The 72,089-nt window shown below is 36.5% G+C and overlaps 2 protein-coding genes, 2 long non-coding RNA genes and 1 pseudogene across 8 annotated transcripts; 2 read left to right on the plus strand and 3 right to left on the minus strand.

Annotated features, from left to right (window-relative positions):
* The first annotated feature begins 20,836 nt into the window (after positions 1-20,836).
* Positions 20,837-21,124, plus strand: LOC131597753 (uncharacterized mitochondrial protein AtMg01250-like). Its single transcript, XM_058870429.1, has one exon. The coding sequence runs from the start codon at positions 20,837-20,839 to the stop codon at positions 21,122-21,124; it is 288 nt and encodes a 95-aa protein (XP_058726412.1).
* A 2,717-nt stretch (positions 21,125-23,841) lies between these two features.
* Positions 23,842-26,148, minus strand: LOC131599567 (uncharacterized). 2 transcript variants are annotated; one of them, XR_009282845.1, is made up of 5 exons: positions 25,881-26,148; positions 25,552-25,605; positions 25,147-25,261; positions 25,026-25,058; positions 23,842-24,824 (listed from the first exon to the last, which is right to left on the minus strand). It is a non-coding gene; the product is annotated as an uncharacterized LOC131599567 (long non-coding RNA). The 2 variants fall into 2 exon arrangements; XR_009282844.1 differs by having other exon boundaries at positions 25,540-25,605.
* Positions 26,149-33,852: 7,704 nt separating this feature from the next.
* On the plus strand, positions 33,853-35,980 carry LOC131599568 (uncharacterized). Its single transcript, XR_009282846.1, has 6 exons — positions 33,853-34,131; positions 34,364-34,445; positions 34,909-35,144; positions 35,224-35,505; positions 35,593-35,737; positions 35,844-35,980. It is a non-coding gene; the product is annotated as an uncharacterized LOC131599568 (long non-coding RNA).
* Positions 35,981-36,732: 752 nt separating this feature from the next.
* On the minus strand, positions 36,733-40,539 carry LOC131595121 (metal tolerance protein 1-like). Of its 4 annotated transcripts, none has more exons than XM_058867394.1 (2): positions 40,383-40,539; positions 36,733-38,182 (listed from the first exon to the last, which is right to left on the minus strand). In XM_058867394.1, exon 2 carries the CDS (start codon positions 38,180-38,182, stop codon positions 36,911-36,913), a length of 1,272 nt encoding a protein of 423 aa, XP_058723377.1. In that variant the 5' UTR covers positions 40,383-40,539; the 3' UTR covers positions 36,733-36,910. The 4 variants fall into 4 exon arrangements, with proteins under 4 accessions (XP_058723377.1, XP_058723376.1, XP_058723378.1 ...); XM_058867393.1 differs by having other exon boundaries at positions 40,378-40,536; XM_058867395.1 differs by having other exon boundaries at positions 40,374-40,470.
* A 7,606-nt stretch (positions 40,540-48,145) lies between these two features.
* On the minus strand, positions 48,146-52,106 carry LOC131599569 (putative inactive cadmium/zinc-transporting ATPase HMA3; annotated as a pseudogene).
* Between the last annotated feature and the right edge of the window lie 19,983 nt (positions 52,107-72,089).

Consider the following 72,089-nt stretch of genomic DNA (forward strand, 5'->3'; position numbering starts at 1 on the left):
TCGAGCTTCGTCTCTGACCTCAGGAGAGGTAAACACCAGGGAGAATCCCCTTAGTGTTAAGAACTCTGTGGGGGTGCCAATAGACATTGGACTTTAACTTGCAAGATATGCTTCTTTGTTGACTTGAAGAATACTTATGACTTCTCACCATATGCCATAGCTCGGAGAATTTTCAGCTTGAGGAGATTCCCTCAATTTACCGTATTGGGGATGAGAAATCCGGATAAGGAACTCTTTATGGGATAAGTGAAACAACTCCGAGGAGAAATAAACTCCTATACTTGGGGAGAGAATGAATTCTCAGGAGAAATAAACTCCTATGCTTGGGGAGAGACTCCTCTAGGAGAAATAAACTCCTATGCTTGGGGGAATGAATCAAACTCTCAGGAGAAATAAACTCCTACACTTGGGGAGAGAGTAACTTGCTGGGAAAAAGCATTGTGATACTTCTCCACTATGTGATGGCCAACCGCACCTTGCAGGGGAATGACAGTTTCTTCAATACAAACCAAAAGAGTATGCCCCCAGTCCGCCTGACTTGTGAAGATATCTAATTTACGAAGACATTTTCCTCGAAAGGATCCTTACACCATAATTACTTGAGAAAATTCTGCCCCTGCATATTCAATTATTTAAAGTATTCTTTCTCTTGATCAATTGATCCTTGAAGGGATTCATCGAATCTCGATGCAATTGCCCCAGATTGAGTGAGCTTGAGAGGTTCCTCGACGCCACTACTTCAGATTGATTGAAATCAAGAGAGAGATTCCTCGACTTGATTATCCCTGACTGATTGACTTTTGAGAGAGATGTCTCGACATTAATACTTCAGATTGGTTGAAATCAAGAGAGAGATTCCTCGACTTGATTAACCCAGATTGATTGACTTTCAGATGTCAAACCTCAATTTGATTCCCCCAGATTGGCTGAACTCACGAGAGGGATTCCTCATCGTGACTGCTCCTGATTATGTACATCTTATCGGAATCCTCAAGTTTACTTCCCTTGAAGTCAACCAAACTATGGAATCAACTTTATTATACTCAATAGAGTATTCAGACTTCTCCCCTCAGGGTGATCAATCAAAGAAGGTATCAACTGATTATGCTTAATGGAGTCTTCAGGCAACATGCCCCTTGATATCAGTCTCTGAAATGATTTCTTTTTTACTCTACGGAGTTCTCAAGTCTCTTTTACTTTGACATGATCGAGCTCTTCATGGATTCTCATCATGTAAACTTTCCTTGATGTTTAAGCAAATGTTTTGTATGCAAAAGAACATTAATTCTGAGAATGATAATTTCTAATGCAAAGCCTATGCTAGCCTTGAAGTTTTTAAAAAACTTTTTTTTTGTGAAACGAGGTGGCCACCTCTTGTGAATGAAAGGTAAAGCGGGCATACGATACCAACATGGATATGTGTTATGCTTCATTGGGAGTCAGCTAAACGCTATCTCTTCAGAGTGCGTTTTTGAAATAAACCCTACTTCAATTAGGACTTTTAAGGGTTGTAACTTGGCCGGGTTCACGGTTTTCAGAAACAAAGGGTTTTTAGGCTCAAAATTATTTGGTGCCCACCCCCTTTCGTGATGTTCTCCACTCCTAGGTTCAATTAACTTAACATGAGTGTTCATCCCTCACAAGGAATTTTGAAACGGTCGAGGACTCAATGAGGTTTTTCAGACATGGCAGTCGCTCACCTTTTATTCTTCTGATTCATTATCACACGACTTTGTTCTTGCTTTATTTTCACCATTATTTTTCCTTTTATGGCTATATTTTTCTTTCATCCTTTTTTCTTTTCTTTTCATTTTTTTTTTACCATTTTTTTTTGTTCTTTTTTTTGAACAAGTCGTGTGACTTCGCATTGTCTTTGATTTGTTGGAAGTGATTGGGACTGCCTCATTCCATGATTGATGAAGGATTACCATTGTGGTATCGTCATCTTTTGTCCTCTTGGTAGGTGAAGGATAACCATCACGGTTTTGACTCTCCTAAACCTTTTGAAGGATAACCATTGTTGTATCCTTAGATGCATATCATTTGTGAGTTTTTAACACTTGATCAAGTTAAATGAACACTACCCTGCCCTGGGTTAAAGATAAGGGTTTTTTCTGATCAGAAAAGAAACTCCTACTTCAAGGCTCAAAGGGGGTTAACGAGGGTCTATCTCCCTTATATCTCCGGTGTTTGTGGATTTGAAACAATGCCTGTACATCCTCAGCAAGGTTTTATTCGAAAACACACGATTTGCATTTTTATTTTTCATCATTCTCCCTCAGCTTTTTGCCTAGGCAAAGGATTAGTAAAATTGGTATCGTAATGCCAAAAACATTTATGAGTGAAAACGAAAGGATTACTTCAAGACAAACATATTCTTTTATTATGATTTTCATTCAAAAATTAACAAATTTTACATGCTAGCAATGCTTAAACAAACAACAAGATGTTAGGAATGATAATGCAATAAAGATCTTAAATGAATGCCATTGTTGAGGAGACTTGACTCCGTATGGACTTATTGCTCTCGGATACCTTTTGCAGTTTTGATACCCCATCGAGACTTCAATTGGTGCATAAAACCTCTTGAGTGGATGCGGTTATTCTGAAATCAACGAGGACTTGACTTATGCCTTTAAATATCCTACCACCTTCAGTTGAATGGCTAGGTGCCCTTGCATGGTAGCCACTTAGCATTATCATATGTTCCTTCCACACACTTTAGATTACTTCCCAGAAGAAAATTCCAACAAAGGCGTAAAAGAGTGGTGCATTTTTGCCTTACTTTAGGGATTCGAGCAATGCAAATGATGCAATACTCAAGATAGACAATGTCTTGCTTATCCCTCGGTCGGGAGCCCCAAATATAGATGCTAGAACAGTAATCACCAATATAAATGGAAGAAGCTAGTATGATCATCAAACTCAGGAGAGCTATATGTGGTAAGGAATACCCACAACACAAATCTTAACCAACTGAGATTCTAACCAGCAAGGAAGTGATTGGGCACAAGGCATTAGAATTACCTCAGTTTATTTCTCATATTCTTTCTTTCTCTGTTGACGAGCAAATGCCACTGAGAAGAAAATTTCGGGAAGAAATGACTCATGATATGAAGCAACAGCTTGAGAACGAGAAATGCCTCTTCAAAACACTCTTGATTACCACATGGAAAAAGATTCTGACGAAGTTGCACAAGAATTTTTAAGGCTTTGGGGATTCGAGCAATGCAAATGGTGCAATGTTCAAGATAAGAATACGTCTTGCTTATCCCTCGATCGGGAGCCCCAAGAAACTTCCACATGTGTACAAGAGATGATTATCATTTTTACTTGCGCGTCCAAACCATCCGAAGTGAGCATAAATGACCTATGCAGTTCTTGATATCAGGCACTAGGCACAAACACACAATGTCTAACTCGAAGGAGTCGCGACCTTTTATGGCTTTCAAACTCATCTTCAAGAGGTGGAATCTTTTTTGTTATTTCAATGATCGAAAACTTTGAGACTTTAATTCCCAAATCATTCTCATGATGGGTTCCCTCCTTAACAGTAATAGGACCCCCAACAGTACTTGGTGAGATTAACATTATTATTTGGCCTCTAAGGAACTTGTCTCAATTCTTCTTGTCAAAGAGAAAAGGCTTGAATAACCTCCATACTCTAATTCATGTCAGCCCCCATTTCCATTCTTATCTCAGTCAAGAACCTCACGGGGTTGTAGCGGTGAGAAGTCAATTTGTTGCTGAAGTCAGAATCTGAGTAGAAAGGGTCCCATAAGCTTCAGAGAGAACTATGAAATGCATGATAGTATGAATGCATGTTTCATTTATGAGAGATCCTAAAGTCTTTTCACACTTCTTGTTTTTCTTTTTCTTTTGAAATCAAAGCTTTGTTTTGTATAGAATATCTTTTTTTTTTTTTTTTGCTTTTCTATTTCCTTTTTCTTTTCCTTTTTTCTCTCTTTTTTTTTTTGGAAATAGACTTTAGGATCCCCCATAAATGAAGTGGATAAAACAATGATATTATGCGATGCAACAACATGGGATCAAGGTCCATATAATCTTAGTAGCATCCGTACAATCTCTGGATAACTGATCTAAAACCTCAGTACAAGTCAAATGTCACAGGATCAAAGGTTCGACGCCTTTTTGAATACCAGAATATCAAGCACCATGAGAACAGACCAAATAAAGGTCCAACCTCAACTCTGAAGAAGCAATGGTATGTAGGAGTCAAGGTTTCCTGTCCCACCCCAATCTCACAGGTATGTAGTCTAGACACGGACAAGTGGTCCCTAATGGTCACTAGGGTCTACAGTTCCCATGGGGTACAAAGTGTTTGAGGCAACAAGCGTGCCAGAAACAATGTTCCATGAAAAACCTCGCCCAGTTGTGGTACCCCATGTCAAGCTCGATCATAGCAAGAGCTACGGGAGTTGACATGAGCATCCACGCTAATCCTAGGTGTCACTGGCCTGGGTAGTGGGCCTTTTACCTCACACAAACCCCCCACCTGCAAAACAAAGCAAAAAAATATGTGGCCCCCACGGGGACCCATAATATAGTCCAGATGCATGCGGAAAGTAAACATGATATGCAAGCAAGAAAATAAACATGATACACAAGCATATATATACAAGATGCAAACATATAAACAAACAAAGAAACACCCAATAAATGAAACAAACAAAGGCTAGGATCGACTCGCTAAGAATGGACCAGCACAGGTCTATCACTTCCCCAGCAGAGTCGCCAGCTGTCGCTACCGCGAAAAAATGAACAGGAGTCGCCACCAATATATTTATCCCATAAGGGAAAGGAATACCAAATAACCTAACTCAGAACAAGAACAAGGTCTTTCGACCAGAGAACAGGGCGCGTGAGTCGGTTACGCAAGGGGAAGGTGCTAGCACCCCTCACGCCCATCGTACTCGATGGTATCCACCTATGTTTGTTTCTATCTAAAGGGTGTCTAATGTCTAAAACCTAAATGCGAATGAATGCAAAAGAAATACGGGGAAAAGAAGAAATTATTTACAATTGTGCTCGCTTAGGCCCCGCGACCCAATGCCTACGTATCCCTTTCAGGAATCAGAGCGCCGTAGTTCGGCTCAAGATTTTCTATGTTTTGGTGTTTTTTAGGTTAACAGAGGTTAAAGTCGCACTCCACGATGCTCAACCTTTGGAGACTTACACGCCTAATTATGGAATGGATTCAACATGTTCTTAAGAATGCCACGAGGGCGAGAGACAGAAGAGAGTTTGAGTGTTTCGAGGGAATCCCTTAAGCAAGGGAAGCTCGAGTTACTCTTTGGTTTGTATTTTTTAGATATTGGGAACTTACGCTCGGATGGTTCCCTTAAGCAAGGGAGATCCAAGCACTCGAATGATTCCCTTAAGCAAGGGAGATTCAAGCTTCCATCCCCTATTTAATGATTTTCACATTTTTTATTAATGTTTTTTAAGTGTTTTCTTTGTATTTTTTTAAAGGGGTTTTATTTTGAGTAATTATTAGGTGTTTTAGTGTTGTAAAAGAGAAAAAGAATGAGAAAAAAGGGGGGGACTAACCTAATTTCTAAGCCTAGAGTCATCATTTGAAAGGGAAATTCTAAGTCTAAACTATGCTAAGCAAGTCTAAAAAATATACACAAACAATATCAACTAAAGGAATTAAAGTCCAATTAAAAGTCAAGAATTAAAATTTACAAAGAAACAAAATATAATTATATACATGTTACTTGAACTCACACAACAAAATCGAAATTAAAATTCTAATCCTAAGTCAATTAACAATTTGTTTACAAAAGGAATTAAAACCAAAAAGGCATTTACATGTGTGAACAATATGATTTATTAAAGCTAATAAGAGAATTAGGAAAAAAATCACAAAAACATTAACAAAATCTACACATCCTAAAATATCTAAAAGCATTTTTATGTATTTTCCATTTGAATTAAAAGGAATTATGAGTTAAAAGTAAAAAGAAAACAAAATTAAAATAAAACTATTTTCTAACAGGCAGGGGGTGCAAAAGTATTTTCAGAATGAACTAAAATCAATTAGAATGGCAAACATGGGTCTGAACGAGGGGGTGGTAAAAGCCAGGGCGCTAAGGCCCAGTCCAAGCAAACGGTGGTACGTTAGTGAAACAAGGGTGCAGTCCAGAAAATAGCATGGCCCAAAGCGCAATAGGGCCCATCCTTACCACAATTGATTCATTTCACTTTTTATTCCATTTTTATTCCGGATTCAATTATTGCATTATGGATATATTTATTACCTATGGTTCTACATTAGAATAACGTGACATGAAAGTATATCAATGGGGCAAGCAATCACTTAAGTCACGTAAAGACAAAATACCATTTCAGCCAATTAGAGTCCAACGCGTCACTTTCCAATCATTGCAGTAAAGACAAAATGCAAGAGAATGGGAAAAAGAACCATCACATGTGCACCACGTATGCAGACTGAGGGGAAATATATAAAACAAACTCAGACACCGGAACCACTGTTCCGGTCGTCTTCTCCGGTAGCTAGCCGCGCCAGACACTCAAGAACAAGCCCAGAACTGAAAAGTGACGACACTGTTCCGCTCGGTTTTTCGCATAGAATACGAATCCGGCCTTATTTTTGTCTAAATCTCGCTCTAACATGATAACCGAAGCGAATCCTAAATCCCTAACTTGCTTAAATCTTCTTCAAAACGCCTACTACTATCACCGATCGATAAGACTTTATACACAGAGTACGAATGTAATAATAAACGCAACCGAACACATGCTAACGTCATTCATTTATAACACCAAGAATCACCGAAGATCTACCATATGCGACATGCTACTTGAACATAATGTGATGCTTTGCTACCATATGATTCTACAATGCAAAAGGAAGATGAAGATTTACCTGAAACGGATCTTGAGAAACCTTCGGAGTTCTTCCACTCCTTATGCCTAGTTCTTGGATGCGGTAATGGTGGTAAGCTCCAACACTTGTTCTGATGATGTGTAGATGATGATGATTCTGACGTTGCGAGAGAAAAGAGCTTCGGAACCTTGACTTTGAGGATAACTCAAAGACGATGATAATCAGTAGGTAATGACGGATGATGGAGGTTGAAGGTGTTGATGGAGGCTTGTGGTGGTTGAAGGCGGAGAGAAAAGAAGATAGGAGTGATGAAGTGTGGTGGCCGGAGTTAGTTAGTGTAGTCGGTTACAGCGGCCGGAGTTGGTTACGGTGAGAGAGGGGAGAGAGTGATGAGAGAATAGGGAAGAGAGAATGAGAGGGAAACTGGAAAAAATGAAAGCGTGAAGCTGGAAAAGAAAAGAGAGTTCCAGCGTGAGAGTGTGTTGTGTGAGGTGATGGCTTTATATAGAGTGAGAGAGAGAGTGTGCGTTTTTAGGCATGATCAATGTGGGGCATCTTTCTAAACTTAATGACCAAGGTTTGCAAATATGGAAAGTTTTCAAGGCCCTTTCTCATGTTGCAGGATTTGCAGGGCAATTTGAAGAAAAGAAGTAGTGCCACCACAAACTAATGCGTGCCTGACTGCAGACTCGCTTTTGTCCATGATACACATTTTGCATGCTTGTATCCTTAGCCTTAGATCCCTATTAATGTCAAATTCGTGGCCATTGTGAAGGTCTTGTGGAGTAGAAGAGGTTCTGTGTTGGACACTCTTTAAGATAAGCCTTGCATGCCTCTCAAAATTATGCTTGAACATGATAGTGCACAACTGCAAAACAGACACGCGCGTGACCTAAGACTTAGCCTCATGTCCATGGCATACAAATGGTCTCACGAAGGCACCACATTGATTGTCTCTATGTTGACATATATGGGTCCAATTGCTGCAAATTTAGGCTTATTAGAAAGATGACATAGCAAGGATGCGTTTGGCACTGGGATTGGCTCCATATAATGTTTGTGCCTCTCTAAAACTAGCTTTGAATTCAGTGCGCCATGTGTTCGATGAAAAGACTGCGTATGGCATGGACTCTGACCCTTGTCCTTGGCAGCGTAGGACTTAGTGAAGGGAGGACTTTGAACCTTTACATCTTGATCAATACATATTCAATCAACACAATCCATAGCCCATTTAGAATAGGACATGGCAAGGGAGAGATAGGCCCCAAGAACGCCTTCAAAAGATCTCTAGGATTTTCTGAAACTCAGTTGGAAAATGGCACGCCACGTGCTTGTTTAAATGCTCGCGCTGGCGAGAAATCTTGTCTGGCAGCTTGACTTGATTCAGTTTGAATCTTTAATCTTCCAGATCTTATAACTCAAATTCTAGGCCTCGAATGAATAAAACCCCAACTGCAAAGTTTGAGAGGGCTATGAGAGGAATACTTTTGATGTTGACATTTTTCTGAAATTATGCTCAGATCCACGTGTAAACCAGCCCTGAAGTCAGCTTTCCAATCAATTTCCAATCCTCTAAAAAAATCCTAAGTGTGAAATTTTCTATTTATGGCAAGTTCCATTTTCAACTAACTTTCCATTTTTGGCAACTTTGACAAACCTTTGATTTTTTTTTTGACTTTCTTGACCAATTTTCACCAAAGTCCACATTTGACAGTTGACTTTGACTTTGACCGAAAGGTCAACTTTTCCCGATTTTTCTGATTCAGATGAATTTCCCGATTGATCAGTTTCCGGTCCAATTTTTAATCAGTTTTCCATATACACAAACCCACTGAATATTTCTTCAAGTCAAACGCATTTCACATTCAAAATTATTTCCTGATTATATTTTGACCAAAAAGTCAACAGAGTTGACTTTGGTCAAAGCCCTAGTCTGAAAACTTTGAATTTGAGGATTGCATCTTTTAATCGGAGCTTTGAATTGGAGAGGATAAAACCCCGATTTTCAGAACAATACCAGTGGGAATGATTCCATAAAAACAGACTTTAAATCTTCTCTTTTTGATCAAGAATTTCTTCAGCAGAAGCTCTTTTCTTATCAATTCTGAATAGTAACCATGATATGGATGAATGTAATGGATGAATGGCCTAGATGAGGTATGCACATGAGTGTGATATGAAAGCCAATTAGGTATAAATAAGTGGCCAAATTTTGGGGTGCAACAGCTGCCCCTATTCAATCTTCTTGAACCTGAATGTACGAACGACACAAGTTCTGGACATGAGAGGTGTAAGTGGATTGAATACCCAAAAGTACCATCAAAATTTGCATTCTGTGGTACGGCAAAGAGTGTTGAATGTTATCAAGAGATACCAACTGAAGGTGGATCTTAAATAGATTGCTAACCTTAGTTAGACTTTGAACAAAAGAGACGTAGACGTGGGACGACTCTAAAAGGAAGAAACCAGCCGTAGGGTAATCTACCAAACTGCTAACCTTAGTTAGACTTCAAAAAGAGACACAGTCGTAAGGTGACTCAACAAGGATGAAACCAGCCGTAGGGGAATCCGATCCTGATTGCTAACCTTAGTTAGACTTCAAAAAGAGACACAGCCGTAGGGTGACTCAATAAGGATGAAACCAGCCGTAGGGGAATCCGATCCTGATTGCTAACCTTAGTTAGACTTCAAAAAGAGACAAAGCCGTAGGGTGACTCAACAAGGATGAAACCAGCCGTAGGGGAATCCGATCCTGATTGCTAACCTTAGTTAGACTTCAAAAAGAGACACAGTCGTAGGGTGACTCAACAAGGATGAAACCAGCCGTAGGGGAATCCGATCCTGATTGCTAACCTTAGTTAGACTTGAAAAAGAGACGTAGCCGTGGGACGACTCTAGATCTGAAAAGGTATGCCAATAATCATTGGACTTTATTGAGGAGGACTAGTAATGACTAGACTCTATGGGGATGTTAATAACACTGAATTTGAAGGCGATGCCAATAACCATTGGGCTTGACTGAAAGAAAGGCTAGTGACAACTAGAATCAATCAGGGGATGCCAGTAAATACTGGGCTTTCAAGAAGATATTGATGCTTGCGAAGCATAAGAATTACATGGATCCCTCAGGCCAAAGGCGGGGTGTAACCCTTCAAGGGTGGCAATCACTTGAATTGCCACACACATAGTGTGGATTTCAAATGGTTGAAAAATGAGATGGGTTGAATGCCCACCCTCATTCGCACTCTGTTATGCACGCAGCATGCGGGAAAATAACCAAAACAAGACTAGTAACGACTAGACTCGACACGCGGATGACAGTAACCACTGAACCTTCGAGGAGGTGATGATGCTTGCGAAGCATAAAAGTTACATGGGTCCCTCAGGCCAAAAGGCGGGGTGTACTCTTCAAGAGTGGCATTCATTCGAGTTGCCACACACCTAGTATGATACTCAAATGATTGAAAAATGAGATGGGTTGAATGCCCACCCTCATTCGCACTTTAATCTGCACGCAGTATACGGGAAAATAACCAAGGCAAACTTGCAAGAAGCAAGAGATATCCCTTATGCAAAAGGCAGTAAGGGGACTCACAAAAAGTGAACACAAAGAGAGGACTGGTGACAACCAGACTCTATTAGATGATGCCAGTAAATACTGGACTTTGAAAGAGGTGTTGTTACTTACGAAACATAAGAACTACATGGTTCCCTCAGGCCGAGAGGCGGGGTGTAATTCTACAAGAGTGACAATCATTCGAATTGCCACACACAAAGTATGGGTTATCCAAACGATTGAGCTCAGCAAACGGGAAATAACCATAGAGACAATGATCCTGACGAAGAAAGACTTTGTATCCAATCCACACTAGAGAGAGAAAGTGAGACTTCTTCTGGGGATATATTACTTTATGCCTTTGGGAGCACATACAAACTTGGCTTATGCATGTTTGATTTTTTTCATGGCGTAATGCTCCATATTCATGGAAATGCTACGCGTCTTTGTAGATGCAATATGAATGCAATGATTAATATATGTAGAGATAACGAGGGCCCTTTAGAGAATATCCCACTGACTTTTCGATCGAGCTTCGTCTCTGACCTCAGGAGAGGTAAACACCAGGGAGAATCCCCTTAGTGTTAAGAACTCTGTGGGGGTGCCAATAGACATTGGACTTTAACTTGCAAGATATGCTTCTTTGTTGACTTGAAGAATACTTATGACTTCTCACCATATGCCATAGCTCGGAGAATTTTCAGCTTGAGGAGATTCCCTCAATTTACCGTATTGGGGATGAGAAATCCGGATAAGGAACTCTTTATGGGATAAGTGAAACAACTCCGAGGAGAAATAAACTCCTATACTTGGGGAGAGAATGAATTCTCAGGAGAAATAAACTCCTATGCTTGGGGAGAAACTCCTCTAGGAGAAATAAACTCCTATGCTTGGGGGAATGAATCAAACTCTCAGGAGAAATAAACTCCTACACTTGGGGAGAGAGTAACTTGCTGGGAAAAAGCATTGTGATACTTCTCCACTATGTGATGGCCAACCGCACCTTGCAGGGGAATGACAGTTTCTTCAATACAAACCAAAAGAGTATGCCCCCAGTCCGCCTGACTTGTGAAGATATCTAATTTACGAAGACATTTTCCTCGAAAGGATCCTTACACCATAATTACTTGAGAAAATTCTGCCCCTGCATATTCAATTATTTAAAGTATTCTTTCTCTTGATCAATTGATCCTTGAAGGGATTCATCGAATCTCGATGCAATTGCCCCAGATTGAGTGAGCTTGAGAGGTTCCTCGACGCCACTACTTCAGATTGATTGAAATCAAGAGAGAGATTCCTCGACTTGATTATCCCTGACTGATTGACTTTTGAGAGAGATGTCTCGACATTAATACTTCAGATTGGTTGAAATCAAGAGAGAGATTCCTCGACTTGATTAACCCAGATTGATTGACTTTCAGATGTCAAACCTCAATTTGATTCCCCCAGATTGGCTGAACTCACGAGAGGGATTCCTCATCGTGACTGCTCCTGATTATGTACATCTTATCGGAATCCTCAAGTTTACTTCCCTTGAAGTCAACCAAACTATGGAATCAACTTTATTATACTCAATAGAGTATTCAGACTTCTCCCCTCAGGGTGATCAATCAAAGAAGGTATCAACTGATTATGCTTAATGGAGTCTTCAGGCAACATGCCCCTTGATATCAGTCTCTGAAATGATTTCTTTTTTACTCTACGGAGTTCTCAAGTCTCTTTTACTTTGACATGATCGAGCTCTTCATGGATTCTCATCATGTAAACTTTCCTTGATGTTTAAGCAAATGTTTTGTATGCAAAAGAACATTAATTCTGAGAATGATAATTTCTAATGCAAAGCCTATGCTAGCCTTGAAGTTTTTAAAAAACTTTTTTTTTGTGAAACGAGGTGGCCACCTCTTGTGAATGAAAGGTAAAGCGGGCATACGATACCAACATGGATATGTGTTATGCTTCATTGGGAGTCAGCTAAACGCTATCTCTTCAGAGTGCGTTTTTGAAATAAACCCTACTTCAATTAGGACTTTTAAGGGTTGTAACTTGGCCGGGTTCACGGTTTTCAGAAACAAAGGGTTTTTAGGCTCAAAATTATTTGGTGCCCACCCCCTTTCGTGATGTTCTCCACTCCTAGGTTCAATTAACTTAACATGAGTGTTCATCCCTCACAAGGAATTTTGAAACGGTCGAGGACTCAATGAGGTTTTTCAGACATGGCAGTCGCTCACCTTTTATTCTTCTGATTCATTATCACACGACTTTGTTCTTGCTTTATTTTCACCATTATTTTTCCTTTTATGGCTATATTTTTCTTTCATCCTTTTTTCTTTTCTTTTCATTTTTTTTTTACCATTTTTTTTTGTTCTTTTTTTTGAACAAGTCGTGTGACTTCGCATTGTCTTTGATTTGTTGGAAGTGATTGGGACTGCCTCATTCCATGATTGATGAAGGATTACCATTGTGGTATCGTCATCTTTTGTCCTCTTGGTAGGTGAAGGATAACCATCACGGTTTTGACTCTCCTAAACCTTTTGAAGGATAACCATTGTTGTATCCTTAGATGCATATCATTTGTGAGTTTTTAACACTTGATCAAGTTAAATGAACACTACCCTGCCCTGGGTTAAAGATAAGGGTTTTTTCTGATCAGAAAAGAAACTCCTACTTCAAGGCTCAAAGGGGGTTAACGAGGGTCTATCTCCCTTATATCTCCGGTGTTTGTGGATTTGAAACAATGCCTGTACATCCTCAGCAAGGTTTTATTCGAAAACACACGATTTGCATTTTTATTTTTCATCATTCTCCCTCAGCTTTTTGCCTAGGCAAAGGATTAGTAAAATTGGTATCGTAATGCCAAAAACATTTATGAGTGAAAACGAAAGGATTACTTCAAGACAAACATATTCTTTTATTATGATTTTCATTCAAAAATTAACAAATTTTACATGCTAGCAATGCTTAAACAAACAACAAGATGTTAGGAATGATAATGCAATAAAGATCTTAAATGAATGCCATTGTTGAGGAGACTTGACTCCGTATGGACTTATTGCTCTCGGATACCTTTTGCAGTTTTGATACCCCATCGAGACTTCAATTGGTGCATAAAACCTCTTGAGTGGATGCGGTTATTCTGAAATCAACGAGGACTTGACTTATGCCTTTAAATATCCTACCACCTTCAGTTGAATGGCTAGGTGCCCTTGCATGGTAGCCACTTAGCATTATCATATGTTCCTTCCACACACTTTAGATTACTTCCCAGAAGAAAATTCCAACAAAGGCGTAAAAGAGTGGTGCATTTTTGCCTTACTTTAGGGATTCGAGCAATGCAAATGATGCAATACTCAAGATAGACAATGTCTTGCTTATCCCTCGGTCGGGAGCCCCAAATATAGATGCTAGAACAGTAATCACCAATATAAATGGAAGAAGCTAGTATGATCATCAAACTCAGGAGAGCTATATGTGGTAAGGAATACCCACAACACAAATCTTAACCAACTGAGATTCTAACCAGCAAGGAAGTGATTGGGCACAAGGCATTAGAATTACCTCAGTTTATTTCTCATATTCTTTCTTTCTCTGTTGACGAGCAAATGCCACTGAGAAGAAAATTTCGGGAAGAAATGACTCATGATATGAAGCAACAGCTTGAGAACGAGAAATGCCTCTTCAAAACACTCATGATTACCACATGGAAAAAGATTCTGACGAAGTTGCACAAGAATTTTTAAGGCTTTGGGGATTCGAGCAATGCAAATGGTGCAATGTTCAAGATAAGAATACGTCTTGCTTATCCCTCGATCGGGAGCCCCAAGAAACTTCCACATGTGTACAAGAGATGATTATCATTTTTACTTGCGCGTCCAAACCATCCGAAGTGAGCATAAATGACCTATGCAGTTCTTGATATCAGGCACTAGGCACAAACACACAATGTCTAACTCGAAGGAGTCGCGACCTTTTATGGCTTTCAAACTCATCTTCAAGAGGTGGAATCTTTTTTGTTATTTCAATGATCGAAAACTTTGAGACTTTAATTCCCAAATCATTCTCATGATGGGTTCCCTCCTTAACAGTAATAGGACCCCCAACAGTACTTGGTGAGATTAACATTATTATTTGGCCTCTAAGGAACTTGTCTCAATTCTTCTTGTCAAAGAGAAAAGGCTTGAATAACCTCCATACTCTAATTCATGTCAGCCCCCATTTCCATTCTTATCTCAGTCAAGAACCTCACGGGGTTGTAGCGGTGAGAAGTCAATTTGTTGCTGAAGTCAGAATCTGAGTAGAAAGGGTCCCATAAGCTTCAGAGAGAACTATGAAATGCATGATAGTATGAATGCATGTTTCATTTATGAGAGATCCTAAAGTCTTTTCACACTTCTTGTTTTTCTTTTTCTTTTGAAATCAAAGCTTTGTTTTGTATAGAATATCTTTTTTTTTTTTTTTTTGCTTTTCTATTTCCTTTTTCTTTTCCTTTTTTCTCTCTTTTTTTTTTTGGAAATAGACTTTAGGATCCCCCATAAATGAAGTGGATAAAACAATGATATTATGCGATGCAACAACATGGGATCAAGGTCCATATAATCTTAGTAGCATCCGTACAATCTCTGGATAACTGATCTAAAACCTCAGTACAAGTCAAATGTCACAGGATCAAAGGTTCGACGCCTTTTTGAATACCAGAATATCAAGCACCATGAGAACAGACCAAATAAAGGTCCAACCTCAACTCTGAAGAAGCAATGGTATGTAGGAGTCAAGGTTTCCTGTCCCACCCCAATCTCACAGGTATGTAGTCTAGACACGGACAAGTGGTCCCTAATGGTCACTAGGGTCTACAGTTCCCATGGGGTACAAAGTGTTTGAGGCAACAAGCGTGCCAGAAACAATGTTCCATGAAAAACCTCGCCCAGTTGTGGTACCCCATGTCAAGCTCGATCATAGCAAGAGCTACGGGAGTTGACATGAGCATCCACGCTAATCCTAGGTGTCACTGGCCTGGGTAGTGGGCCTTTTACCTCACACAAACCCCCCACCTGCAAAACAAAGCAAAAAAATATGTGGCCCCCACGGGGACCCATAATATAGTCCAGATGCATGCGGAAAGTAAACATGATATGCAAGCAAGAAAATAAACATGATACACAAGCATATATATACAAGATGCAAACATATAAACAAACAAAGAAACACCCAATAAATGAAACAAACAAAGGCTAGGATCGACTCGCTAAGAATGGACCAGCACAGGTCTATCACTTCCCCAGCAGAGTCGCCAGCTGTCGCTACCGCGAAAAAATGAACAGGAGTCGCCACCAATATATTTATCCCATAAGGGAAAGGAATACCAAATAACCTAACTCAGAACAAGAACAAGGTCTTTCGACCAGAGAACAGGGCGCGTGAGTCGGTTACGCAAGGGGAAGGTGCTAGCACCCCTCACGCCCATCGTACTCGATGGTATCCACCTATGTTTGTTTCTATCTAAAGGGTGTCTAATGTCTAAAACCTAAATGCGAATGAATGCGAATGAATGCAAAAGAAATACGGGGAAAAGAAGAAATTATTTACAATTGTGCTCGCTTAGGCCCCGCGACCCAATGCCTACGTATCCCTTTCAGGAATCAGAGCGCCGTAGTTCGGCTCAAGATTTTCTATGTTTTGGTGTTTTTTAGGTTAACAGAGGTTAAAGTCGCACTCCACGATGCTCAACCTTTGGAGACTTACACGCCTAATTATGGAATGGATTCAACATGTTCTTAAGAATGCCACGAGGGCGAGAGACAGAAGAGAGTTTGAGTGTTTCGAGGGAATCCCTTAAGCAAGGGAAGCTCGAGTTACTCTTTGGTTTGTATTTTTTAGATATTGGGAACTTACGCTCGGATGGTTCCCTTAAGCAAGGGAGATCCAAGCACTCGAATGATTCCCTTAAGCAAGGGAGATTCAAGCTTCCATCCCCTATTTAATGATTTTCACATTTTTTATTAATGTTTTTTAAGTGTTTTCTTTGTATTTTTTTAAAGGGGTTTTATTTTGAGTAATTATTAGGTGTTTTAGTGTTGTAAAAGAGAAAAAGAATGAGAAAAAAGGGGGGGACTAACCTAATTTCTAAGCCTAGAGTCATCATTTGAAAGGGAAATTCTAAGTCTAAACTATGCTAAGCAAGTCTAAAAAATATACACAAACAATATCAACTAAAGGAATTAAAGTCCAATTAAAAGTCAAGAATTAAAATTTACAAAGAAACAAAATATAATTATATACATGTTACTTGAACTCACACAACAAAATCGAAATTAAAATTCTAATCCTAAGTCAATTAACAATTTGTTTACAAAAGGAATTAAAACCAAAAAGGCATTTACATGTGTGAACAATATGATTTATTAAAGCTAATAAGAGAATTAGGAAAAAAATCACAAAAACATTAACAAAATCTACACATCCTAAAATATCTAAAAGCATTTTTATGTATTTTCCATTTGAATTAAAAGGAATTATGAGTTAAAAGTAAAAAGAAAACAAAATTAAAATAAAACTATTTTCTAACAGGCAGGGGGTGCAAAAGTATTTTCAGAATGAACTAAAATCAATTAGAATGGCAAACATGGGTCTGAACGAGGGGGTGGTAAAAGCCAGGGCGCTAAGGCCCAGTCCAAGCAAACGGTGGTACGTTAGTGAAACAAGGGTGCAGTCCAGAAAATAGCATGGCCCAAAGCGCAATAGGGCCCATCCTTACCACAATTGATTCATTTCACTTTTTATTCCATTTTTATTCCGGATTCAATTATTGCATTATGGATATATTTATTACCTATGGTTCTACATTAGAATAACGTGACATGAAAGTATATCAATGGGGCAAGCAATCACTTAAGTTACGTAAAGACAAAATACCATTTCAGCCAATTAGAGCCCAACGCGTCACTTTCCAATCAGTGCAGTAAAGACAAAATGCAAAAGAATGGGAAAAAGAACCATCACATGTGCGACACGTATGCAGACTGAGGGGAAATATATAAAACAAACTCAGACACCGGAACCACTGTTCCGGTCGTCTTCTCCGGTAGCTAGCCTCGCCGGACACTCAAGACTAAGCCCAGAACTGAAAAGTGACGACACTGTTCCGCTCGGTTTTTCGCATAGAATACGAATCCGGCCTTATTTTTGTCTAAATCTCGCTCTAACATGATAACCGAAGCGAATCCTAAATCCCTAACTTGCTTAAATCTTCTTCAAAACGCCTACTACTATCACTGATCCATAAGACTTTATACACAGAGTACGAATGTAATAATAAACGCAACCGAACACATGCTAACGTCATTCATTTATAACAGCAAGAATCACCGAAGATCTACCATATGCGACATGCTACTTGAACATAATGTGATGCTTTGCTACCATATGATTCTACAATGCAAAAGGAAGATGAAGATTTACCTGAAACGGATCTTGAGAAACCTTCGGAGTTCTTCCACTCCTTATGCCTAGTTCTTGGATGCGGTAATGGTGGTAAGCTCCAGCACTTGTTCTGATGATGTGTAGATGATGATGATTCTGACGTTGCGAGAGAAAAAAGCTTCGGATCCTTGACTTTGAGGATAGCTCAAAGACGATGATAATCAGTAGGTAATGACAGATGATGGAGGTTGAAGGTGTTGATGGTGGCTTGTGGTGGTTGAAGGCGGAGAGAAAAGAAGATAGGAGTGATGAAGTGTGGTGGCCGGAGTTAGTTAGTGTAGTCGGTTACGGCGGCTAGAGTTGGTTACGGTGAGAGAGGGGAGAGAGTGATGAGAGAATAGGGAAGAGAGAATGAGAGGGAAACTGGAAAAAGTGAAAGCGTGAAGCTGGAAAAGAAAAGAGAGTTCCAGCGTGAGAGTGTGTTGTGTGAGGTGATGGCTTTATATAGAGTGAGAGAGAGAGTGCGTTTTTAGGCATGATCAATGTGGGGCATCTTTCTAAACTTAATGACCAAAGTTTGCAAATATGGAAAGTTTTCAAGGCCCTTTCTCATGTTGCAGGATTTGCAGGGCAATTTGAAGAAAAGAAGTAGTGCCACCACAAACTAATGCGTGCCTGACTGCAGACTCGCTTTTGTCCATGATACACATTTTGCATGCTTGTATCTTTAGCCTTAGATCCCTACTAATGTCAAACTCGTGGCCATTGTGAAGGTCTTGTGGAGTAGAAGAGGTTTTGTGTTGGGCACTCTTTAAGATAAGCCTTGCATGCCTCTCAAAATTATGCTTGAACATGATAGTGCACAACTGCAAAACAGACACGCGCGTGACCTAAGACTTAGCCTCATGTCCATGGCATACAAATGGTCTCACGAAGGCACCATATTGACTGTCTCTATGTTGACATATATGGGTCCAATTGCTGCAAATTTAGGCTTATTAGAAAGATGACATAGCAAGGATGCGTTTGGCACTGGGATTGGCTCCATATAATGTTTGTGCCTCTCTAAAACTAGCTTTGAATTCAGTGCGCCATGTGTTCGTAAAAAGACTGCGTATGGCATGGACTCTATCCCTTGTCCTTGGCAGCGTAGGACTTAGTGAAGGGAGGACTTTGAACCTTTACATCTTGATCAATACATATTCAATCAACACAATCCATAGCCCATTTAGAATAGGACATGGCAAGGGAGAGATAGGCCCCAAGAACGCCTTCAAAAGATCTCTAGGATTTTCTGAAACTCAGTTGGAAAATGGCACGCCACGTGCTTGTTTAAATGCTCGCGCTGGTGAGAAATCTTGTCTGGCAGCTTGACTTGATTCAGTTTGAATCTTCAATCTTCCAGATCTTATAACTCAAATTCTAGGCCTCGAATGAATAAAACCCCAACTACAAAGTTTGAGAGGGCTATGAGTGGAATACTTTTGATGTTGACATTTTTCTGAAATTATGCTCAGATCCACGTGTAAACCAGCCCTGAAGTCAGCTTTCCAATCAATTTCCAATCCTCTAAAAAAATCCTAAGTGTGAAATTTTCTATTTATGGCAAGTTCCATTTTCAACTAACTTTCCATTTTTGGAAACTTTGACAAACCTTTGATTTTTTTTTTTTTGACTTTCTTGACCAATTTTCACTAAAGTCCACATTTGACAGTTGACTTTGACTTTGACCGAAAGGTCAACTTTTCCCGATTTTTCTGATTCAGATGAATTTCCCGATTGATCAGTTTCCGGTCCAATTTTCAATCAGTTTTCCATCAACACAAACCCACTGAATATTTCTTCAAGTCAAACGCATTTCACATTCAAAATTATTTCCTGATTAAATTTTGACCAAAAAGTCAACAGGGTTGACTTTGGTCAAAGCCCTAGTCTGAAAACCCTGAATTTGAGGATTGTATCTTTTAATCGGAGCTTTGAATTGGAGAGGATAAAACCCTGATTTTCAGAAGAATACCAGTGGGAATGATTCCATAAAAACAGACTTCAAATCTTCTCTTTTTGATCAAGAATTTCTTCAGCAGAAGCTCTTTTCTTATCAATTCTGAATAGTAACCATGATATGGATGAATGTAATGGATGAATGGCCTAGATGAGGTATGCACATGAGTGTGATATGAAAGCCAATTGGGTATAAATAAGTGGGCAAATTTTGGGGTGCAACACTATGAAGTAAAGGAGAAGAGTAAACCATATTGGCCCTATTTCTTCTTCTTCGGGTTTACTTCTTGATTCGGTGGAAGAGGTAAAGGAGGAATTTTGGAGTCATTTCTCTAATAAATTTGCGGAAGTCGAGAGGGAGAGGTGGGTGTCGGAAGGTTTGGAGTTTGATAGCATTAATGAGGAGGAGATGAATTTTATTGAGGAACCTTTTCTAGAGGAGTAGATAAAAGAAGCGGCGTGGGATTGTGGGAGTGCTAAGATTCTGGGTCTCGACGACTTTTCTTTCTTGTTCTTAAAGAAATTTTGGTACTTTCTAAAAGAGGATTTCATCCATTTTTTTCGATTGTTTTCATGTTGGCGGAGGTTTATCAAAGGAGGTGACCTCTTCCTTTTTGTCTTTGGTCCCTAAAACGCCTAATCTGTTTACTTTGGATGATTATCGGCCTATTTGTTTAGTGGGTTGTTTATATAAAGCGCTTGCTAAACTTTTGGCGGGTAGATTAAAAAGGATCATTTCTTCTTTGGTTTCTCTATGTCAAAGTGCCTTTGTCCCGGGGAGACAATTGCTTGATGGTGTTTTAGTGGCTAATGAGGTGGTGGTTTTTGCGAAGTAAGAGGGGAGGAATTGTTTGCTTTTTAAAGTCGACTTTGAAAAAGCTTACGATAATGTGGATTAGGATTTTCTTAGATTCATTTTGTTGCGGATGGGCTTCGGAACAAAGTAGCAGAGATGGATGGAGTTATTAATTTTTCAAATCAAGATGTCCGTTATGGTAAACGGGCGTCCCACAAAGGAGTTTGTGGTGGGCAAAGGTTTGAGACAAGGAGATCCTTTATCTCCTTTTCTCTTTGTTTTGGTGACGGAGGGATTGACGAGATTAGTAAGAAAGTCGATTGTCAATGGGGATTATGGTGGTTTTGCTTTTAATGGAAGATGTAAAGTGGATATTTTACAATTTGTGGATGATACTCTTATGGTTGGGGAAGCATCTTGGAAGCAAGTTTGGGCTATTAAGACGGTGTTGAAAGCGTTTGAATTGGTTTCGGGCCTTGAATAAACTACCATAAAAGTAAGTTGATCGGTATTAATGCTAACATTCATTTTGTGGAGGTCGCGGCTTATGTCCTTTCTTATAGGGTTGAAGATAGTAAGTTCACTTTCCTTGGTATTCCGGTAGGTGTCAATCCGAGGAAGTATTCTACGTGGATTCCTCTTTTGAACAAAGTGAAGAAACGTTTATCGGGATGGTGTTTACGGTGATTTCCGGTAAACAACCGCTAGTCTTCCAAACTATAATAATTATGATTTGGTTACTCGCAGGATCGACTAGATTGATCCTAGGACACATAGTCAAAAAGATTGTTATCAATGGTCATTCGAACCATAGTCATGATTCGTCTTCGTTAATAAGAATTGTTTCGAATAAAACGAGTAGTCTTGACAATCACTTGGTTATACGTAAGTATAATTTCAGTGAAAGGATAAGTAAAATAACATATGAAACGAAAGTATTGTTAAAGCGTAAAGAATCTTAAAATGCAGGAATGTTAAATACTTCAAAAGTAAATGACATGAAAGTAAAAATACAGAAATGTAAATGGCAAGAAGTAAATGAAATGCAATAATACTGAAAGATATTTGAAAACGAAAGAGAATACACATGTATTAAAATGGTGGTGTCATACGTACATTTTCTCAGCGAACTCTTTCTCTTAACACTTGATACTTGAGTAATATGTGAGTGATTTGTACAAAATGAACACACAGAATCCTAACATTAAGACTCCTATTTATACTAATTTCGACCTTAACGGTCCTACGCTAATCTAATGCCACGTTTCTCATAAGAACTCCAGGGACGCCATCTGTTATTTAGACAGTTAGGAAACCGTCTTTGAATTTCAAATCTTCCCGCCTGAGTCCTTCTTCGACGCGTGGCAGTGTATTTAAAACACTACGAAAACACGTTAAGTAGTAATACTTGAACATATTTCATAAATTTTGTCTAAGTCCTCGAAGACATACACTTCTACTAGCTTCAGTATTCATTATCTTCATAACGAACTTAGAAGTCTTCATTCTCGAAGCATGGCCATCAGGAGCCATTCTTTTATTTTTAAGGGATGGTCATCAGTAACCATCTTTCCTTCGAATTTTTACTTCTTCGAAGAACCAATTTATAAAACGAAATCTTCAGCTAATAGATGGAAAAATAGATTTCTCAATCTTGGAGGAAGAATTACTCTTTTGAAATCTATTCTTAATGCTCTTTTTATTTTCACCATGTCTTTCTATAAGATGCCTTCGAAGGTGGTTAAAGAGATAACGAGCATGCAAGGTAATTTCTTATGCGGGGTTGGAGGAAAAGAGGAAAATCCATTGGTTGAGTTGGAAGAAAGTGTGTCTTTCACGGGCGAAAGAGGGCCTGGGAATCAAAAACATTGAGGATTTCAACTTAGCTCTCCTTAACAAGTGGAGATGGAGAATATTGCAAGGTTCGGAATGCTTATGGTATGACTTGTTGAGAGCCCGGTATAGCGATATTTCTATGAACATTTTTCAAGATGGTAAGGGTGATAAATCTTCACCTTCTTCTTCTTTTTGGTGGAAAGATATTATTAAAGTTGGTTCTAATTCTTTTAGAGATCCTATGGTGGAGTGTTGTAAATTTTTTATTGGAAAAAGGTTTAATACACCTTTTTGGGAAGTTAAGTAGGCGGAAGGAGTTCCGTTGAGGGAGAAATTTCCGGTTTTATTTTCTTTTTCAAGCTTGAAACTTGTTTCGGTAGCCAGTATGGGGGGTTGGAGGAGTGGAGTTTGGGTTTGGGGGGATTATGGAGTGAATATTCTTTTCTTTCCTTTGGAGCATCGGATGGATTTTAACGCCTTAGAGTCGTTGTTAAGAGGGGTTGAGGTGGGAGTAGTCAACCGTGATAAAGTGGAGTGGATAGGTGAAGAGGGCGAGGTCTTTACGGTTGCTTCTTTCTATGATTTCTATGCTTCTTTTCATACTCCTTTCGGTCCACCTAATAGGTACGACTTTTGTTTGGAGAAGATATGGAATATGAAGGTTCCTTTCAAGATTAAGACATTCGGTTGGAGACTTTGTGAAAATAGGCTCCCAACGAAGGATCTATTGAAGATAAGAGGTATTGAGTTTCCTTTAAATTCTTTAAATTGTGTTTTATGTGGTGTAGAGTTGGAGGATATGAATCATTCTTTTTTCATGGCACTACAACATTTGTTGTCTTTAGCAACACTTAAAAAACGTTGTCAGAACTCTGAAAATCGTTGCCTAAAAGAATAGGGGACGTTTTTAAGGCGTCTCCTGTGCGAGCGTTGCCTATAGTCTAAGGGGACGTTTTTTCATGTTCTTTGGGCACGCTTTCTAAAAACGTCGCCTAAACAAAAGGAATAGGGGACGATTATTTTTGGCCACTGAGGCGACGTTTTTTAAGCGTTGCCTAATGCGGCTACAATTAATAATTGTTGCCTTAAATCTGAATAAGGAGAATCGTTTTTAAAGTGTAACCATAGCTTATAGGCTGTTATTTTATAGTGTCCCCATAAAATATACAACTATGCAATTATTTTATAAATAATATAGTTGATGATGTATGACTTTAAGAAAATATTGATTATAACTTAAATAATATCAAATTTAATCGTACATCCACAAAAGTTGTAATATTATAATAAAATTGATTTCAAACATTAAAAATTATTTTTTTTCATAAAATAAACAATTCAAATGTAAATTACATGTACCACAAAAGTTGTGTTAGTAAAATCTTAAAACATTAACTCAAATACACATAATAGACACAAAGACCAAAAAACTACAACTACTGCAGAAGCATCCAAGTCCATTAAATCCTCATAAAGAAATGGTCGTTTGCTGCAATGTCATAAAGAAAGGTAGTTGAACTTGTTCTATCCAGGAGTCCTTGCTTCAATAATCACGCCATGGTTTTGAAGATGAACTTGTTCTATCCATGAGTCTTTGCTTCAATAATCACTCCATAGATTTGAACATAGTAAACCAGAGTTAAAATGCAGTTATATGCTAAACTTTTAAAGCCTTACAATTATGTTAAGGCACATAATAGAAAAAGTAGTTATTAAGGCAGAAGAAACAGTACACTATTTTAAAATTTTAAAATAGCATGTATTATATTATATAGTAGTATTGTAAATAGAATACAATGTAACTGCAACAAAAGGTTTCTAGTAAATACATATGCAATTTTAATCTATTGAACTTAAGAATCACTTTTTGGAAACAATGGACCTATACTTCTAATTTGAAGCAAGGCTAAACAAATAGGCAGCGATTCATTTGCATGCAGTGTAAATACACACAACTAGACATCCTAAAAGAAGGTCTTGAGAGAGAAAAATGTTGACCAGAAAGACAGACTTGGGCAATCTACTTATCAGTATCTGATATAAGGTTAGGAATGATGTTAGACAATGCAATATAAAATGTTAGTTCTATATATAAGGTCCTATTCAATGTCATCTAGGTTCCTTTTTGTCATTAACACATAAATTAGATAACAAATGTCAGTCTAGTCCAAACTATACATAGCTGAGACATTTCACAATAACATATTACTACAAGGCAACAGACAATATAAGCAAACATAATTAATTACCATTAATGAAAGTAAGAAACAAAATACCCACTGGTAAATAGTCAGGAACTCTCCGGGTATCAACCCAATAATATAGTCCAGCCCCATATTTGCAAGCTCCTGCAACCAGATTATTAAATCAGTATTATTGTTGGGCTTCACAAAATTAATCATTTTCTTACCGAGCTTTGAAATAAATTACGTAAAGATCTTCCAAATTTATCAAGTTTTAAAATAAACTTTGTAAAGATCTTCCAAGTAAACGAAAAGGTAAAGTTAATTACAAACTACTTTCCAAATTTAAAGGAAACAATCGTTTACCTCATTTTCTTTCACTTTATTCAACCTTTCATTCTGCAAAGGTGTATACATCATAAGAATGGTTCAAATAAAGAAGGTAGCATATTGTATATTTAATATTCATATTTACTTTGCAACCTACTTTGTTAAGAGTATGTACTTAGTGTAGTCTGCTAGTATCTGATAACAAGATTTGAACTCTTATCAAATTTTCCAACTCTACATCAAAGAATGTCAGCTGATTGAAACTAAGATTCCTGCAAGTTTGAGCAACCACTATCAATCTTTGCTTAGAATATCAAAATTATCTAAATTACAAATTTGGTCTAAGCCACCTAGCAGAAATGATAAACCCAATTAATTAAATCACATTCTAGGATTTACCATATTTTTTAATTAAATCCAATAGTGACAATGTAATTGCTCGAAAATTACTTTTTACAAAAAACAGATATTTTAGCTTTTACCCAATAAAATAGAACCAAACAAGTCTTGTATTTGAAAAACTTCTAATTACCAAATATAAACATAATACCTATAAATTCACCTTTCTTTCTCTTCCATTTAGTAAGAAGCTTTAGTTCTTGAATTTCCTCTTGATCTGCTTGTATAACAATATTAACAAAAGCTGAATCCATAAAAAAGTATAGAAAAATGGTTGAATTGTTCAAAACAAGAACCACAGTTCAAACCAAAATTCATATACTCTAAATCCAGACAGAGTTATCCGATTGATTTTCAAATTTACATCTAATAATTTATACACAAATTATAGTCATTCTTATTGATTTTGTAGAAAGTTAGGGTTTTAACAAAAATTGATCCTTCTCTTCAATAAATCATAAATTTAGAAGTTAGAGAAAAAAGGATACTCACTTAGCAAAAAAGGAAGCCCACTGTGGCATGCGGAAACAGGGATTGATCTTTGTTTTCTGTTCAGCTTCGTAGTGACCGACAATAGTGGTGAAAGGTCTAGCGACGGCGGCAAAAAATAGTGGCAAAGGAAGGTCCGACGAAGGCGGCCGAAAAAAGTGGCAAAGGAAAGGCCGACGAAGGCGGCCGAAAACAATGGCAAAGGAAGGCCCGGCGACCGCAACTTGAAAGGATGATGAAGAGGTTTTAAGATTACAAAAAAATAACTTCAATTATATTTCTCTATGAATGTGGAGAAGAATTAGCCTTATTTGTGGGATAGGGAGATAAATATGTCACACGTATTTGTTTACTTTCTTGATAAAAATAATAAATATTTTTAAAAAATTATTATTTTTTAAGAGAAACTTCTTTTTAATACGTATATGTAAATTTAGATTAGAACAAGCTAAGAAGTTTAAGATAAATAACAATATTTTACATCTATAAGTAGAATTATTTATTTTTAAAATAATTCAAAATAATATATATATTTAGCTTAGATGATTTTTTATATTTAAATTTTTTTAATAATGTCTGGAGGGAAATATTTGTTTTTTAGTGTATACAGTTGGAGGGAAGATTGCCACCAAAAAATTGATGTTGCTAAAATTTTATTTAATGTAACCTTTTATTAAAGCTAATATAACAATCTAAAAATGTCTCCAAAAATATTTAAGGGGACAATTATCAATCATTGCTAAAGAAATAGTATAATGACGTTCAAAAATCGTCCCAAAAAGTAGTTAAGGGTACAGTTAACGTCGTTGCCAAAAAAAATAAAAGAGTTACGCTCCAAAAACGTCCCCAAAAGTATTTTAGGCAACAATTATCAAGGGTTGTAAATATATTTTTGGCAACAGCCATAAATCGTTGGCTATATTAATTTTAGGCAACAATTTTTACATGTTACCTATAAAAGTGTTGCCAAAGACAACAAGTGTTGTAGTGTGTGCATAATTGTGAAGTTTATTTGGAAAGAAATAGCGTTATGGGTTGATAAACCGTATGTTTCGAAGGAGGAGTGTCTTTCGAGTTTTTGGGATTGATACTCTTTTTGTAAAGGGAAGAAGTTAAGGGAAGGTAAAAGGGGAGTCATTTGGCTTGCAACTACTTGGTCCATATGGCTCATCTGTAATGGGGTATGCTTCCGAAATGACGCATGGAATGTCAACGATATGGTATGGAATATTAAATTTCGGGCTTGGAAGTGGATTTGTATAGGTGATATTACATATCCCAATTCTAGTTTTTACGCATTTAGTAAAGATCCTTTACTATTTATGTCGTAACAAAATTGGTTTGTAATTTCCCCTTTTCTTTTTGTCGGGTTTGTCCCGTTTTGCGGTGTATCAGGTTCGGGAACCCTTTGTTCTCGCATTAATATATTCCTTGATAAAAAAAACATATGCATATGAGAAAATTATACACTTATCACATTTTCATTAAAGAATAGTAAAAAATCATACCTAAAAACTTGTATCTAAGTTTTCTCCATAATGAAATTGTACTATCATAAGATTTCTACCGATTTAATGGTATAAAACAATGAAAGTCTTAAAATATGAGCAATTAAAATGATTAAAATATTATGTCGTCAGATTTCGTCAGATTTTTTTCCCGAAAACGCCAAAATGATAAGAAGGAGTCTAAGATTACAATCCAAAACTAGTCGCACAGGTAAAAATAAAATTATACTACAAATTGAGAGTTGTGTTTATGTATGTTTAGCTGCTTAGAATCTAATTGGTTGTGACCCATGACACTTCATAAAGTATTTCATTCATATTTTCAACATTAAAGACAAGTGCAAATGAGTGATAACTCAACACCTAATAAATAACAAATTATCTTGAGAGTAAGAATGAATTGGTTCATCAATCATACTACAATGAACAAATTAGAATACATATTAATATTTAAAATATTTCATCATTGAAAAGGTTAAGTTATGTATGTCTTTTTGTTTATATCTAACTGATTGTGCCTAATGTGACTTTATCTAATGCAAATTAATATTTATACATGTTTTGTTGCTTGGATCTAACTTGTTGTGTCCCATAACATTAAAGACAAGTGCAAAGTTATTATGAGCAAGATGTAATACGATTTTAAGATAGATATTGTAAAAATCATAACAAAGCTAAATAATAATTTTATGCCGCAATGAATATATATTGAATTTTCATTCATTTATGTATTTATATAGAATTGTTACTTAAAATAAAATAGGTATCGTGTTGATAGTGTCTCGTAATAAAAATAGAAATTTTGACATTTGAAAATAAGAATTTTGTGTCTCAAATAAAGAGAATGGTTAATTAAAATAAAATATGTATTTTGTTGACAATGTCCCGTGAAAAAAATAAAAAAATTGACATTTGAAAATAAGAATTTTGTGTCTCAAATACCGACAATTGTTAATTAAAATAAAAAAGGTATTTAGATGATAGTGTCCTGTCAATAAAGTAGAAATTTTGACATTTAAAAATATTTTTTTAAATAATTATGAATAATTTTTAATAATCATAAAATAATTATGTTTTCGATTGAGTAAATGTTTACGTATTTTTTTCGTTCCATTAAAAAAGATTCAATTTATTAATTTATTTATATTTTAAAAAATAAAATGAGAAAAAGAAAATTGAGGGAAAAAAATTAAAATAAAAATTGTGAAGTGTGTAGAGTGTGTAATAAAGAGAGTGAAAGATAGGAATAGTTTAATTTGTAAAAGGAGGGAAAATATAATTTGAAATGAGAAAGTGATTTTGTATTGCCAAGTGTCAACCTTTTATTGATTAGAGAGTGTAATTATATTGATCTTTATGTAATTACTAATATACCCTTTTTACTTTGTAAATTTTGAAAGAGCAAAGGGCATTCTTGGTAGAGTGGTGGCATCTTCTAATAATAGCTAGATAGTAGATTATGAAAATATAGCAAATAGCATACTACATAACAGTTGATAAAAAAGATAAAAGATTTAACCTCCATAACTGGTAATCATAATCAAAGGTAGCATATTTCGACTTAAACCACCAAAATGAATGAAGTTTTACCCTTTTAGATAACACATGCAACATTTCTATTTTATTTTGAAAAATACGCCTATTTCGCTATTTCCAAATAATCCAAACCACAATGTTATTTCTCTGAAATTATGATTGGCATGAATTTTGGTAAAACTAACTTGGCAGCAACATGTTGAAAAAGATGTTTCAACTTGCAGACTCAACATGTCGAATGCGATGTCCTAACCATAAGTACATGATATCTAGTATGTCACAGTTTACTGTATGGATACAATTGTTTACTTACAGATTATTGAATATTCTATGAATATTAATAGATCCTATATGGCGTCCAAGACTGATGAATCAGAGACTTTGTTGGTTTATTATGTTTTTTTAAATGTTGAGACATTTTAGGAAACTCTAGATTGAAGACCTATTTTTGTGGAGAAGTTTCAGCAGACTTTTAGCAGCCTCCTTGCATTTTTGAAGCCTAAATCCAGTCCAAACTATGCATATAAATAGAAGGCTACAAACGCATTGTGTTGTTAAGTAATATTTTAGGGTTTGCGTGTTCATGTTATTTGTGAGCCTCTCTAATATCATCCTGATATAAGAGATGGGCTGTCTCTTTTGAGTTATAACTTCTATGTGTCACTCGTGTATCTTTTGATGCATTGGGTTGACTGTGTGTTGCTTGTTTATCAAGCTATTGTTCTTGATCGAAGCTTTTAAGCAAGATCAAGTATTGTTCTTGATTAAGGGGTTTCTTAATCAAATATTGCTTTGTATTTGGAGATTTAGGTGAAAGGCTGCCAATATCAATTACTGGGACTAAGACTGTGAGAGATTGCTGTGGTGATTAGGAGTGAGAGGGGTTTCTCATATCTAGGAAGTTCCTATGTAGAAGTTACACAGGGTAGGGATTAAGTGAGAAGGCAGTAAACCGAAGGTTGTTTACATAGAACTTTGAACTAATACTGCTGATAGTGGATTTCCTTCCTAGCTTGGTAGTCCACTGAGTAGATGTTGTTGTACACCAAGCTGGGTTAATAACTCTGTGTATTTATTTACTTTTCACCAATAGTCCAAACTACAAACAATAGTTCAAAATCTTTCTTTGAGATGCCTTTGAGAACCTTAACCAATTAAGAATAATAGTTCACACCCCACCGAAAAATCACATGTTACAAATGAATGATCTTTGTCTTCAGCCATGCCACAATTTGTCACGCATCTATGATCATCTGTACCATGAATCTACCACCTAATCAGATTATCCTTTGTTGAAATACAATTTAGTAACAACCACCAGACAAAAATAAATACCTTAAGCGGAATAGATACCTTATGTCCTCATATTTATAACATTGATGTCTAATTTATTATTTAAAACTATAAAAAATATATGTTAACCCGACAAGTTGCACCTAACAAACAATAGAATAATACTAAGAATTAAATATTACTATATCTATATGACTAAGTGCATGTTTAAATTGGTGGTGGAAAACGTTGATTTTGACATAATTGAATTTTATAAAAAAATGGAAATTAAAGGAGTTGTAACAATAAAATTATAATAAATGTAAAAAAATTTGTTATTAAGTTCAAAAGCTATGAATTATATCTTTTATGAAAATTGTTTTTGAGGAGAAAAATTAATTTAAAAAAAAACTATATAAATAGTAATTTAAATAAATGAGGAGAAAATGATTTACATCCATCGTATCATACAAAAAAAAAAAACCTCTAACACATTCATATCCTGAAATAATCTTCAAAATTATCGAAATAATAAAATAAAATAAAAAAAATACAAATGAATTTATTATTTTAATCATAGAACTGTTGTGTATCATATATATATATATATATATATATATATATATATATATATATATATATATATATATATATATATATATGTTGTTCTGGGTTGTCTAAAAGGTCCAATACGAAAGGTCTAAAAGCAAGCATTGAATAAGCATATGCATGGAGCAAGTGAATTCTCGTTCTCGACAAAAGTACGTGATTTCAACATACACTGTCCAGATCAATTGGACGATGGTTTGCATAGCACTGAGAATCCTTCAAGGAGCATTCCAACATTTCTCAACCTCTTGACCTTCTCCACAACCTGGTTAGGCTGGACTATCGAATAAACCTCCCTTACAATCTCTGATGTATGGACATGAAATACTTCTTAGTCTTCAACTGCTACATACTAATTTAGGCATACATGGAGCAACCCACCTGCTAAACAACGCATACAATTTGTTACAGCGACAAAATTCTCAATTCCAATTTGAAAGGACATTGAGAATTGAAGAGAACATGCAATTTTCACCTCCTAGGGAAAGTATTATATCAGAGGTTATCTCACGCTACAATCCCATCACTGTTACAGAGCCAATCCTTGCCAAGACGCCTTCGCCACGCAAACAGGCTCCACGGTCTTCATGCCCGCACTAGACTCCTCTTCCCAATTTAGAAAGAATAGGCGGAAATCTTATCCTAAGCGAGGTTCCTTGTCATCCTCGTTCCCCGTAACATAATACCTAAATGAAGGAAATGTCTGAGCTAAACGATCCTATTGTAGAGTAGAAGAGAAACCAATTGTTCGTGCATATCAATAGAGGAGCCTCTAAAGTTATCTGATTATGATGGGACCGGGTATCTTGACAAAAAGAGGAACCATCCCCTAAGAAGAACATCTAGGATGTGTCTACCCTGTCCCGCTTCAATTTTTTGCAAGTATAGATATTTATATAAATTTTTGCATTTTAACCTTAAAAAGTGCAATGCCCATAAGGCCACATTGCCCCCACTCTCACTTTTTGCAAGGAGTGTCAAAGTTTCAGGCTCGCACTAGAAATTATGCCTACCCCGACCCGTTTTTTGGTGAGATTTTGCAAGGCAGGCTTTAACAGGACATGTACTCCTATTTGCCACTCCTAAAAATAACCCTTTAAAAGGTACTATCAAGAGATGAATTGTTGAACTGATGTTTGTTAATAAGGAGGATGGAGAAACTTCTACCAAGAAGTTGGAAAGGCCTTTCCTTCGATTCCTGGACAGTGAGAAAGTAAGGGGAATTTTAAATTAAAATTTCCCCTCGTGATAACGAACACTATGGCCAATTGTAATGAATCCAGAGTCTTAATTGATGTTGATATCTCTTGTGACACAATACACGCCGAGCTCTTTGACAAATACAAGCTTAAGAAAAAGAAATTATGGTCGTACTAGGGACTAATTTACAGATTTTTAAAGACACAATAACTCACCCATGATAAGAAACTAGCTAGATTCTTAAAATTTGAGTTAATGCAACATAAGATGTGAGTGTGTAATTCAATCTTAAATGAGGGAATGTGTGAATTAGGAAATCCTCGTTAGTAGATGCGTCAAGTTTTGTTATGTAATCTGCATTTTGATTTTCTTTGATCGAGGTATGTATAAATCTAACAAGATTGTTATTAACAAGATATCTTCAATACTTTGAATCAACACCGTATGTTTATGATACTTGTTCAAAGTTGTCTCAATGAGGTTGATATTAACGGAAAAGTATGTGTAACAAACTGAGTTAGTGATTTTCATTCATTTGGCTAGTAAGGGACCGTTGTGAATGGCATAGAGTTTTAAATAGAGTATATCATTCAAGATAAAACCAGAGAAACCACATTTTTATATCACAAATGAGGTGCGAAAGGTAACGCTAGAGTCAAATAAGACAATAAAACTTTGAACATTTCTTTAACCAATTTTTCTTAATACAACATGATATTTCTACCATTAACCACATGCTACCTAGATATATTGCGACTTTAACTAAATTATGGACAACCTTGATTCACTTAGAATAAACTCAAGATTTGAATTTTTATGACAAGAATAGAATATTTCTCTAGAATGTGTAATCATATCTCCAAATTCCGCAAGATCCCTTTTTTTTTTTTTTAGGATAGGAAACTATCCACAACAATTTTAACATCAAACTCAAAATTAAAATCAAAAGGACCCGTATGAAGTTCATTAAGTCAATTGAGTGCAAAAAGTAAACCAAAATTTTCCCCCACTAAACATCAAATAAATGAGAGTTAACTTACACTCCGTTTTAACTATTACAAATCATCTCTGATACAAATGTCAACTCATACTCTATTTTTGAAAGAGAAAAGACGTATTCATATTACATTTGATTGTATCACCCAATGACTTGCTCCACTAGGTACAAGGTCTTTTCTGAGAAAATTGAGTGTGAGGTTTTTCAGCTCCTTTGCAGCTTTCTAAGTTTGAAGTAAGTCATTTGTTCTGATAAGAACTTCCTCATGTTGTTCAATAAAACTTATCCAAATTTTGTTGTTTTGTTGCTTCAATGAAATTTTTACAAATCTCCCATATCATATTCTTAATTTTTAGGAGAATGTGAATCTTCCAGATAAGTGACCAATTTATCTACACTTATTGGATCAAAGATAATGTTGATTAATTGATGGTTCCACTTATTTTGTATTTTCTGTAAAGAGGCCAGCCATATAAAATTGATATTGACAAGGGAATAAATGTGGTTATGTCTTTCTATTCATTTTTATATTTATTTAACAAATTGTTTTTACATACACTTTTATTTCAATGTGCTCCTATTTCGTTAAAATTGGGTCAGAAAGGCTCCACGTTGACATAATTTTTGTAATCTATAAAATATAATATTTTTATAACAAAGAAAGTCACTTGAGAATAATTTTCACAAAATAAGTACCATTTCAGAAAATAAGTAAATGAACGTGAAACTAAAAAAATTAGGGCTTAAAAGTATTTTTAATTTATCATTTTTTGTGGTTGTCTACTATCTACCCAATATTATAAAATTGACCAAACTCCCAATTTTAACCTTCTCCAAAATAAACTTTACCCTTGCAAAAGGTTAATGAAGTAATTAACAAATTGAATATTTGGACTTGCCATGTGTTGTCTACTCATTCGTCAACTTTTACCTTTTGTCTTTCTGCTCCCGGTTTTCCCTCTATCTCTCTTCATATGGTATTCTCTCTTTTCTGTTTTCTCCACAAACCCTAGCGCAGCCGCAAACCCTAGCGATGTCTTCGACCACTCCAATCTCACAATCTCACGGTCTTTGCCATTTGGTTTCGATCAATTTGACGGCGACCACCGTTTCTCCATCTTCGGCCGATTCGGTAAGAACGAGCATCGTTTCCCCATCTTTCTTCTTCGTTTTTTCACTCCTTCATTTTTTCACTCCTTCGTAATCTTAGATCTATGATGTTATGATTTAATTTGAGTTTGCTTCTTCTCATTTTTGGTGTTATTTATAGAGGTTTTGTCAAAATATTTGATTTTCCTTTTCTCTGCTTCACAAACTGGATTCATCTCTTAACTGTGTTTTGTGTTTTATCTCTAATGTTTCAGTTAAAGATTTCACAGCAACACTCAAATCTGTGTGTTTTCTACGAGACTGCATAGATTTGACATATATTGTTTCATTGTCATGGTGAGTGTTTTTTCTTTATTGTGATTTTATTGTTTGTTTTCTTCCCCAATTTGTTTGGAAAAGTATCTGGAAAATTTGAAAGATCTTTATTTATACACCTTATACACCTTTAAGTGTTTTCTCTTTTTCCTGTTGTTGTTGCTGCCGTGTCAATGGTTTTTCATCAGTTTTTTTCATTTCTGTAATTGAGTTGTTGAACGTTAATAAACTGAAAAAGGAAAAAAAAAACAAGTTCTGCACATTTTCTGGTTTTGAATGGAAGCTGCCACTGTGGTAATAGATGGAAATACGACCGAAACTGGACATATAGTTGTTATAACTATTGTAGCTGCAAAACCATTCTAACATCTTTTAAGACCTTGCTACCAATATTATTTAGAAATCGTAAGTTTTAATTCCTTTGTAGAAAAAGTTAGAAGCATTTATTACTCCAATTATTTATTAACATAATTTGTTTTTACAGGTTTCAAGATCCATAGGTGATGCATATTTGAAGAAAGTGGAATTCAATAGGGAGCCTCTGCCACAAAAGTTTAGACTACCTGAAATCTTTTCAAGTTGATTCTTAGTATTGAATCATCGGTATCAATTCATAAAATCCAACCCGAAGATAAATTTCGCATCTTTGTTTCTGATGGTTTATGGGAGCATCTTAGCAACCAAGCAATTGTCAATATAGTTAGCATTAATCCACACAATGTAAGTTTCCTTTCGAATATCTCAACCGTGTTTTCTTATTCATGAGTTCTTTTCTCAGTACTATTGATTTATGTAACAGGAAATATCACGGAGATATTAGTTACAAGCTTGATTGTGAAGAGACACTTCCAGTGAAGATATTAGTTATAAGCTAACCCGAAATTCTATACCGAAACGGGTCAATTGTGTTGCAAGAATAGCCATATATAACATGTTTACAAATCAATATACATTCTAATAAGTTCGGTTGTTGAAAAATAAGTGATTATTTTTAGGGTGAATCTGATGATCTGTTAATATTCTGGACAGCTATTATACCGTTCTCTTTGGTGTAGCAAGGAGTATTGGAGTTGGCCCTCAGGTTTGTCATGCCCCATTTTTTCCTTGCCAACATTACTCTCTTTTGCCAGTTTGAATTAACAAATCTCTTCCTTTTGTTGGATATCAGTTTATATGGGACCGGGCTCTTGGAATGCCACTTGAAAGGCCAAAAAGTGTCACATTGGAAAAACTCGAGAAATTGGCCGGTGCATCATCATGAAATTAAAAGCACCATTTATTTGTTGATTGCTAAAATACATTTTGCGGTGAATGTAAGATGTTGTTTACTTGAAAATTTTAGTATGATATCAACGAGGTCCATTCTTTGCCAACAGTCCCATTCCATTAATTTTTTTGGCTGTTTGTCTGCATTTTCAGATTTAGAATATTTGGGTATTTTAGGAAAAGGGTGGATTATCACCCTCACAGCTATTCTCAAAGTGAATGCATACCAGTAAGTTACTTACAAATCATGATACCTTGCTTCTTCAAGATTAACGAAGTTTTTTTCACTTGACTTTTGGAGCATTGGACTTGGTGTTACTTCCTGTGTTATATATCTTTCTTTATTTGATATAAAGGTGTCATTTAAATTTTTTCCAATTCTCTTTAACCAATCAAGATTTTTCACCAATATTTCATAATTTATATGAGCAAGTTGAAGTGATATGAAGGGTTGGACCCAATATAATTAAATCTATATGATTACTGTTCATTTAAAAAAAATGTTCATTTTAAAAAAATAAATCATTTCAAATTTTACATTTGTATTTAGTATTATCTAAATATTGCGACATTAAGACTCATTCATGTTTTATCACAATAACAAATATTTTATCGTTATTTTTTTTTCATAATTATTATTTTAGTTATTTACACAATATCATAATTAAATTACCCGTGCGGGAGTACGGGTCTCTTACTAGTTTCTGTCTAAAATTAAATATATGTTTAGTTGAGTAAGAACGTCCCTTATGTGCCCCAACACTGCAGAAAGCAGTCACACCTAGCCATCACAATCACCTCACCATTGAGATGCAATGTAGTGCCACAAATTCACACCTAGCCATGACAACCACTTCACCATTCAGATGCAATGCATCAAATTTCAGCATCATATAAGAAGTTCTGGTAAGATCTGGATCCGTACCATCTGAACCATTGCATCATATATAAAGTACTACGAAGATCTGGATCCTTACCTTCTCAACCAACCTACATTAGCATATAAACGTTTGTGTTGTACCAAAAGAAAAAGATATAAAAGTTTAGCATGGAAATGTACAACATTCATATTCACACTCTTAAACGGCCAAAAACAAGGAGTGGACACAAGTTTTATTGTCTTAAGATAAAGTTGAGTTCCAGAAACATAATTGCATCTAGTCTAACTAAATCCCTCCCAGCAAAGCATCACTACACATAAAAAGATTCAAAAAGAAAAACTAGCGTTCTATCTGGATAGTTACATGACTAATGTTATGCACCCTCTTGATGTAGTCTATAACTTTGTCCAACATCGCGTCAGCATCAGCTTCAGGATTAATTTTAACATGGCAGGCTAGCAATACCTTCCCAACTGTAATAGCCCATATGTGAAGCTCATGAATAGCCACCACTTCTTCCATCTCCAATAGGCCCTTTTGAAGTTGAGTAGCATCTATCTCACGCGGCGTGCTCTCCATCAGGACTTCCAAAATGTTTCGCAGCATGTTGATAGTTGTGGCCAAAACAATCACAGAAAAGATTAGAGTGCAAATTAAATCAACTATTTTCCATTCAGGTTTATACCATATGATTGCTCCGCCAATCATTACTCCGACACTCTGGATAGAATCCCCAAGTACATGGAGATAAGCCCCGTGTACGTTTATGTTGCGTTTCTTCTTCTCATCACTGACTTTTGATTCACCAAGAAGTGGGACAGCACGCTCTTTGTGCTCTTTGAGATCCTGCGTGGGATTTTCATGAGTATGGAGGTGTGCATCCTTCGAATGCTTTTCAACATCATGAGGGTGAGTGTGATCACTGTGTGCGTGATGATGCTCATCTTGTGTTTGCTTTATATCATGATTAGTAGAAACTGAAACACCATGGATATGGCCGTGATGATCATGTCCATGTCCGTGATCATGTCCGTGACCGTGATCATGTCCATGTCCGTGGCCATGGCCGTGTCCGTGATCATGACCCAATACCAAAGCCATAATGATGTTAACCACAAGACCAAATGCAGCAACTACAAACATTAAAAACCCATCCACATTTTGAGGACCTGCAATGAGTCTAGCAATGGCTTCATACACAAGAATCCCAGCAAGCAGCCATATCATTTGCATAGAAACCAAAGCGCCAAGAATCTCTATTCTAAAAAATCCAAACGACTGACGAGGATTTGGTTCCCATCCCCCGGCCCATATAGAAAATAAGGAGATGGCAAATGCTGCAACATCGGAAAGCAAATGCGCAGCATCAGTCAATATTGCAAGACTGTTTGCCTTAATACCACCAACAACCTCAACAACCATGAAAATAACGCAAAGAATCACTGCTATCAGAAGCTTCCGCATCGATGTTGATCGTTCTTCAGCATCCTTTGAGATGGCACCAGCACCTGAGAACTCACATGTTGCTTCCCCACAAACTTTCCTTACTACATCAGGAAGATCTCCACTGACTTCAATAATCTGTGTATGCTGAGTGCTTGGTGCTGCCATCTGCAATATATTAATTTGTGAATCCAATTAAACATCTAAGACCATCATTAGTTTTTATAAAACATTTAGAACTCTTAAATGGATGGATGTCTAACAAATTTTCAATTTGTTATAGTTTGCCAAATTCAATAAACGGTTTAACATCTCATTGTTTGATAGTAGTCATAACAAGTCAATAGTAACATTTCAAAAATATCTGACCATATGCAATATTTTGAGGAATCTTACAACAAAATCAGAGTCAAATAAAACCATTTCATATGAATGAATAAAATGATTTTTTTTTTCTGATTAAAAGTGTCAGACATACTCATGTGAAGAGCCAATCAAGTAAAGCCTTATAACTATATAAAATTGATGAGTAACTGAAAGCAATAGCAAAATAAGTAAACCTCAAGGATTAGCTTTCAAATAATATATTTCCAACAACTACCTACAAGGAGGAAAAAATATTGACAAGAAAACAAAAAGAAACATAAGAAAATTGGCATTAATCAGAAACAGGGGTCTCTATGCTCAACTACTAAAAATAAAAATCATAAGTGCAATTGAAGTACTTAGCCAATGATTATGACTTTGGAATCCTAGGCCATTCATTTAATTCCTACTTGAAATATGGACGCTAAGAATTGCTCAGAGTATATAACTAATAACCAGCCAAATCAGAGAGGCATTGGAAAGTATCTAGTAGCGATTTCAGTCCCACTTCAATTACTTCAAAAAGTAATACCATGTGTTAAGGGGCAGTTGGGAAGACCCTCAAAGCTATGCCACTTTTTGGAATCAAAGCAGCCAGTTTGGCTGACCCTTGAAGCTAAGGCATTTTCAGTAATCAAAGCAAACTTTTTGCCTTATGGTGGAAGTTGATCCATGTAACCGACCCCACTTAGAAAGATAAGGCTTTGTTGTGTTTGTTAAAGCAAACACCTTGCTTATCAGAACCATAGCGATCTCCCAGTGTCCAAAGACCTAAAATTCTCTTAAATTCCAAAAGACTCCCTTCCTCTCCACGTTTCAATTATTTACATAAAGTGTGATACCCTCACTATGAATGACTAATTTACAAGAACTAACACGACAAAAGAGATTTATCCCCGAGCTATAAAGAGATCCTTTACAAAACATTTATGTAAAACAACAAATATAAACAACATTTAAGTGCAAATTTACATTATTGCTTCCCAAAATCAAAGGAAGAAAACATTAAAATTAACCAAGATGATATGTGGTATGTGGTTCAGACAAACATTTAGTGATATTTTAAAAGTTAACAAGTTCCAACGAGACTCATACTTGTACTGCAAATAGGAACTAATAGAATGTTTTCACAAATGCAAGAACAAGCATATGAACAAATGGTTATTCCAACAAATACTCATATCTATGCTACAAATACATACAAAAACGAATTTTCCACAAGTACAAGAAAGAGCATATGATATGAGAAAGTTATAAAAATATGTTTCTTTTTCAATGCATTATTCCCAAAAGCATGAAACAAAGTACAATAGCAACAAGGTCATTCCATCATGAATGCACTCCAAACCTCAAATTAACACATAAACTCAAACCAAATAAAACACAACATAACAAATAGAGAATCAAAACTCAATAACATACAAATCAAGAAAATTCAGCACCCTTGTACAAGATAAGGAATATCAATCTATGAAGCACAAACACCAGAAACATGACACCAACATTTGACACATCACAACACCGGTAATAATTTGAAAACATAAATAAATTAAACATAATCCCTAGTATCAGTGTCCGAAACCGATACTAACATGAACACATATTTTTTCAGAGGTGTCAGAGCTACATATTTTTTCAGAGGTGTCAGAGCTACAGAGATATCAATAGAAAAGAAAATTGCATAATCAAAATACCTTCACAACAAAATGCCCTAAAATCACATAGAATCAAAAACCCTCAATTGACCATATAAATATATAAAAATTAATGCAAATATCTGAATTATTCAATTAACTTAAATTCTCCAAACAATATAACAGAAGCTTCTAGAATTCTAGGGTCTTGACAAATAATAGCCCAAAAAATTGCAACAGCACAAGAACAAAACTACACCTAAGAGACAAACAGAAAAGCACAAAAAGAATTTAATGGAAAAAAAACAAAGGAAAATAATGCGAATGGTGAGAGTAGAAAGAGATAGGATAAGGTTTACGAACCGCACTTTTGCAGAAACGTGATTCTGGTTCTTCGTTGGTTGGGTGATTCTGAATCCTCGTGGTTCTAACTATGTATATATTTAGTATTTATTTGGGGTTTATTCGCGGTGTGTGTGGGTGTAAAACAGAATATGTGTGTGGTCCTCTAGATAAACATGGCATGTTTGAGGCTACATTATAATAGCCGTATGATTGAGTAAAAAGGTAATATAAAATACAAATGGTATGTCGTTATTCACATTTATTTCAATTTTTAATGTTTTTTATTATGATTTATTGGTCAAAGTTTAAGAAAGTTAGTAAAATATCATCATGATGGTTCTAAGCTAAACCAATGGAACAATCTTGAAGTAAAGTGTATCTATCTTTTGGATGAATTTAAGATTGTGAGAACCTCCTTGCTCTAAGACTTGGAACGTTAAGATCTAAGAAACATGAAAGGGCTTAGGTGGTTAGATGTAGAGTTTTGTAATGGAGGGTGGATGAATACTTTAGGAAAATTTGCTGTCAAACTGATACGACACTTTCATATATTTCAGATTGTATATTATAAAGGAAATAAGTTATATTTAGATATACAGAAAATCCTATTTCTAATTATAATTAAATTAGGATAATTATAACCAAATCAAGGTAATTAACAATTAATAACTATATTCCTATTATAGTTCCTACAATCTTGTTGACAGCTGACGCCAACACTCCCCCTCAAGTTGGTGCATAGATATCTCGAATGCCCAACTTGTCAAGTGCGTTGTAGAAGTCTCTACTACATACAGCTTTTGTGAGTATATCGGCTAATTGATCTTCAGATTTAACAAACGGAAATTGAATTATCTTGGTCTCCAAATTTTGCTTAATAAAGTGTCGATCTACTTCCACATGTTTTGTTCGATCATGTTGAACCGGGTTATGAGCAATTTCAATTGCAGACTTGTTGTCACAAAAAAGATTCATCGCACTATTCGGAGCAAAGCCAATTTCAATTAACAGTCTTCGAAGCCAGAGAAGCTCACAAAGACCTTTAGACATCCCTCGAAACTCTGCTTTAGCACTTGATAATGCTACAACCTTTTGTTTCTTACTTTTCCAAGTAACCAAATTTCCTCCAACAAAGGTAAAATAGCCTGAGGTGGATTTTCTGTTAGTGATATCTCCTTCCCAGTCAACGTCTGTATAGCCTTCAACTTGTACATGATTATTCTTTGTGAACATCAAGCCTTTTCCAGGCGATGACTTCAAGTACCGCATGATTCGAATTACTGCGTCCATGTGATCTTTACTCGGGTTGTGCATAAATTGGCTTACTACATGACTTACCGCATACGCTATATCAGGTCGTGTATGAGATAAGTTAATAAGTTTGCCAACCAATCTCTGGTACCTTCCTTTGTTTGTTGGCACTTGGTCTGGATATTCTCCAAGTTGGTGGTTCTGGACAATTGGAGTATCTACAGGTTTACAGTCTAGTAGCCCAACTTCTGATAAAAGATCTAAGATATATTTTCGTTGAGATAAAAAGATGCCTTTCTTCGACCTAGCAACTTTAATACTTAGAAAATATTTGAGTCCACCTAGATTTTTCATCTCAAATTCAGTTGCCAGTTGTTTTTGAAGTTTTGCTATTTCCTCAGAGTTATCTCCTGTAATAATCATATCATCTACATACATAATCAAAGATGTGACCTTACCTTGACGGTGTTTCAAAAACAACATATGATCTACGTTGCTTTGTTGGAAGCCATATTTTTTCATTGCCAGGTTCAATCTCCCAAACCACGCTCTAGGAGATTGCTTCAAGCCATACAAACTGCATTGCAATTTACACACCACCTTAGTTTCATAATTTGTCATGTATCCCGGAGGGATATCCATATATATTTCTTCTTTCAAGTGCCCATGGAGAAAGGCGTTCTTCACGTCTAACTGATGCAATGGCCAATCAAGATTTACTGCAAGAGATAAAAGAACTCTGACAGTGCTCAACTTGGCAACAGGAGAAAAAGTTTCTTGATAGTCTACGCCATATGTTTGTGTAAAGACTTTAGCTACTAGTCTTGCTTTGTACCTTTCAATAGACCCATCAGCTTTGTATTTGATAGAGAAAACCCACTTACACCCTACTGGTTTCTTTCCTTTTGGTAAAGGGACAAGAGTCCATGTCGCATTCTTGTTTAATGTCTCCATTTCTTCATTCATAGCTTGAACCCATCTAGGGTCTTCAATGGCCTCTTCAACGTTGCAAGGTACACTGTGTGAAGATAGCTCATTTGCAAATTTCTTAAGGGGTTCAGATAAGTCTTTCATAGAAACATAATTAGCAATTGGATACCTCGATCTATGATCCTGTTCTTCAGGAGAGTAACGCTTCGGTGGTTTTCCCTGATTATGCCTGTGAGGTAATTCATAGCTAACAGAGATATCACCATTATTATTATTATCAAGAGATATAAGAGAGCTTACCTCAATGATATTCTCAGGATATGGACCGTTGAATACTGAAGAGGGGGGACTCTGATACTTCAACTTCGAGACTCATATGGTCTGTTTGAGTTTGACAATAATCACCAAAAACTTCAGTTGATGGTATATCAATATCTTTGAACCAGTCAAATGTCGACCAATTCGACTCTTCTTCTGGTGTCTCCCCCTAAAGAGAAGAATTGGGTGATGCCGAAGAGTAGAAATGGTCAAATTCCAAGAATGTAACATCCAAAGTTACATAAATGCGTCGAGTAGTAGGGTCATAGCAGCGATACCCTTTCTGGTGTACACCATATCCCAAAAACAGGCAGCGAATGGCACACAGATCAAGCTTTGTTCGCTGGTTTTTATGTAGGTGAACAAACGCAACACACCCAAAGACACGAGGTGGCAGCATTTGTATTGTAGGCAGCGGTACATATGTGGACAAGGTCTGCAGCGGAGTTTTAAATTCAAGAACCTTCGACGGCATCCGATTGATGAGATATACTGTTGTAGTAACAGCATCAGTTCAATGGTGGTGAGGCATATGTGCTCCATGTAAGAGAGCACGAGCAGTTTCAAGGATATGGCGATTTTTCCGTTCTGCAATACCATTTTGTTGTGGAGTTTGTGGACACGTGGTTTCGTGAATAAGTCCGTGTTTTTTGAAATACTCATGGAATTGGTGATTTACAAACTCCCCACCATTATCAGAGCGAAGGATCCTAATCTTCTTTGAATATTGAGTCTGAATCATTTTATGAAATTGTTGAAATATGTGTACCACTTCATTTTTTTTGTTTCAACAAATAAATCCAAGTCATTCGAGTGCAATCATCAACAAATATCACAAACCACCGATAACCAGAGATAGAAGATTTGGGGATGGACCCCATACATCAGAATGGATTAAAGCAAAAGGAACATTACTTTTATTCATACTTAATGGAAAAGTGACTCGATGACTCTTGGCTAAAATACAAGCTTCACATTTGAAGTTCAACAAAGATGTATCTGAAAATAAATTTGGGAACACATGTTTCAGGTAGCCAAATGAAGGATGGCCTAATCGACGATGCCAAAGTAAGACTTGCTCCATTTTGTTGTTTCTTGGATAATGCATGTGATGCGCTCAGCCTACACTGAAATCCTCCATATAGTAAAGTCCCCCTCTCTTAGTACCACACCCAATGATCTCCTTCGTGAGAATATCCTGAAGGAAACAGAAAGACGGATAAATTAGCGCAACACAGTTCAAGTCTTTTGTAACTTGACTCACAGACAATAACTTATGAGATAGAGAGGGAACAAGTAGTGTATTTGAAAGCAAAAGGGCTGGTGATAACATCACAGTTCCAGCCCCTATTACCCCCGATAAACCACCATTTGCGTTGGCAATACTTGAGCGCCGAGGGGTTGAACGTTCAGCAAAATCAGCAGCATCAAACTTCATATGATCGGTAGCTCCGGAATCAAGTATCCATGCATTAGAGTCATCATCATGATTAGAGCAAATTAGAACATTACCTTCAGTGGTGTGGGAACTTGATTTCGAAATGAGGGAAAGATGTGGTTCAGCAGTAGCTACTGCAGCTTTGCCCGGGTTGCTCTCTATTGTTTCGCGATGCTTTCGAGCCTGAAAGGCTGGCCACCAGTATGGATAGCCATGAAGCTTAAAACATGTCTCACTAGTATGTTTGTTACCTCCACAATGAGAACACTTAGTGCCATTAGATGGATCTTTTTGTTTGGATTGAGAAAATATCTTACTGTTATGTAATTTGAGGCCCTTAGATGCGAGAACTGCTCCAGATAATTCATTGGAGTTGTCTGTCATCACTGCCTGACGAAGAGCTTCCCTCCTAACATGTGCATATGCTTGCTCCACTGTTGGAAACGGTTTCATTTGTAAAACATCGCTTCTGATATTATCTAAGCGGTCATCAAGTCCATCCAAAAACACATACATTCGTTCTTCTTGGACAAGTGTATTGTAGTGTTGGATATCAACTTGACATGTCATCGGATTTGGACGATGAAAATCTATCTCACGCCAAAGTCCTTGGAGATCGTTATAATATTTTTCAAGAGAACCGCCAGCTTGTTTAAGTCGTGTCACCCGTCGCCGAAGGTCATACACTTGGGAGGTATCACTCCCATCAAAGTATGTGGTCGCAATTGCATCCCACACCATCTTGGCAGTGGAGAATCGAATAAAGTTGCTGATTAGAGAAGAGTCCATTGAGTTGATTATCCACCCCTTAACAATCGCGTTGTTAGTCCGCCAATGTTGAAATGTAGGATCTGTTTGAGGGGGTTGCGGGAGATCTCCGTTGATATATCCCAGTTTGTCTTTTCCTGCGATATACATATCGACCACCTGGGACCAAAGGTGATAGTTAGTTGCTGCCATCTAACTTGATGCCAATCGGTGCCACCGTATGGTCAGAGCCAATTTGTGACGGGGTTGAAGCACGGTTCAGAACTTCAGTCATTTTCATCGTCAACTCAGCAAGAATAGAAGACGATGTAGCTTCATCGGAGTTTGAATCCGATTCAGCCATGGAAGAAGGATGGAAAGTGTTACCGTAGGTCTGGATTAAGACTTGGCGGCTGATACCATGTCAAACTGATACGACACTTTCATATATTTCAGATTGTATATTACAAAGGAAATAGGTTATATTTATATACACAGAAAACCCTATTTCTAATTATAATTAAATCAGGATAATTATAACCAAATCAAGGTAATTAACAATTAATAACTATATTCCTATTATAGTTCCTACAATCTTGTTGACAGCTAACGCCAACATTTGCCTGGGCACTTCCCAATAAAATTTGGCATTAAAATGCTCTTTTCGTTATTTATCCCCTTTTATTTTGATATTTGATTAAAAAAAATCACTTTTAAAGTAGTAGTAAATCAAAATCTTTGCATTTTTATTGGATTTTTAAAAAATCGGTATAAAGTTTTAGTAAAAAAATTTAATGTCCATTGTGTTGAGATTTGGGTCAAGCGGTAGTGGTTGGATGATAATGGTTTGATGTCGTGTTCACAATCATGATCTAGCTAAGGATTTAGCAAGTCATGATTCAATGAGGATGGTAAAGAGCATGAAGTGATGGTAGAAGAGAGTGTGACACAATTATACTTAAAAGAAGAATGTGAAGATTTGGAGAGGTATTTCAGTACCTTGAATATTGATGGCCAGAGGGCAATGAAGAAAAAAGTTCGGGAAAAAATACATCCATGCACAACTTTCATGTGTCCGCTTCCAGTAAAGTACAAGTCAAAAAGATCCTTTTACATTGTGATCCTTTACAATAGGAGTATGTTAAGGCCTTGCAAGGAAGTTAGACGATGAAGAGATTATGTACAACCGTCTAGCAAGTCTTGCAAACATCTTTACTTGTCTCGGTTTTATTTTTTCTTACAAGACTACATTGAAGATATTATAGATGTGAAGCTTGATGAAAATTGTGATTTTTGGATGGAGTGAAAAGTCGCGGTCCTTGGTTAGGACGGAGTTAAAAAGTTTATTTAAAAAATCCGATGTATTCCAAGGTGTTCAATGACATGGTCTTTGAAATTAGGAATTTGTTGCGTGTATCTAGCTTGGGTATTTAAGATCGTGAGAAGTGGACGAAGATCCCTAATATGGGTTACCCCGTTTCTTCTAGATATAGTGAGATATTGGTCTCGTTGTCTAGTAACCTTAAAATCAATTTCTTCCAACTTGTGGTATCTCCATCTATGTCTGCGAGTAGACATAAGCTTAATGCAATTGGTTTTATTAAAAATAATTTCACCACAGTTGTATTTGTCACTCATGGTTATATGTCACCTAAAATTAATATATTTTACTATAGTTGGTCTTTTTCAATTGTGGTGAAATTTTTTTCTTTAAAATTAAAACATATTGATTTGACTTATTTGCTTCAAAATACAAGTGCCCTAGCGAAGAACGCATACGAAAGCGAGAGCAAAACTTCCAAACTTCATCACCTTTAAGACCATTCATGTTCTTCAGCTTACTGTTGTCGCACGCACGAAGGTTGTGTTTTCACAAAGCCCTTCAGGTACACGAAGATTTGAAATGAATGTTTCTTGGTCACAACCTATTCTTAAGTTTACGATACCTTATGTATTTCATCACCTTTATCACCATTCATGTTCAGTTTTAGGTTTTGGTGTTGTTAAATGTTATATTGTTGTGAATAAAAATCTATTAGAAAAGATATTCTTATGTATTGTGTATATGAACCTCTAGAATGTTGTGTGAATGTAAGTTGTATATATGCGAGAATGTTGTTTTATAACAATATTAGTATGTGAGAATGTGTATAGTATTAGAGTGTCATTTGTGTTGTTGTGATTGAGTGATATTGAGATTGTTTATATGTTGTGGGAGTGTTATATATTATTATGAATCAATGATATGAATATGAATATTGTTTCTTAACTTATTGTGTTGTTGTATTGTTAAATGATTCTACAAGCCTTTGATATAAATTTTAGAATTTATTATGGATCGTAGTTTGATGAAAGCTGATAGATTAGGTCTGGTGTATGAGAAATGAACTATTGAATTCCTTGAATACGCGGAACAAAATCTTCCCAACAATAATTGACTCTTTTATTGTCTTTGTGTTGTATGCGGGAAAATAAAAATAAAAATTTTAAAGAAAGAAATATTATATCACCTTTGTTGTGATGGAGTTTGTCAAAATTATACAATATGGACGTGACATGGTGAAGTGGATATAAATCAAAATGCGACGTCAGAAAGATATGAAGTTGATGAAGAAATGGATGATCCATTAAAAGATTTGGTCTGTATATTGGAGAATCTTCTTTTAAGAGAGGCCATATTTATAATGCTTTATGTAGTGATAAGGATGCACCTTTATACAAGGGGTGCACAAGTTTCATACGATTGTTTGCAGTGTTAAAATTGTTTAATTTGAAGTAAAAAAGTGAATGAACAGATAAAAGTTTCACGGCTTTCCTTGAGTTGCTGAAACAAATGCTAATCTAATAGATGATAACAATTTGTCGGATCGTTGATATGAGGTCAACAAAATCCAGTAAATTTGGAGTATATCAAAATACATGCAAGCCGCAATAATTACATATTATTATACCGAAAAAGAATGTATCAAAATAGTCATCAGTTTTTTATTAACAAATTGATACTTCTTAGTCAACCACATTAATTTGAGGGATGTTAATATGAAATGATTTGATATTCCTTAATATATATTTTTCATTTTTAAAATAGACTAAAAAATCAAATGGAAAATATTTATAATTAATTGTTATAAATGCTCATATAATATTATAAAAAGAAGCAATACAATGAAGAATGGTAAGAAGCTAGAATTTGTGACAGTTTCTTATGTGAAAGTATTGTTACCATCAACAATGTCACTGCTGCATATATTCTTGCAGCACTGAATAATCCCACTTGTCTCTGAAACAGCAATAGATTTGTCCCTTTGGGCCATCAGATTCTAAGGTAGTATTAATGCTAGAATCTTGTATCATAACACATCCAGTGCCACACCCAGAGTTATTCTTTTTTCTGCATGAGAACTTGTTAGAACAAAATCCCTTGCTCAAAAGATAATAGTTACAAAAAACAAAGAGAATACACAGAATTTGATTACAAATTTAACAAATTGTACCTACGTGTCTCCGAATTCAGAATGATCACAATAAATTTCTATTATTCAAACATTTATAGATTACAACTTGTATTGAAATACTAATATAATTTTTACAAGATTACCTTGAACCATACCCGACAAGACTCATCACGCATATTGATTTTTTGTTGTAAACTTCAACTATTGCAGCGCTTCATAACATGAACTTCAACAAACATAAAGCTTCCATTGTCATTTCCATTGAGTAAGCTCAAGTTTGAAACTCCACTAGATTCATCTTTGTTTTCTTTTCTAGTTTCCACATCATGAGTAACATTTTTACAACACTCTTTACTACACTCTTCACCACCAATAAGTCCTTTTTCTTCATCAATATTACTTTGCTTGTTAAGTAATGGTTTGGTATTATCTTCCATAAACTTACCATATTTAGACCTACCTGATTCTCTTTCTTCATATCTTTGATTCTCTTGTAAAAGCAACATGCTATTGAGAATCACAAGTAAACAGGTTCCAACATCAGTCAAGACAGCAAGCCAAACTAATGGATATCCTGCAAGTGCCAATGCAAGTATGCCACATTTGAATCCAACCGAAATAACAACATTCTCAACAAGCTTTCTAGTTGTTTTTCTTGCTAGACGAATCGCTTCAGGCACTTTTCGGATGTCGTTCGACATGAGAATGGCGTTGCTTGTCTCGTTTGCAAGAGCCGAACCTGATATTCCCATTGAGATGCCTATGTCAGCTGCAGCTAATGCCGGAGCATCGTTTATGCCGTCTCCTATCATTGCTGTTGGCCCTTCTTTCTTTAAATTCTCAATGATTTTCGCCTTATCATGTGGTAGAAGCTCTGCATGAACAATGTCTATAGCATTGTTTAACTGCAAAGATTAAGTCTTATTGAGAAACTTGAATTGAGCGTTATGGAAGAAGAATTTCTCATCGAATCGATCATAAGCAATGATCATGATATATACAATTTCCTAGAGTTACACCATAAGCTATTGTATTAAGCTGCAGTAGATTGTTACTTGACTTACAAGTAACAAACTTAACTAACTTTCTAAGCGAATTGTAACTGCATTACAATATCTTCATGCTTTATATAGTCTTAAGTTCAAAATTAGAGAAAAGTGAAATGATGAAGATTATCAGAAAAACACATTTCTAATAGAATTTCTATGAGCATACCTGACTTTGAACATACATAGCAACCTGAGAGGTATCTCCCGTCAACATGACCGATCTCACGCCTAATAATTTTAACTCTTCGATCGCCTCTAAAGCACCTGTTCTACAAGCATCAACTAAGCTGAACACTCCAACTAGAGCTTCTCCACCATATTGTTTCTTCGACGTAGAAATCTCATGGCTTTGAATACTATCACCTCTTTCACAAACAGCTCTGAGACCAATTCTCCTATTCCCTATGTAGATATCCTTCCCATCAATCGTGCCGAAAATTCCTTCCCCTGGAAAATTTTGAAAATTCTCCACATTTTCTGGAACTGGTTTGATAGAGTGCGACATTGCATATTCGACTAGTGCACCGGCCACTGGATGACTTGATTTACTCTCAATACTTGAAATCCTACAAAAGTTTTCATTATTAACTAAATCAAGTTAATCTTCAAAAGCATATTTAAACCATGAATAAAGAAGCGTACCAGTACAATAAGGTTTCGTTGTTAAATTCATCGGCTGAACTAAAATCGGTTACAATGAACTCTCCTCTTGTTATGGTGCCGGTTTTATCAAAAGCCACGGTCTTAATTCTAGAGAGTGTTTCAAGATAATCTCCACCTTTCAATAGTAATCCACTTATGGCAGCTTTTGTGAGAGCACAAAAGATTGCAACAGGTGTGGAGAGAATAAGAGCACAAGGGCATCCGCTCAATAAAACAACAAGTGATAAATGAAACCAATTCTCAATATCGGTAACATTTAACGCGGCCGGAATCACTGCAATGCTAGCTGAAATCAACACAACAGCTGCAATACAACATAAACAGAAGACGAAAAAGTTATTGAAAGATTATTTTCTCAAGTTCCACTAGAAGAAGAAAGTTTATGTATATGATACATGCCAGGGATATAGTATTTTGCAAAATTATCTATGAATCTTTGGGCTTTTGATTTTCTGCTTGAAGCTTCTTCAACAAATCTTGACATCCTTGCCACTACTGTGTCTTTTGCCAACACCGTTGTTCTTACACTTATATATCCTGAAAAGTTATGTAATCAAAATGAGGAGAGACCCTTGGAGAGTGAAAAATGAAAACAGGAAACATGAAAAATGAGGGCTTAACCATTCATATTGATAGTTCCGGCCCAAACAAGTGAATCTGATTCTTTGGTGACAGGAAATGATTCTCCTGTTAACATTTTTTCATCAACTTCACACTTTCCTTCAACCACAACTCCATCAAGAGGAATAGCATCACCGGCCTTGACAGCAAGGATGGTGTTGATCTTAACATCATTGACATCAACGCGTTCTCCAGTCTCGACAATAATGGCCATTTGAGGAGCCATATTTGTCAAAGAGGACATTGCAACCATTGCCTATAGATATGAAACACAAATGTGGAATGTTTACTTATAGAAATCATTGATGGTTTGCATGTAGTACCAAACTTCTGATCAAAAGTGTGTCTGGTGTCCAACACGTGTCAGTGATATCGAGAGTAATTAAGAGGCAAATGATATTACAAAACCTTGTGAGTTGCTCTTGTCTCAAGCCACTGAGCAATGGAGAACAGAAAGATTATGACTCCACCATCTGTAAAATCTTGTAAAGCAACAGTTCCACATACTGCAAAACATGAATGATGAGACATAAACCGAACATTCGATCAAATTCACAACATGCAAACATTGTAGAAAACATTACCTGCCAATATAACTAAAATATTGATATTAAGAGTAAGAGCTCTAATAGAAGCAATAGCCCTTAATAAAACTTTAGGGAATCCAATGACTACAGAAGCAAGAGCCAACCATTGGAAAGGAGGATATATATACTTCAAAAATGAAAGTAAAACTAACAAGCCACATGCCATTGTAACTATGTCTGGCCATTTCTTTTCATCATTGGTCTGTCCCTTTGGCCTATAACTAGCTTCAAGCCTCGCCGTATTCAGTGCATCAACTGAAAATGAAATAATCACAGAAATACAAGATCATGATATGAAGGAAGTTATGATCTTTCACATATAGAACAAGTCAACTTCAATCACAAATTCATGTTGTATAAATTTAGAAGATAAAAAACATAGAATTTACCTATTTGTGATTCAGATATGACGAGAACATCATGGATCACAGTAACTGTTCTTGTAGGAACAATCACTGAGACATGTTTGACACCATGAAGAGGGTTCAGAATTCTTTCAACCAGAGTTGCTTCTGTAGCACAACACATTCCCAACACTTCAAAGTTGCTTCTATTCATATTCTCAACCATTATGTCTCTTAATCACTCTATTTCTGAAACGAAAAACAAAACAAGACACAGTTTTGAAGAGTGAAGACTAAAATGAAAAGACAAATTCACTTTTACTTTTTTGCGATTTATAAAACAAGAAAGCAATAGTTGACTTTGTTGGAGGAAAAAGTTGCTGACGTTTAGATAAATTTGAAGTTCATTGCATTATAACATAATTTATTTAGTTTAAGTATATTCTATATTGTTTAATTACTAATTAATACAAACAAGGCATGTCATCGCCGGGGACAAAATTTTGAGGAAGGGGAGGGAGTCACAAGCCACCTGATGACTTTCATTGTCATCTGTCACCATCACACCTCTCTCAAAAGAAGCAGCGAGACATGGTACTGAGGCACCTGCCCGTAGCCGAAAGATTATGAAACAGGGAATCCAGACAAACATATTGAACATATAGATATAGATACTAGGCTGCACTATTTGTTAGAATTTTTTGTTTTGTTATCTTTTCGTTGATATGATGCTATCTATATAGTACATAAGTCATAAATGACATTAATGATACAAATATTCTAATTCCTATAATTTCTATTCAATGAGAGATAACCTAACATATATTCGGCAACCAACATAAAATGTTGAGGTCAAAGTACAACCTTAGTGAAGATATTTGCAAGTTAAAGTTGTGATGTGACATCAGGAAGAGATATAACAGTTACATGATTGTCCAATGCTTTTTGAATTGAATGATAAACCATCTCAATATGCTTTGTGCGTTCATAAAAAATTGGATTAGTAACAATTTTAATAGCACTGATATTTTTAGCAAAAAGTGGTGCGGTTGTATGTTGAGGAAAACCGAGATCATCCAAAATTCCACAAAGCTAGATAACTTCAAAACATGTTGTAGATATAGCTTGATACTTAGATTATGTTTAATAATTAGAAACGCGAGACTGCTTTTTACTCTTCCAAAAAATCAACACATGACCAATAAATATGCACCAACCAGTAAATAATCTTCGTGTGTCGAGATAACCAGCTCAGTCTACATCACTATAACCGATCAAACTAAGAGGTTGTTGAGGAGGAAAACATAGACCGCGTGTAGATGTGCCTTTAAGTATTATATGATGTGACGTACAACAATTAGGTGAAGAAAGCGGGGAGAGTGCATACATTGACTCACTTGCTGGACTGCAAAGGAAATATCGGGGTGAGTAATGGTCAAATAATTAAGGCTACATACCAGCTTCCGGTATATCAAAGGATCAGAAAACTGATCACCTTCATCACAATGATATTTCACATTAACCTCTAGAGGAGTATGCAAGTATAAAATATAATCTAAGAGGGGGTGAGTTAGATTATCCAATATTTTTGACCTTTTTATCGGTTGTGAGCGATAACAATATTGTTTATATTTTGTGAGATATTGGATCGAACTCTAGTATGGTCGAAGGGTAGTTTCTTGGTTCGAAAGTTTGACAGGGTTAAGCATGAAGTCAAAGGTTGGTCACATGTTGGTGTCGAATTGTGCATGTTATCGTCGAAGATGGATCTATCATGCAGGTGTCGAAGATGTTAGGGTTTGCCATATCCCAATTTTTGACCCTAAGATCCTATATCATTCATATTCCAATCATTAATCAAGAGCTTCACTTGGAAGTTTTGTTTGTGGTGTTGCACTCACCTCATCAATAAGAGGGACCATCAAGCACCAATGATTGTTTATCTTGTATGCATATTATACTAACCCAAATACCAAAAATATTGCTTTGTTTCTTTGTAGGCTTTTGTTTTGTAGGTACCAAGCCAAGACATGCAATAAACAAGGCATTTTTCATATTTTGGACTGATGAAATCGACTTCCCTACTGGGTAAATTGTTAGAACAAGATTTGTTCTGATCAATATTCTTAGTTTTGATGATAACAAGGATATGAATTTTGTGTGAGATAATGTGGTACTCTAATACATTGCAATTTCCCTTTCAGGAAATATATAAAGAGTATGCACAAATCAGCGCTCAGAAGCTTTGTCTCAGAAGGTTCAGCATGCAACATCAGAACATGGTCTGGCAAGACATCAGAAGATGGTCAATGCAGAATCAGAACATGGGTCTATAGAAGCATCAGAAGAACTTGAGATCAGAAGCAGAAGCACTGAAGTTCTCATGGTATCACGCTCAGAAGCACTTCAAGGTCAGAAGACAAGAAGATGCTATGCACCAAGCTGTTTGACTCTGATGATATTCAAATATTATATTCACAAACATCAGATCAGAAGAAAGTACAGGTGGCAGGCTACGCTGACTGAACGTCAGTAGACACAGCGTGAACAAGGCTCGAGGTAGTTGACAAAAGCGTGAAACATTAAATGCAAAGCTGTACGGAACACGCAAAGCATTAAATGCGCTCAACGGTCATCTTCTCAAACGCCTATAAATATGAAGTTCTGATGAGAAACAAGGTTGACGATTTGCTAACAATTAACTTGCTGAAACGCTGTTCAAATTCAAAGCTCAAAAACTTCATCTTCATCAAAGCTCACTACATTACTGTTGTAATATATTAGTGAGATTAAGCTTAAACGTTAAGAGAAATATCACTGTTGTGATTATAGCTTTTAAGAAGCATTGTAAAACTCTTAGAATTGATTACATTAATTTGTAAGTAACTAGAGTGATCAAGTGTTGATCAGGATACTCTAGGAAGTCTTAGCTTGTGTCTAAGCAGTTGTACTTAGAGTGATCACGTGGTGGTCAGGATACTCTAAGAAAGTCTTAGCTTGTGTCTAAGCATTTGTTCCTGGAGTGATCAGGTTGTGATCAGGATACTCTAGAAGACTTAGTCGCGGACTAAGTGGAAAACCATTGTAATCTGTTGCGATTAGTGGATTAAATCCTCAGGTGAGGTAAATCACTCCGTGGGGGTGGATTGGAGTAGTTTAGTTAACAACGAACCAGGATAAAAATAACTGTGCATATTGTTTTTATCGTTCAAGTTTTTAGACTACACTTATTCAAACCCCCCCTTTCTAAGTGTTTTTCTATCCTTCAATTGGCATCAGAGCGCCGGTTCTAAGGTGCAAGCACTTAACCGTGTTTAGAAAAGATTCAGGAAGAGAAAAACGCTTCAGTAAAAGATGGCTGGTGAATCTCAATCAAATCCAACTGCATCTACATCTGGCTCTGCTGAGCAATACAATGGTAACAATGGTTATACTAGACCACCAATATTCGATGGTGAAAACTTTGAATATTGGAAAGATAAACTGGAAAGTTACTTTCTTGGTCTGGATACTGATCTATGGGATCTTCTGTTGGATGGTTACAAACATCCTGTTAAAGCTACTGGTGTAAGGCTCACGAGAAGCGAAATGAATGATGATCAAAAGAAAGATTTCAAGAATCATCACAAATGCAGGACTGTTTTGCTGAATGCTATCTCTCATGCTGAGTATGAGAAGATATTGTCACGGGGAAAAATCGTTTGTCTTTTTTTCTGGATGAGACACCTGATGCCTTCTTTGGGCTCGAGTGCTCAAAAAAAATGATTTTTCTTTTGTACCGACCAAACTTTTTATTGTTTCCAAAGTAGGAAAAGGAAAAAAGCTGCAATAACCTAAAAAGTGAGGGAGAGATTCCAGGTAAGAGGGTTGGTTATACGAAGGGAAGGTATTAGCACCCAACGTATCTATAGTACTCTATAGGTTTCTTTGTTTTGTTTATTCCATTCTTGTTGTGGTGGAGGTTCTTGTGAGAAAGAGGTGGGACCTAAGGTGTTTGTTTGATTATGCTCGCAAAGATCATCGCGATCCTCTGCATACATATCCCTTAGAGGGAATCAGAGCATCTGTAGCTCGGGGTCTACGGGTGCTAAGGTTTGAATGGTTTGAGAGAGAAGTTTTGCTCGCCAAGGATCGACCTTGTGCCTACGTATTCTCAAAGGGATGTTGAGAAAGTCAGAGCAATCGTAGTTCCCACTTATGCTAGTGGAAGCAAAGGAAAAGAGACAAATGTCATCTCAATGTTCGATGTATCTAATCTATATCATCACATACATCTGTTTGTTTGTTGTTTTGAAAATCTTTTCATTATAAGCCCTGGGCTGTGCCACTTATGGCGCTTAGAATGATAAAGATGTTTTTGTTGTTTAACCAGCCTTGTGGCAAAAACTTTCAATGAAGTCAGCCTTGTGACAAAAAGTTTTGATTAATCAGCCAGCCTTGTGGCAAAAGTTTCAATGAAGTCAGCCTTGTGACAAAAACTTTGATTAATCATCCAGTACGGTGGCAAAACAGTTTGATTGATTAGCCAGCCTTGTGGCAAAAAAGTTTGATTGATTAGCCAGCCTTGTGGCAAAAAGTTTGATTGATTGATTGTTTGTGATGATATAGAAGAGATACTCCTATCATAGAGATGAAAAATGTCTAATCTCCTAGGGTATTTGTTTTGGATATTGGGGATGCTTATAAGAAGCCCGTGGGTCCTTGTATGAAGCCCAAGAGGAGGCTATCCGAGGGTCCTTGCATTGTAAGCCCAAGAGGAGGCTATGGGAGGGACAATCCAGGGTCCTTGCATTGTAAGCCCAAGAGGAGGCTATGGGAGGGTCACTCGTTTGTACAAAGCCCAAGGGGAGGCATGGTATAGTTGGTTTGAGCTCTTAGAGCGATTTCACCGGGAAACCATACTCTATGTCCTAACCTAAACTAGGGAGATTCTTTGCACGAAGCCCAATAGGAGGCTACGGGGAACCTAGTGTTGTACTAAGTTGAATAAGCACACATATCACACATATGAACAAACATGAACAAGTATGAACAAACATGAACAAGTATGAACAAGCACATATATATGACAAAGTATGTGTATATAATGGAGTTTATGAAGGAAATATACCTGTAAGCATGATCCATTTGTATACACAGGGCTCGGGACTCATACTCGGGGAGAGGTCCACTTGAGTTTATTCAAAGCTATGTAAACAGGTATTTACAAAAGGGCTTGGGACTTATACCTACATGGAGGCCCATGGTATTTTTTGGGAAGGTTTAAAGAAAACCTTCATTTTTGGTTTGTTATTCAAAGTTAAAAAAAAACAGATTGAGATATGTACAAAAGGCGTACAATGAAATACCTAATTTCATGTACTGGAATGGGTATGTACAAAAGGGGCTTGGGACTTATACCTACATGGAGGCCCATGGTATTTTGAAAAGTTTTGAAGTTTTGTAGTTTTGTAAACAGTTTGAAAAGTATTGTTTTGAAAGAGTTTTCTGTACAAAGAAAAACTGTGAAAAGAAAGAGGAAAGGGACTTATACTCTCTAATATTCGAGAGGCCCACATCGCTTTGAAAATCAATTGATCAAATAAAAAGATTTAATCAATAGTTTCTTTTGAAATCAAAAAGAGATGGTTTATCGTTTTTTTGAAAAGAATTGCGATCGCTTGTTTTAAAACGATTTGAAATTGAAAGAAATCAAATTAATCAAGATAAACAAAAAGATTATGCTTAATTAACACCTAAATGATTAGGGTTTGATCACAAAATATTTATAAGTGATTAGGTTTGAAAATTAAATGAAAAAACAATATTTAAAGTATTTAAAAACATTTAAAAATGTATCATTTTAAACCTAATTAAAAACATATTAAATAAATCTTTTTTTGTGATTTTTTTTGATATTCATAAAATATATATATTAAATAAGAGGTGTGTAAAAAATGAATGAAAAATGAATTAATTTGGTTAGTTAAATAATTAATTGAAGTTGTGAAGAAAATGAAAGAAAATAGGTACTAAAAAATTGGTTTTGTCTCTACAAGGGTTTGAACCCACGACCTCACGCTCACCACTCAAAAACATAACCAACTGGACCACGCGCGTGGTCTGATTATCAAAGGCAAGGATTAGGTTATATTTTGAGTCAAGTTACTAAATTCAGCTTCAAAAATATGGCGCCAAGAACATGAATCCCAATTGAATTTGAAAATTCTGGAAACTGGATCAAATTGATCAAGTGAAGGGTCTAATTCACTCGTTTTTTCACAAGGATCACGATGGTGGTCTTTAATTCCATTTATTTTCACTCTAAGGGGGTCAATTCTCTGATGAACACGAAGAACCCTAATTCTATGATTCATTCTAAAATCGTGTATGTGCAAGTTAAGATGCAATTGATTGAGGGTTAATGATCCTCATAGGTGCAGAAACAAGATGGTATGCTCACATTTCATTTATGATGCGTGCAAGTATGAGTTTGAAGTTCATGAGGCTTACCTTCAAAAACGGCCAAAGTGGAGATTGAATTCTTCAGTAGAGGTGTTACAGATGCTTTGCAATGATCTGGATAGCTTCAATGATGATTATGGAACATGTTTGGATGCTTGGAGTGAACTGAATTCATCTGAGCATAGCCATGGGACCCGATCTGCAGTTGCTTGGAGTGAGGATCGAATTTGAAGATTATGAGGTTACAGGTCATATGTGAGTGTTTGGATCATTCATATGAAGTATATGGAGGGTGTTAGAAGTGATAGTTTGGGCATATATGGCTTGATGTGAGAATTGGCATGTTAAGGTTCACTTTATGCAAACATGGAGGTGAGATGATGATTCTGAGTTTTAAGGTGTTTTTGGGTGTGTGGATGGATCAAACACATCACATTTGATGTTTATGGGATGTTAGAACCCTCACTTTGCTCAGAAATTGCAAGAAATGGAAATTGCAATTCTCCCTCTTTGAAACTCATGAAACTTGTAACTTAAGAAAGAAGAGAGAAAACCTATGATTATGAGGTTTTGGTGTGAGTTTGAAGATGATTTGAACCTCTATTTATAGGCCAAGGATTCTGAATGCAAAGCTCTTGCAAGTTGATCAAGAAGTGATGATTTGGCTTAAGAGATAAAATGGAATCTTTCACATTAAATGCAAATGGTTAAAAGTGACTTAACCATGGTTATTTCTCTAGCTTCTTATCCTCTTCCATTCTGATCTTCAAATCAGAAAATATCATTCAATTATTGCTTCTATGCATCATTGCTTGGATTATAGGTCATGTAGTCTTGAAACTTAGTGAAAAATGGTGCAAATCCAAGTGAAAATGATCACTAATGTCAAAATTCAAAACCATGGCTACACTCCATATTTTTTCATGCTCTTGGTCATTTTGGAAAGCTCATATTACACACTTCAAAACCCTAGTTGAAAGTTTCTTCAAGACCTTTAAGGAAATGGGTGAAAAAGATCCATGAACTTTGAAGAAAATGAAGTCTTAAGTGAAATTTTCAAAAGATACCAACTTTGAAGCTCCATATCTCTTAAATGGTTGATCTTTTGGAAAAAAATTATATGTGACAAAGTTGTTCATTGGATCAAAATCTACAACTTTCATGTTGGAAGTTTTTTTCAGTTTGTAGGTGAAATTTTGAGTTATTCCCTTCCAAAGTTTGAAAAAAAACCATGAAAAACACTTAGAAATTTTTCTAAGTATGGAAAGTCAAACTTTTGACTTTTTGATTCTTGATTGATTTTCTTGATTTTTCTTGATCAAATGACTTCATATATCATACATTGATGATTAAAAACTTCAAAAGTCATGGTTGACCAAAATTCTCCAAAAGTCAATGGTGATCTTGTACAGTTGACTTTTTCAGACGAATCGCGTTTCTGGAGATTTCAAATGAACCAAGCTATCCTCACCAAATGAATGGTATGAATGGATCATATTGAAGCATTAGAGGATATTGAGCCATGGTTTGAGTTGTGACACCATGTCCTGATTAAAAGGTCAGTTGTTCAGTGAATTAGGTCAAAAAACCCTAATTGTCGACCTGATAAAATTGATGACTGTGGATCTTGAATTGAGATGCAATTTCCATTGGATATTGTCATAGGGATTATTTGAGGATGATTGAAACCTTTGATTGACTCCCTGGGGATTTTTAGGGTTTCCCAAATGTGATCCCTGATTTTAGTCCCTGATAGTTCAAAACCCTAATCTGATGATTTGAAATTTCACTGTTGATCAATCCTTGTGTAGGAGATGTCTTGAGTCAATGGATTAGGTCAAAATGATGTACTTGGGGTCTTGAGGTCATATCCCAAGTCATCAGGTCAAATCTTGAGCAAAAGCCAGGAGTGTGCTGCCTTCAGTCAAAACCCTAATTCAGTCGATTCAGAGCCTTTGAGCTTGTTGAAATGAATCTCTGAGGACCAAATATTGATTGTAGATGAAGATGATTCATTTGAGATGAAGGGAGAACAAAACCCTAATTGGTTGTTACTTGTACTGATGAGTGATTTCTTGTTTAAATCCTGCTGAGTCACAAGTAGCAAACACAAGCTATGCAATTTGTTAGAGATGCAAATGATGCATATGCAAATGATATGAGGTGGTATCTTAGGTCAAAAATTGGGGTATGACAGATATCTAACAAGGAAACGACCCATGACATATATGAGTCCTTGAAAATGACTCATGAAGGAAATGCTCAAGTCAAGGAGACTAAAGCTCTTGCTCTAATCCAGAAATATGAAGCCTTCAAGATGGAGGATGATGAAGATATTGAGAGGATGTTCTCAAGATTTCAAACTCTAACTGCTGGATTGAGAGTTCTGGATAAAGGCTACACCAAGGCTGATCATGTAAAGAAGATTATCAGAAGCTTACCCAGAAGATGGGGTCCAATGGTAACAGCATTCAAGATTACCAAGAATCTGAATGAAGTTTCTTTGGAAGAGCTTATCAGTGCCTTGAGAAGCCATGAAATTGAGCTGGACGCAAACGAGCCTCAGAAGAAAGGTAAGTCTATTGCATTAAAATCTAATATTAAAAAATGCACTAACGCTTTTCAGGCTAGAGAAGAAGATCCTGAAGAATCAGAATCTGAAGAAGAAGATGAACTGTCCATGATCTCCAGAAGGGTAAACCAACTCTGGAAGAGCAAGCAAAGGAAGTTCAGAGGCTTCAGAAGTTCAAAGAAATTTGAACGAGGAGAATCTTCTGGTGACAGAAGATCTGACAAGAAGAAGGCTGTCTGCTATGAGTGCAATGAGCCTGGACATTACAAGAATGAGTGTCCAAAACTTCAGAAGGAGAATCCCAAGAAGAAGTTTCATAAGAAGAAAGGTCTTATGGCAACATGGGATGATTCTGAATCAGAATCAGGATCAGACTCTGAAGGAGAGCAGGCAAACTTTGCGCTGATGGCGACAGAAGATGATGGATCAGAATCTACATCAGAATCAGATTCTGAAGAGGTATTTTCTGAACTATCTAGAGAAGAGTTAGTTTCCAGTCTAACAGAGCTTCTTGAATTAAAAGCTCATCTTAGTATCAAATACAAAAAGCTGAAAAAGCAATTTGAATTTGAAACTAAGAAGCTTGAGTTGGAAAATTCTGAATTAAAAGAAAAAGTTTTAAAATTATCCAATAATGTTGGATCTCCTTCTGATTCAGAAAAATCCACTCCCAGTCTGAATCATATTCTGAAAAAATATGATTTAAGTTTCAGGAAGTTCTTATCTAGAAGTATTGGCAGAAGTCAGCTAGCTTCTATGATATATGTTGTGTCTGGGAACAAGAGAGTTGGCATTGGTTATGAGGGTGAAATCCCATACAAGCTTGAATCTGTGGATGATATGAAAATATCATACAAGCCTCTGTATAACCAATTTAAATTTGGCCACTCCCATGATATTAAGCACACATCACATGCACAAAGTTTTCACATAACACACACCAAGAAGCATGTGACACAACCTAAGAAATATCATGGAACTCAGAATAAGAAGTATCATACTGTTCCTCCTGTTAAATATTTTGCTAAACCCAAGTTCAATCAGAACTTGAGGAGAACTAACAAGAAAGGACCCAAGAAATTGTGGGTACCTAAGGAGAAGATAATTTCTGTTGCCGATATCCTTGGCGGCAAAGAGGACAGAAAGCAAAATGTCATGGTACCTGGACTCTGGGTGCTCGCGACACATGACGGGAAGAAGGTCTACATTCCAAGACCTGGTGCTTAAACCAGGTGGAGAAGTCAAGTTTGGAGGAGATCAGAAGGGCAAAATCATTGTCTCTGGAACCATAAGTCTTGGTAACTCTCCTTCCATAACTAATGTACTTCTTGCAGAAGGATTAACGCATAACTTATTGTCCATAAGTCAATTAAGTGACAATGGTTATGATATAATCTTCAATCAAAAGTCTTGCAAGGCTGTAAGTCAGAAGGATGGCTCAATCCTATTTACAGGCAAGAGGAAGAACAACATTTATAAGATTGATCTTTCTGATCTTGAGAAGCAGAAGGTGACTTGTCTTATGTCTGTTTCTGAAGAGCAATGGGTCTGGCACAGAAGATTAGGACATGCTAGTTTGAGAAAGATTTCTCAGATTAACAAACTAAATCTAGTCAGAGGACTCCCAAATCTGAAATACAAATCAGATGCTCTTTGTGAAGCATGTCAGAAGGGCAAGTTCTCCAGACCTGCATTCAAGTCTAAGAATGTTGTTTCTACCTCAAGGCCGTTAGAACTCTTGCACATTGATCTGTTTGGCCCAGTCAAAACAGCATCTGTTAGAGGGAAGAAATATGGATTAGTCATCGTTGATGATTATAGCCGCTGGACATGGGTAAAGTTCTTGAAACACAAGGATGAGTCTCATTCAGTGTTTTTTGAATTCTGCACTCAGATCCAATCTGAGAAGGAGTGCAAGATCATAAAGGTCAGAAGTGATCATGGTGGTGAATTTGAGAACAAATTCTTTAAGGAGTTCTTCAAAGAAAATGGTATTGCCCATGATTTCTCTTGTCCTAGAACTCCACAGCAAAATGGAGTTGTAGAGCGAAAGAATAGGACTTTACAAGAAATGGCCAGAACCATGATCAATGAAACCAATATGGCTAAGCATTTCTGGGCAGAAGCAATAAACACTGCGTGTTATATTCAGAATAGAATCTCTATAAGACCTATTCTAAATAAGACTCCTTATGAATTGTGGAAGAACAGAAAGCCCAACATTTCTTATTTCCATCCTTTTGGATGTGTATGTTTTATTCTGAATACTAAAGATCATCTTGGTAAGTTTGATTCCAAAGCACAAAAATGTTTCCTTCTTGGATATTCTGAACGCTCTAAAGGCTACAGAGTATACAATACTGAAACACTGATTGTAGAAGAATCAATCAATATCAGGTTTGATGATAAGCTTGGTCTTGAAAAACCAAAGCAGTTTGAGAATTTTGCAGATTTTGATATTGATATATCAGAAGCAGTAGAACCAAGAAGCAAAGCTGCAGAAGCTGGCAGTCTCAGAAGCAATGAATCAGAAGATCAAGTTGCTGCATCTTTAGAGAATCTTAGGATTTCTGAAGAACCAACTATCAGAAGATCACCTAGACTTGCCTCAGCTCATTCAGAAGATGTGATTCTTGGGAAGAAAGATGATCCTATCAGAACCAGATCATTTCTTAAGAATGACAATCAGAAGCAGTGATCAGAATCAAAAGGCGTAAAGTCTATTCATATTTTACAGCTGTCATCCATTATCTGATGGTGAACACGTGTCTGTACGGTTAGTACATAGCGTGCAGTTGAAAAGACGCCAACCTAGGTAACTGTGTTAAATCATTTCATTTACCACGTTCTCTCACCTAACGTCACTTATCAATAAATGAAAATTGATTTCTCTTGATTCTGTAACTGTTCATTTTCTAATCTTATTGCATTTTTTTTAAATCCGTCTCTATATATTCTTTTCAAATCATCTCATATATCTTTTTCGCTCCGAGTCTCTCTTTCTTCTTGCATACTTTCTTTTGAAATCTTCTTAGTCGCTTCTAAAACCCTAATCGAAAACCCATAATTTTGTTCTTCCTAGCTGTTCATTTTGTTTCAATGGCTGCTTCTTCATCTCAAAATGTTGGTTCATCTACTCTTCTCCATATTCAAGATGAAGTTAATCAGGAACTCACTCCAGTTGTTGCGTGCTCCATTCCTAAGGATAAATTAGAAGTTCTATGTGAACTTATGGTTGATTTTGATAACATTGAAGAACACGATTTTCATCTCAAAGAAGATATAATTTTTCAAGGATGGACTTCTTTGTTTGCTGAGTTCTGTGGATCAGTCTACCCAGATCTTGTCAAGGAATTCTGGGTACATGCAGTTGTTGCTCCAAAATCCATATTGTCTTTCGTCCATGGAAAGTTTGTGGTAGTAACTGAGAACATCTTAAGGGTGATGTTTGATCTGAAAAACCCTGAAGGAGCTTTTGAAATCGATCAAAGGGTAAATTGGGAAGATGTTTTATCTACTCTCTACCCAGACATAAATGAAACAAAGAATGTCAAGGACTTGAGAGATCTTTACAAAATCTGGACCAAGATTCTTCTTGGGTGTTTCTATCACAGGAAAGGAACACATGCTTCTGACTTCATCAACAATGAGCAAAAATACATTCTGTACTGCATTGCCACTAAGAAGAAGGTTGATGCTATATACATTATCTTCAACCATATGTGGAAGGCTGTGAAGGAGTCCAGAAATGCCTTCAGAGAAAAAAGTTGTACCATCATTCCGTTTGGTAGAATTATCTCAAATCTTCTGGTTCATTCCAAGATTGTTGAAAACCTGGAATCTGAAGGTATTATCAAAGACCTTGCTGTCACAACTGGGGCCTGTCTGAATGCCTTCACTTTAAAGAAGATGAAAGTGATTAAGGCTATCATTAAGACTCCTCAACCTCTTGCTGGAACAAGAATCAGAAGAGAACCAATTCTAGCTGAATTTAAAACCTTCTTCAATAGTGAGGTACCAGAAGTCAGAACTAGGTATCTGAAGTCACAAAAAGAGGATAAAAGTCTTAAAGATCAAGAGAAAGGTGCTCCAATTATAGTGAATCGCAAGAAGGAAGAAAGGACCAAAAGAAAGTTTGATCATCCTGCTGCTACCACCGAGAAAGAAGTGGTCCCAGAAGAAGTCATTGCAAAAGTTGTTAAGGCTGTTTCTGTTGATTTTGTGAAGAAAAAGAAGGAAGCTGAGAAAAAGAAGAAGAAGTCAAATAACAATGCTGAAATTGTTGAAGTTGTTGAGAAGAAGAAAACCAGAAAAAGGAAGATGATTCTTCAAGAATCCGATGAAGAAAATGTTGTTCAAGAGGCTGTGAATCAACAAGAAAGTCTGGCAAATGTCAGAAGGAAAGAGATATCTAAAGGCAAAGCAAAGATTGTTGAAGAGCCTAAGAATAAGAAACAAAAGAGGACTGAGGCTGTGGTCGAAGCTTTTCAGAGAGCATCCAAAGGTATATGCATTTCTGAACCTGATTCTGCTCCTGCTGATTTTTCAGAAGTTACACCAATAGCGGTTGCCCCTACCCCTGAACCAGAAAAAGCCACATCAGAATCACCTGTATCTGTCCGTGTTCTTACACCTCCATCTTCTCCCACAACCAAACCAAATTCTCCTCCTCTTTCACCAATTCCAGATGCCTCCATCCCTTCTCCTTCACCCTCAACTAACTTTGTTTCTGACCAAGCTGCTGTTGATCATGTTCTAGATATACCACCAATTCAAACTCTCTTTCCACCACACACAAATATCTCCATCTCTCAACCTCCTTCCCATGCCACCTTTGAACCTATTCCTTCTACCTCTCTAAATAACCATAGTGACTCTATTCTTCCAACCTCTGCATCACATGAACAGCTGCTCCGTGATTGCAACTACACTCCCAAGCCTCGTCCTGAAGCTGAAGTGGTAGTGTTAGATTCTGATACTGAAGCGGAATCTTCTTATAGGTTGAATAGAGAACCTCAACCGTACTTCATCCCCAACCCTGCCTTTTCAAAAACCCAATTAAAATCCCACCCCATCTACCCTATTGGTGAAATTTTTGAAAAAGTAAAGAGGAATCTCAGAAGTATCTTTGATACTCTCAGAATTGCTGAAAGTTCTGGCTTGAATGATGTTGCTATGCGGAACTTCTGGAGGATCCTACGCAGAGAATCAAATGCTCTATTTTTAGAACTTCAGGAAGCCTGTATAGAAGCTGCCCCACGGCCTCGTGGAATTCTGAGAATCTATGAAGACTTCTGGTTTGTTCGTCTCAGAGAAAGACATCTTTTGGAAGAGAAGCCCTTTTCGGATGAATTGGAACAAGCAAGGCTGGCTGCTGCATTAGAAGCTAATCCATGCAGGGATATTGTTATCTGGATTCCTGATTATCCAGTTCTGCTCGGGGATTTCAAAACCCTCTTTGACTTTCTGAGGGAAAACCCTTCTGAGAAAGACCCGAGCTTGGTCATTCCAGAAGTTGTTGACCCACCAGAAGTTGAAGGTCCTTCTGCTCCCAGGAATCTTGCTGCCATTCTTCAGGCACTTGAGAATGGAGATTCTGAGATTCCAGCTGCAGATTATGGAGATGCTTCTATGCAAGAAGCAGATGTAGAAGATCATGTTGATAAAACGATTCCTGTTGAGGAAAATCCTGTAAATGATCTAACTATGGAAGCCACGGATCAGAATGCCATCCCTGTGGATAGAAGCTGTGAAGCTTCTTCTGATGAACCTTCCCGTCTTGCAAGGACTCTGGAAGTTCTTCAGAAGAACCAGGATGAGTTTAGAGCTTTCATAGAGAAGCAGAATGAGCACAACAATGGGGTTCAAGAGATGCTGGCCAAGATCTTGTCAAGGCTAGGGTCGTCTTAGATTGAGTCTGTGTTGTTTTGTTTTTGCTCTTGCTGCATCTGTTTTGTGCATCTTGTCTTCCTTCTCTTCGTGTACTTCTGAACTTGTCTGTTTGAACTTCAATGAAAATCATCCTTTTTCTTCCGTGTGTTTCTTTTTGTTTTTATCTGAATCTTTTATGTTTTTGATGATATGACAAAAAGGGGGAGAAATATGTGATAAATGATTTGATTTAATCAGTAACTTTACTAACAGAACTTGCAAAGTTCTATGTTTTTAAGTTGTGTTGTTGCAGGAATCAAAGATTCAAGATCAACATAAGAAGCAACAAAATGAATCAAGCTCTTGGATTCTTGAAGCAAACTGAGTGCTAGGTAGCTTCAGAATCAGAAGCAAGAAGGAAGAATGATCAGAAATAGCTCTTGGATTCTTGAAGCAAGCTGAGTGCTAGGAAGCTTCAGAATCAGAAGCAAGAAGGAAGAATGATCAGAGATTCTGATAATAGAATATGATCCAAATCATTGTCTATTTGCTCTGATACATTGTCTATTGGATCTGATATATTCTATATGGCTTATATGGCTCTGATACATATTTTGTGTTCTGATACACATTTTATGTTCTAACTCATTCATGCTGACTTTTGTTGTTTAGTTTTGTTCTGTAACATTTCAGGATGTAGAGATGCTCTGATGATGCTCTGGTACATTCAACAATGTTCTGATACAATCTAGCATGAAGTGATGTAAGAAGAAATTCAAAGCTCTGAAGCTATCCAAGGGAAGCAGAAATCAGAAGCTGTGAATGTTCTAAAGATCCAGAAAACTCAAGTTCTGAAGCTGTCCTAAATGGAAGCATGAATCAGAAGCTGTGAATGTTCTGAAGATCAAAGAAATTCAAGTTCTGAAGCTGTCCTAAATGGAAGCATGAATCAGAAGCTGTGAATGTTCTGAAGATCAAAGAAATTCAAGTTCTGAAGCTGTCCTAAATGGAAGCAGGAATCAAAAGCTGTGAGTGTTCTAGGGATCTAAAGAAATTCAAGTTCTGAAGCTGTCCAATGGAAGCAGAAGTCAGAAGCTATGAATTATCAGAAGATAGAAGCTTATGTGATCGTCTCTACCGAAATAATCAGGGAAGTCTTTTATTATTAAAGTTCTTCGAGTATTTATTTCAGGGGGAGATTATTCATCTCAGGGGGAGATTGTTAATCTCAGGGGGAGACATATTCACATGCTTATGCTATAGCTGTGTAATTTGTCTTTATCCGTCTGCTCTTTCTGATCGCAAATTCATATCATTTATATATGTTTTTGTCATCATCAAAAAGGGGGAGATTGTTAGAACAAGATTTGTTCTGATCAATATTCTTAGTTTTGATGATAACAAGGATATGAATTTTGTGTGAGATAATGTGGTACTCTAATACATTGCAATTTCCCTTTCAGGAAATATATAAAGAGTATGCACAAATCAGCGCTCAGAAGCTTTGTCTCAGAAGGTTCAGCATGCAACATCAGAACATGGTCTGGCAAGAAATCAGAAGATGGTCAAGGCAGAATCAGAACATGGGTCTATGGAAGCATCAGAAGAACTTGAGATCAGAAGCAGAAGCACTGAAGTTCTCATTGTATCACGCTCAGAAGCACTTCAAGGTCTGAAGACAAGAAGATGCTATGCACCAAGCTGTTTGACTCTGATGATATTCAAATATTATATTCACAAACATCAGATTAGAAGAAAGTACAGGTGGCAGGCTACGCTGACTGACAAAAGGAACGTTGGAAGCTATTAAAGGCAACGTCAGTAGACACAGCGTGAACAAGGCTCGAGGTAGTTGACAAAAGCGTGAAACATTAAATGCAAAGCTGTACGGAACACGCAAAGCATTAAATGCGCTCAACGGTCATCTTCTCAAACGCCTATAAATATGAAGTTCTGATGAGAAGCAAGGTTGACGATTTGCTAACAATTAACTTGCTGAAACGCTGTTCAAATTCAAAGCTCAGAAACTTCATCTTCATCAAAGCTCACTACATTGCTGTTGTAATATATTAGTGAGATTAAGCTTAAACGTTAAGAGAAATATCACTATTGTGATTATAGCTTTTAAGAAGCATTGTAAAACTCTTAGAATTGATTACATTAATTTGTAAGTAACTAGAGTGATCAAGTGTTGATCAGGATACTCTAGGAAGTCTTAGCTTGTGTCTAAGCAGTTGTAATTAGAGTGATCACGTGGTGGTCAGGATACTCTAAGAAAGTCTTAGCTTGTGTCTAAGCATTTGTTCCTGGAGTGATCAGGTTGTGATCAGGATACTCTAGAAGACTTAGTCGCGGACTAAGTGGAAAACCATTGTAATCTGTTGCGATTAGTGGATTAAATCCTCAGGTGAGGTAAATCACTCCGTTGGGGTGGACTGGAGTAGTTTAGTTAACAACGAACCAGGATAAAAATAACTGTGCATATTGTTTTTATCGTTCAAGTTTTTAGACTACACTTATTCAAACCCCCCTTTCTAAGTGTTTTTCTATCCTTCAATTGGCATCAGAGCGCCGGTTCTAAGGTGCAAGCACTTAACCGTGTTTAGAAAAGATTCAGGAAGAGAAAAACGCTTCAGTAAAAGATGGCTGGTGAATCTCAATCAAATCCCACTGCATCTACATCTGGCTCTGCTGAGCAATACAATGGTAACAATGGTTATACTAGACCACCAATATTCGATGGTGAAAACTTTGAATATTTGAAAGATAAACTGGAAAGTTACTTTCTTGGTCTGGATACTGATCTATGGGATCTTCTGTTGGATGGTTACAAACATCCTGTTAAAGCTACTGGTGTAAGGCTCACGAGAAGCGAAATGAATGATGATCAAAAGAAAGATTTCAAGAATCATCACAAATGCAGGACTGTTTTGCTGAATGCTATCTCTCATGCTGAGTATGAGAAGATATCTAACAGGGAAACGGCCCATGACATATATGAGTCCTTGAAAATGACTCATGAAGGAAATGCTCAAGTCAAGGAGACTAAAGCTCTTGCTCTAATCCAGAAATATGAAGCCTTCAAGATGGAGGATGATGAAGATATTGAGAGGATGTTCTCAAGATTTCAAACTCTAACTGCTGGATTGAGAGTTCTGGATAAAGGCTACACCAAGGCTGATCATGTAAAGAAGATTATCAGAAGCTTACCCAGAAGATGGGGTCCAATGGTAACAGCATTCAAGATTGCCAAGAATCTGAATGAAGTTTCTTTGGAAGAGCTTATCAGTGCCTTGAGAAGCCATGAAATTGAGCTGGACGCAAACGAGCCTCAGAAGAAAGGTAAGTCTATTGCATTAAAATCTAATATTAAAAAATGCACTAACGCTTTTCAGGCTAGAGAAGAAGATCCTGAAGAATCAGAATCTGAAGAAGAAGATGAACTATCCATGATCTCCAGAAGGGTAAACCAACTATGGAAGAGCAAGCAAAGGAACCTTTTTATTTGGTCATTTTATCAATTTTCCACCTCATCAAAATTAACCCCTTCATTAAACCCACTTAAACCTCATTTTACCATTTTTTACCATTTAAATTCCACTTTAATTACCAATTAACCACAAGTTAATTACCAAACACAAAAAGACCAAATTACCACTACTCTTGCTCCAATTCTATAAATAGAGACCTCTACTCTCTCATTTTTCATGCTTTGAGAGCCAACAAACCCCTTGCAATTTCTCTTCTCATCCCTACCAAATTCACCAAAGCTCTTTATTCTTTCATAAAGTTTGTGAGTCACACCTTGAACCTCACAAACTTTGAGCTAAGCCACCTTTCATTTCACTCTTTTTTCTTCAATTGTTGAGAGATCAAGATTTGTGTTGGTGATTCTTGAAGTAGATCTAAGTTTGTTCAAGATTTGGTAATTTTCTTCATCTTTATTCATCCATCATAATGTGATTCTTTTGTGCTTGTGTGTAATGCATCTTAGATGCTACATTGATGATATTTGCTGATTTTGTGATGGAAAATTTGTGCTCCAATTGATATGTGATCAAAAGGTGTTTGTATATTTGTTCAAATCAAGTTTCATGCCTTTAAATGATATTTTTGCTGAAATTTACACTGATGAAATCGATTTCCTTAAGGCTGAAATCGATTTCATGTTGTACGTAACTTGTTTTTTTTGAAAACTGCACTATGGAAATCGATTTCCCCCTGCATGAAATCGATTTCCTGCTGGCAGAATGTGGTTTTTTTGCCTTTTTTATGCTTGTTTTGGCTTCCTTCTTCCTCCACTTCATTAATATCATTGGATCTAGGATGTTGATAGGTTTGAAATGACCAAATCCATAATATTAGATGAATGATATTAATGATAGTGTTAGTTGATTATCTTTTATGATTTTTTTCTTCTTCTCCTTTTTTTCTTTTGATCGATGAAAGTCTTAATACTTTGAGAATTCTTATGGATTCTTAGTAAAGACTAGATCGTTACCTATTTTCTTTTCGTGCGGTATTGCTTTCGGAGAATGATCTACATATCATTTCTCTCGCATGCATTAGCACATAAAGTTTTGACCGGCCTCGTTGTAGGGTGATTTCTACATAAATCACTTGGCGATCTGCTTAACATAGCGCAATATTTCGTGTCCCGAATAAAAAAGATCAAATATGGAAGAGAATTGTATGCGGTTGATTTAAGACTTATGGAAATTTATCGTGTAGTCGCTATGATTTTATCAAGCTTCTGATAAAGTTCCATTGAATTTAAATCCGAGAACACCCTTCACTCACCATCGATCTTTCTTACTAACTTTGATAACATACTTGACAAGTTTCAAGATGGTTATCTTTAACATCTAACAACTAACTTTAATTTCCGCACTTTATTATACCGCTCTTTATATTTCTCGCTTTACCGCTTTATTTTATCATTTCATCATATTTACATTCTGCTATTTTTCCTATGTCCATTTGGACGTTTATATTCCGCTATTTTCTCTTTGTCCATTTGGACATATGTTTATGTTTCCGCCATTTTCTCTTTGTCCACTTGGACCATACTTTATTTTTACGCTAAAACACTAATAAATAACAAAAATCTAAAAAACACTTAAGGCTCTCTTTTGGACTATTGGTTACTATCCCGAGCATTTTGGAGATTCGGACTTATGGACTTAGTACCTCTGGACCCTTATGATATTGTTACTCTGCTGCTATTCTGTCTGTCTGGTATTGGATTGTTGTCTGTTTGTATGTGCAGGTATTTCCTTGAAAGTCCTTGATGGTTAATTCCAAGGCATTGAGATAAGGATTTTACCCGAAAACAGCCGTTACTCTGCCCGATTTTCGTCAGAATTTTAATGTGCTTAATGCAAAGTGGTGCTAAGATAATAAATTCATCTGGATCCCCAAGAGATAATGTTGGTTTAGT

The sequence above is a fragment of the Vicia villosa genome, linkage group LG4 (genome assembly GCF_029867415.1).
Source record: "Vicia villosa cultivar HV-30 ecotype Madison, WI linkage group LG4, Vvil1.0, whole genome shotgun sequence".
NCBI lineage: Eukaryota > Viridiplantae > Streptophyta > Magnoliopsida > Fabales > Fabaceae > Vicia > Vicia villosa.

Bases quoted from the DNA above. Each gene is read 5' to 3' on its own strand.
- LOC131597753 (XM_058870429.1), top strand. From the start codon at position 20,837: ATGGTAAACGGGCGTCCCACAAAGGAGTTTGTGGTGGGCAAAGGTTTG.
- LOC131595121 (XM_058867394.1), bottom strand. From the start codon at position 38,182: ATGGCAGCACCAAGCACTCAGCATACACAGATTATTGAAGTCAGTGGA.